Consider the following 63,696-nt stretch of genomic DNA (forward strand, 5'->3'; position numbering starts at 1 on the left):
ACATGTTCGATCTCTGGGGATAGTCCGTCAGCAATCTGTTGCATAGAGAGGGGGGTATATTTACCAGCTGCTCCGTACTTGGTCACCATGCAGGAGTCGAATTTGACCCTCTTCACGCAGGGGAGCTTGAGCATGGATTCTCATTCATGGTGGAGTGAAAACACAGCGAGAAAACAGCATGGTAAAAGCAAGGTGAAAAGAGTAAGTTGTAAGAAAGATGGACGCAAGACAGATGGTCCAAAGATGGAAGAGAGAAGAAGAAAGGAGGATAGAGAGGGAGGGAGGGAGGAGGGAAGAAATAGAGCAAGAGAGACGGGCAGGCAGACACAAGCGACAAGCACCCTCCGAATCCTGCCTCCTACCTCCTTCCCTTCTTGAGTCAACCAGCACCCGAAAAAAAAATAAAAATAAAAATTAGAACCACCGTAATTAGAGCCACCGTAAAGCAGTAAAAAATAGTTTGTCTACTGAATTTCAAGATCAAAGTCATTGAATCATGGCCGGTTGCCGTACAGGCAGTTATTCACCTCGCTGGATGTTGTGACATATTTATATGGATAGAAAGTTGCTCAAAAATAACTATAAGCATAAAGATATCAATTTGCATCGAAACATGTGTATAGCATCTCACAATCACTTATACTCTACTCTTCAAGTTAACGACAATATTATCCTGCCGAACAAACCACAGACTCGTAACATTCCAAGTATCCTTTGGATCAGCCAACTCCATCTAGTCACGGTCAACACGGCTAATCATCCACGACGATAGGAATAACTGTTAACGTACCTCATACTTAGCAAAAAGCGTGGCTACGATCTTATCACTCTCCATCTCGCTGAAATTCCTCCCAATACAACTCCTGGGCCCAGCTCCAAACGTCAAGACAGCGCGCTGCATCCTCGCAACCCGCGCCTGATGCTCCTCATCCGCTTCCTCTGACAGCTTCAACCAGCGTTCAGGAATAAACTGGTCCGCATCTAGCCCAAATGTATCCGCATCCCTGTTGATCACCCACGGGTTCATCCCAACAATGGTACCCTCAGGTACGAAGCGACCGTCTGGTAGACACAGGCCACCTGCTGGGACGACACGCTCCATGAGCATTCCTACTCCGGGATGGATACGCTTGGCTTCCCGCATGACGGCTGTGAAGTAGGAGAGGTGCTGGATTTCTTTCCATTTCACGGGGAAAGACAGATTCGCTGAGTCCAGCTCCTCCCGTAGTTTGCGATGCACGGACGGGTGCTTGAGAGCGTAGTAGATGGCGGAGCACATGGCCGTTGCGGTGGTATCACTTCCTGCCAACACATTGGATAGAAGGTATATGGTTGCCATTGCGCTGTTGACTATCTCTGGGAACTTCTTTTGTGCTTGCAGGACGCGATCCATAAAGTCAACTGGTCTTGATGTTGCTTGTGACTCTTTGCTCCGTTCGACGTACATGTCCTGGATGTATTTTACGGCCCAACTGATACCAGAGGGCAAAACAGCTTCGACTATCTTGTTCTTGCCCAGAACATGGTCGACTTTTGGGATTTGACTGAACTGTTTGGTTGTCAGTTTGCTTCGCTCCGGATAAGATTGGGATAACTTGACGTACACAGGCAAAGTAGTCGATGTTATTTTTTGTAGTCCGGATGGTCTTGGTAGGATCATAACCCTTCTCGAGCATCCCAAGAGTTCCCGAAAAGGTTGCTTGGCCCATCGCATCCCATGCAGCTGAAGATGTCAGCAACCTTCAATATATATATAACATGGGACGTACCGTAAAGCAAATAGTCCGCAATATTACACGATATCCCCGTCCTCACGAACCTCTCGTCCAATTTCTCACACAGCAGATCGATAGTTGCTTCTATCTGAGGCTCCATATCAAGGACCTGCGTCATCGAATAAGCCTGACGAATGGGCCGTAGGGCCATCGAATGCCATTTCTCGTCCGTGCTCGAGAAGATGTTTGGCACTCGCATTCCGTGAACACGGGCGTCGTTAACGGTATAGAAATCACTCTAATTACGGGAAACGTCAATCATTATACCTGAAGCAGTAAGGTGTAGAGCTGTACTGACTTTTCTCCACGCCCCTTTCGTCGTATACACCTTACTGATCAGGCTCGGGTCTGACAGACTGATGACATTTGGACCGATCCGCACAGCACTGCCATACTTCCTATGCAGTGCCAGCTGTGTCTTGTCAGGCCGGCCATGCAAGACATCCAGGAAGCGCCACAGGTTTGTGAGACCAGCAAGGATAGGTCCTGGGAAGTTTCGAAGAGGAGAGTTGAAATAGGATAGGAGGTACAGAGAAGTAGCTATTGACAGAACTCCCCAGGCGATACTGATGAAAGTTTCGGCAACCGCTGTCATTGTGAGAAATGCAGCTCGACAACGGACAATTTCCTGAATAATAATTTGGAATAATGCTGATGCTGCCCGGATATACGCGGCTAGAAATACCAGAGACCTCGTGCCCTCCATCGCTCCCAGCTCGACGACGTCCGTTGCATACCGCATCATTGCGATGTCAAGCAATTCAATTATCGCGCATCTCCGTCCTATACAAAATGTTAAACCCGACAGGTGATTGGCTGCAGATGTGCCACCCCGGCAGCGGCCGCACGATGCAATAATACGCGTGCTATAGCTAAGCTAAACAATGCAGTCAGCATGGATAGTCACAATTAGGTCTAACGGTTTTCAACGGTCTCCACTTACCACAAGTTAAATCGGAATCGTCCAGCGGTTAGAACTCCGCAAATAATAACCACATCTATCGACCCACTTCATCACCTACATGCATGTCCGATCTCGTCACATCACCGAGTATGCCCGGGTGAGTATCTTCTTCCAAAACGGCAGCAGCTCCGTCTTTCGATGCATGGTTTCTTGCTTTCTCACATCGAGAAAAACGTGATATATCGAGGAATAGAATTGATCTGGATAAGAATTAGGATCGGTGTGAAAGGAACGATATGAGATGCCGATAGTGGAGCAATCTCGTGCACTAAATGACCCCATTTCATCCTCTAGCAGAGAATGTCGCAGGAAAGTCGGGGGACTGCAGAATTGTTCATGGTGACGGTAATAGACGTCGGGAGTCAATAATGTTGCTTTTATGTTCCAAAGTAAAAAGTATGATAGCTACAGGCCGGGTCCCGAATATTCATCTCACATAAGACATCCTTCCTTGATGCTCGAATGCAAATCGCTCATACCCACCTTGATTCGCCGAGCGCGATGTCCCACACGTTGCTGCTGCTGCTGTTTGTCCTTACTCGTAGCGCTAGCGCTATCAGCGCCTGGAGAGTCCGTCCTAGCACCGCTCATCACAGGGCTCATAACCCCGCTCGTCGCAGTTTCGGCCGTGCGTTCGAGGACAAACACCTCAACCATCCACTCATACCACACCTTCCGGTCATCAGTTTGCCGATACATTGTCACAATGATTTCGCCATTTTCCGGTACTCCAAGAGGTGTCTAGAATAAGCGAAAACCGTTAGCTAATCCTCTATCACAGCCAATCATACCAGCCAACAAAATTGCTGTTGTGGATAAAAGAGGGGCAACAAGAAAGAGACTCACCTTTAAAGGAAAGTAGATTGGGAACCAGCTAATCATATTAGCACTCTTGCTGTCCATTGTCACAGGATTCGTCGACAGCTCAACGTCGCGATAAAGCACAGTCTCAAAGTATCCGGCGATACCATGACAAACCCCGCGGTTCTGAGTGGGAAAGGTCAGCCGGGTGCGACGGACATTATGCGCATTTGATATGGTGGATGAGGAGGGTGCCTGAGGAGGAATATTTCGATTCGGGTGCGAGAATGACCATGCGGTCTGCACGAATGGGGTCGCGAACTCCGGGCCAGGAAGTGTGGATATCGAGGAGCGAACATGATTGTGGATGCTGCCGCTGTTATTCAAGACGCTGGGAGAGGGCGGGTGGTTGGTGGACAAGAAGTCGACCGCGTGCAGCATAACAACGTATGGTGTTTCAGGGGCTGCCGGGTTGGTGGAGGACCCATTCATGACATCGGCATGCAGCTTGGGGGCGGAGATTGGCGTCAAATGCGCTGTGTATGACTCAGGAATAGATATACCATGCACGGGATTGATTAGAGGAGTAATGCCATCCAAACACTCAGGGGACAGTTCATTGTCGCCAAAGGAACCCAGAAGCTCAGAGATCACGATGTCGACATGAGTATTGGCATATTCCGGAATTGGTGGGGTAACTGGTGGTACAGTGGCTTGCTCTCCGGAAAGAAGCAATGAGCCTTCAATGCCAAGTGACTGCCCAACTGGCGCAGGTGGTTCAGTACTGACTTTCTTCAGAACTCGAGGTCCCTTCCAAGCTCGCATGTCTGACTGCACAAGGGTCACCTTGCCACCCCATGTAGTTTCGTTGTGACGCTGGAGGAGAACAAAGGCGTTGGGATTCTTCTCCACGGCCCACATATCAATGGCAACACCCGTATCGGCACTGGCACGAAGAGCCCTAGTCACCAGAGGTCCTCTACCAGCACCGACAACTGCGACAACCACCCGACCATCAGGGTTGGATGTTGGCTTCTTTTGGTCTGCCCAATCACTCAAGGCCTTTGAAATAGCACGCTCGTACCAGTCATACTTGATAGGATCTTTTTCAAAGACCTCGTATGTAATGCTCTCCAGGTTGACCGTCAGCGGCTGCAATGGTGCCTGCAAGTAGTCCTGATATCCGGTGCCGAATCTTTCGATGGCGCTACGGGCAGGTTGTCTTTGCTGAAGGTTCCTCATGTAGGATAGTTGTGGAGTCGGATCATGATGTTTCTTGCTTGCGATAGACGCCTGTCCAAGACTAGGAAATTCAGACCCAGATAGATTGGACTGGTTAGTGTCATCGTTCGCCTCGATGCCAGGAATAGGACCGACATCGCAAAGCAAAATCCACGGGGCACTGCGAAGGCGCATAAACCGCGATATCAAAGATTGATGTGCTTTAGACAAAACCGGATATCCCTTCTGGTTCTTGATGAAACAATGGGTATCGAAAGTAAGAAGGTGCACCGGCTCAGAATGCCATCTGGACTGAACAGACATAGGCGGAAGATGTTTCGGGATGGAGAGAGCTATCGAACATTAGTTTAGCCATGTATCCGAGAGTGTGAGTATTTGGAGAAAGGCGCAAAGCTCATGGCATGATTGGGAAAACGTCCATTCTTACCTACGAGTAGCCGTGCATGATATTTACAGGTTCTCCGGATCAAATCCCATGCTTCCCAAGTGCCGAAAGGATCCACCTTCGGCGTTGCATCTCCTTCCGGCTCAACGAACTCCCCGCGGGCAAGAGGGGCAAGGTCACCCATTTGGTCCACCTCATTTTCCGGGTTATCGACAGTTCTCAACCAGATGTGAAACTGGATATAGGAACCAAGATTCAACGCGTCCTGGATAGCCCTAGCGTAGTAAACTATTCCTTCGGAGTGCATGCTCCCATGATGAAGCTTTGGTCCTGGAAGCAGCAAGTAACCAATACCACAGAAAGCTGCATACGCAACCTCTAGCATCAAAACCTGACGGGAGATGTCCGCAATCAACGGGTCCGGAGAGCACAGGTCAATCCAAGCACTAGTGATTCCCACCACTTGGCTCATAGCATCATTAGGGGTCAAATGGGTATCGGCCGGAGCAAGCGGCGGAATCACCAAAGGTCTAGTATTCCGAGTTGTTCCCATAGTGCCATTGCTATCAGCCGTCGCAGGTTGCATGCTGGATAGATGAGACGAGAGCAGAGTCAGGACGCGTGAATGGAAATGGGACGTCGTGATAGGCGTGGTGAGCATATCATACTGTTCACGCCCAAGGTCAGAATGGACTCAATTGACATCGCGATATGGAGTAACAGCGGGGAACAATCGTACATTACAATCGTGGGCCTTGCGCACCACATCAGACGTGACAGCATATGAGCGATTGGACTCATGATGACCAATGCAGAAGCTGGGGACCGCATCATCCATGCTGAAAGAATCCATCTTGGCGAGGGTTATCTTCTTCTGCCAGGAAAAGACCGTTGGCTGCCGTTTGTTGACAATCAAAGAATGCAAGTTCTGATCACTGGATTGACGGAAAATAGAGTCAAAATACCCTATCCCAAACGCTCCCTGGAGCAATCCCTGACCGGAAAAGAGGGTGAAAGGGAGGATGATTCGCTCCCTGGAGACTTGGTCTGCGCCTTCTCCCTTCGTAATTCCCTTGCCTTTTCGTGGGGAACCCGGCAGAATACCTCAGGCGGTGAGGCTTCTGCGATAGGAAACTGTGGCTATGCAGGAGACTTGCCTATCTTGGAGAGCGCTAGCCACATTCAGCCACAGAGATCGTTCCGAACTTTTTTTCCATTGATTTTTTTTTCTTCCTCTTCAGCGCAAACGCAACTCGTTCGAAAGACGCTTAGTTTCTCTTGCGTTCTGCTCTTCTATTTCTTTATCGCGCCACAATGGTCGATCGTCGTCCAGAAACTGAGGACGGTTCGCGAGCCAAGCGTCAGAAAATGGCGAAGACCGAGACGGATCCCAAAGACAATCCGTACCTGGCTCACATGTACGCCGATGAGAACTTGAACGGCAATGGGTGGGACGATAGTATGGCAGAGAAGAACCCGGCCTATGGCAAGTTAAAGAGGCACCGCACGACGGCGCAGCTGGCGAAGGATGTTGAAGATGGCGAAGTCAACCCGTTCAACGGACAGCCTTTTTCGAACAAATATGTCTCGATCTTGCAGACTCGTCGCGATCTTCCAGTTCATGCTCAGAGGTAAGTTGGTCTTCTTTACGGGGGAGGAAAGATTGCGCAAGGTACAGATAGAATGCTAACGTCTGATCAAGAGATGAGTTCCTCCAGCTCTACCAAAAGTCCCAGATTCTAGTCTTCGTCGGTGAAACCGGTTCCGGAAAGACAACACAGATCCCCCAATTCGTCCTATTCGATGACCTTCCACAGACACAAGGCAAACAGGTGGCCTGTACGCAGCCGCGACGTGTGGCGGCCATGTCCGTCGCTCAGCGTGTGGCTGCGGAGATGGATTGCAAGCTGGGAGATGAAGTTGGTTACAGTATCCGTTTCGAGGACATGACGAGTCCCAAGACAATCCTCAAGTATATGACGGACGGTATGCTTTTGAGAGAAGCAATGAACGACAACACGCTTTCGCGGTACAGCACGATCATCCTGGACGAAGCTCACGAAAGAACTATGGCCACTGATGTGTTGATGGGTCTGTTGAAGGAGGTTGTCGAGCGTCGCCCGGATTTGAAGATTATTATCATGTCTGCTACTCTGGATGCGCAAAAGTTCCAGAAATACTTCATGGACGCTCCCCTGCTCGCTGTTCCCGGACGAACCCACCCCGTTGAGATTTTCTACACCCCCGAGCCGGAGCAGGACTACGTTGAGGCCGCAATTCGCACGGTTTTGCAGATCCACGCCAGCGAGGATGAAGGCGATATCCTATTGTTCTTGACGGGTGAGGAAGAGATCGAGGATTCCGTGCGCAAGATTGCTCTCGAGGCAGATGAGATGATGCGAGAAGCCGACGCTGGTCCCTTGAAATGCTACCCGCTGTACGGTAGTCTTCCTCCACACATGCAGCAACGTATTTTCGAGCCAGCACCGGCTCCGCGACGCCCAGGTGGCCGTCCTGGTAGAAAGGTCATTGTGTCGACCAACATTGCTGAAACGTCGCTTACCATTGATGGTATCGTTTACGTCGTGGACCCCGGTTTCTCTAAGCAGAAGATCTACAACCCCCGTATCCGTGTTGAGTCTCTCCTCGTTTCCCCCATTTCGAAGGCTTCTGCACAACAGAGAGCTGGTCGTGCCGGTCGTACACGACCCGGAAAGTGCTTCCGTCTTTACACTGAGGCCGCTTTCAAGAAGGAACTGATTGACCAAACATATCCCGAACTGCTCCGTTCCAACCTTTCGTCGACGGTATTGGAATTGAAGAAACTTGGTATCGACGACTTGGTTCACTTCGACTTGATGGACCCTCCTGCGCCAGAAACCCTGATGAGAGCCCTGGAGGAACTCAACTACCTGGCCTGTCTCGACGACGACGGCAACCTGACTCAACTGGGTCGTCTCGCATCAGAGTTCCCTCTCGATCCTGCCCTGGCTGTCATGTTAATTAGTTCGCCAGAGTTCTACTGCTCAAACGAGATCCTCTCCATCACGGCACTCTTGTCCGTGCCGCAAGTCTTCGTCAGACCCGCCTCTCAACGCAAGCGCGCAGACGAAATGAAAAATCTATTCGCCCACCCTGACGGCGACCACCTCACCCTCCTCAACGTATACCACGCATTCAAGAGCCCCGAAGCCCAGGAGAACCCCAAGCAATGGTGCCACGACCACTTCCTCTCCCTCCGATCCCTCCAATCCGCAGACAACGTCCGCCTGCAACTCCTCCGCATCATGGAGCGCTCGGAGTTGGACATGGTTTCGACACCATTCGAAGACAAGCGCTACTATGAGAATATCCGCCGCGCACTATGTGCGGGATTCTTCATGCAGGTTGCCAAGAAGGAAACTCAGGGCAAGAACCAGTACATCACTGTCAAGGATAACCAGAACGTTCTTCTGCACCCGTCTACTGTGCTGGCAATTGAAGCGGAATGGGTCCTCTATAACGAATTCGTCCTGACGTCCAAGAACTACATCCGGACGGTCACTGCTGTCAAGCCGGAATGGCTATTGGTATGTTCACCATCCCTGCAGAAATACTTTCGCTCAATGCTGACTATGTCTCCAGGACATTGCCCCCACATACTATGATATCTCCACCTTCGCCAAGGGCGATGTCCGCTCGTCCCTCCTTCGCGCCGCCGAAAGACTCGCCCGGAAAGAGAAGATGCGCGCTGACCCTAGCAAGAGACGGTAATCGACTTGGAACATATAATACTAGATTCCTTTTTCTTGTTACACTGTTGTCCAGACTTTTAACGGCTCAGTTTAGAAAATATATGGCTGTTTCTATTACCTCAGGCGTCATTGGTTCGTTCATGAATTTATGTACTTAGACTTGACAATGGTACTTGGGACTCTTGTACCAGGTTCTGGGAAAAGTTTTGAGCTGCATATACTACTGTACACTCATCATTCCTAGCTCGAATAGGGCTAAACTTCCGAAATAGTGTGACACTCTCTTAACCTCGGATGTCTTGTACGAATCAATCCGACATGGTATCCTTCTTGTCGGCTATATATTGCTTTTGTATTCTAATACTGTACATAACCGGCCGTAAACATAATATACAATTATACAGGTATCCAAATGCAAAGAAAAGAAAATGAAATGACCAAAAGGATGAACAAGAAGAAAAGAGGAGAACATAGGCGTAAACATCTCTTGACGAAAATCGATCATTCATTCCAACAAGTATCATTGCATGCTCTAGCAACCAGATTCTCACTTCTTCCGGTGATGAGGCATAGAGTCCAGGCTAACTCCTTGCTGTTTAGCAAGCTTGAACTCGAGTTTGGATGGGAGTGCTCCGGCCTTGGCCTTTAAGCTCGCCGCTTGGTCCCTTATGTTGGTTGTTGAATCGGCAAGGTCGGCCTGAATCGATTGACCGGTCTTGCCATTTCCAGCGACTTGGCTCTTAACTTCGTGTAGTTCATTCAGCGCAGTTTTAAGCGAGCGCAGTGCCTCACTGAGCGCGCCTCGTTCAGAAGCAAGGCTCTCCTTTAGCTCAGAAACTTCATGTTTCAGGGACTGAATCTCCTTGTCTTGCCTTTCGGAGGTTTTCTCGTGGGCTTGGTAGGATTCTTTGGTTATCTTGCTGATCTTCCTCAGCTCGCGAATTTCGTCTTTCATGTGGCTTATCACGTCGTTGTGGGCTGTCATGGTCTCGGTTTGGAATCTATTGGCCTCGATGGCTTCGTCGAGTCTTTGGTCTAGGCGGTTAATGTCACGTCGAAGCATTGCGATCTCTTCCCCTTGTTGGATGAGGATTCCGGATCCTGAAGGCTCAGTAGCCTTGGCCAACTCTGGGGGTCCTTGTTCGCCAACCAGTCCAGAAGCTGTTTGTGATTCTGTGCCAGTAAAAGCTACCGCGTCCTGAGCGGGGCTATTGTGTTGCGGATGCCTTTCAGAAAGCACAGATGACAGAAGTGATTGTGAAAAGTGTCCTGACCATTTTCGCCGTAAACGAGCGGGGCTCTGTTGTTCGGGGAACTCGCCAAGGTCGCTCACAACATCTCCAGCGGTGCGTAAAAAGGAGAAGCATTTCTCTCCAATTGGTAGACCCTCATTGCTGGATTCCGACATCATCGAAGCACCTATCCACCTTTCAAACAGAGGGTCAATCTCGTCCTCGATGTCCTGCTGCCTCTCCCCTAACTTCGGGTCAAAACCACTCTCAACAGCAGCTTTGATGAGAGCCTCAGAGACAGCGGACTTCTCGCAAGAATCGCACAAATGTACCATCAAGAATATCAATCTCTCTGCGTATTTCTCAATGTGAACGCTTGTCGATCCCATGTAGGCAATTGCTCGTTTCAACGTATTAACTCCATTCCACCAATCTTGCCGAATACTGTAGAATTTCAGATAAGCGAATAGGGTGTGGTAATCATCCATGTAGCCGGTCAAGCGCGCGGCCTGGAGATACGCATCAGCTCTCTCGGGCTGGTCAAAACGGAGACATGCCGAGATCAGGGCGGCGTAAAGAACTGGATTTGAACTATCCAGTGGCGGGATAGTCAGGTCTATTCCGTTAATCACCTTGTGTCTGAAGTGGGGCATTTTGCCCAAGTTAACCGGGTATCCTCCTCCTATAAGCATTTGTAAGAAAAGGTCAAAGTTGAGGAGGTCCTTAGTTTTCCGATAGAAATTCAAGATGGTGATAATTAACGGCGAGCTAAGCCTGAATCGATTCGGAAACAGTGTGCGGAGAACCATAAGTCCCAGGTCATTCTGTCGAGTATGTGTGAACGCCAGAAGCATGATCTTGAAGGCTCGCGGCCGGTCAGGCTCGATGGATCGCGAGAGATTGCTCGCAACCCGGAGCAAGTATTCTTGGACAGATATCCGCCCTGAGAGGTATATATTTGTGATCTGTTCCATCTCATTGTCGAGTTTCATCTTCTCCTGCCGCACCACGTAGTACGGATTTGCTCGAAAGGGGTGCATAATATCGTCGACATTCACGTCTTCATTCTCCCTCAAGAAATCTATCCTCTTCCTCAGGTTGTTCAGCTCTGTTAGAAGGCGTGTTGGCTTTATGCGAGGTACGTCGTTATCACCGGCATATTTCATCGGAAGACCTTCGTAGTCATGGGCAAGAGTCGGACGGAGCATAAGGCGAATTGCAAGCTGTTTCAATGCTAGAACCCGAATGGCCTTTTCTTTCATCGAGGGGCCTGCAAGCCAAATCGGGGTCCTTAACTCATCGGGTTCCTCATCGGCTTCATGTTGTCGTATCGCAGCATCATCCTGGTTGTCGAATTCCGCAAGGCTCCTGTTAACCAACTCATGCTCGTCCAGGTCATTGTCTAGATCTATGCTGAAGCGGGGAACCGTCGTGCTGTATGATCGAGATTGAATTGTTGTCCCACCAACCACGCGTCGCCCCCTCCGTGACTCGAGCGCCGATATAAGCCGTTGCTCCTCGCCCACCAACACATCCACCTCCTCCTTCACTGCAGCTATCTTCTCCTCCCACTCCACTCGACGTTTATCCTTGACCTGCGCATCGGCGAGAGCGGCGGCAGCAAAGATGCTCGAGTAGAATGCGGTAAACGAATTGGCGAAGCGAAGTCGTCGTTTGCTTGCCGCTGTTGCCCCTCGGGTGACACCAACCACAGCGGCGTTTGGTTGGGTGACTTGACGGCAGGTCGTCGCCGGAGCTGCGCGAGACCAGAGCCTTTGCATTATCTCGACATTTCTGGCCGGGACCGGGGTTTTTTTATTTAGAATAAAAAAAATAAGAGACAGACAATTTCGGAAGATAATATTTAAAGATCAATTGCCCTTGAATAAAGAAAACCGGTCAACAATCGGAGAAGACAGCCATGGAACAATGTGTGCGGGACGAGAGGAATTTCTGAGAGTGACCGAATGATCCGCTGCAAACATTGCAAACACTCCCCGAAAGGGACCAACTAAGCGTTATCTGCCAGGGGATCCATTTTGTCTCGAATTGTTTACAGCATTACATTCTGTCTGATATTGAAGAGGTTGATCTTCTGCGCTGCATCGCTCTTTTCACTATCTGCAGAAACTGAACGCTGTTGGATAATATGCGTGCTCAATCATTCGGCCTTGCTACTGTGCTGCTCGCCCTCAGCGGGCTTGCCAGTGCACATGGCTCCCATTCGAACGAGAGCCCGTCTTCAGACTGGGCGACTCGTCATATGCAGGGTGAGGATTGACTTGATTGGAGAAGCCGCAGACCTCCCGATCTACAGAGCCTTCGTGCTAATCCCTAAACAGAAGAGCATCACATTGATTCCTTCGACGCTGGTTCCTTCTTCACCCTCCACGACTACGATTCCTCTGGAATGTGGACAGCCGACGAAGTGCGCAAAACATACGGTCTCGACGACCAATCGAATGCTGGCGTGACCGAGGAACAAAAGCAACAAGCCGTCAGGGAGGTGTTCTCTCTTTTCGACCCTGGGAGGACAGGTATAATCACTCGTGATGACTGGATGCGCCTTATCTCATCGGGGGTGCGGTTACCGGATCTCGGATATGGACCTGGGCACCATGGGGATATCGAATACGAATATGAGATTCATCACTTTGAGCAGTTCCACGGGGATGATGCGACGGAGGAAGAACTCACGCATCCGGAGGATATTGAACACTTCCGGCAGCATGATCAGCTGGAGGATGCTGCTGACCGGTTGGAGCAGCTTGAGAGGATGCCAATTGTGCAGGCGAACATACCGCAGAAGTTCCTTAGACAGTAGTCTTAGGATGTATGGCTTGCTTTTGTTCTCGTTGATGTAGATATGTACCCATACCAACCTGGATTTCTCCACATTGTTTTCCCTCCTGTCGCTTTATTGAGAGATTGATTCAGCGGAACCCACTGATTACCCGTTGCATACCGAGTACATGCTCAGTGATCAAAGTGTCCTTTGGTAGAAATGGTTGGCTCCGCGGTGATGGTTAACAGTCATAGTATGCAATCTCGGCCACATGGTCAAGAAGCCTTACTATGAGCATACACGGGTCGCTTGATGTGCTCATATATGAAATCTATATCAAATCCAGAGGTTCTTAAAGTTTCACTAGTACGTACGAAATAATAACATGATCGGAGCCGCGCGGGGTCTCTCGGCAAACGCTTCGCTCACCTTCAACGCAGCCGGCGTTCTCCATATTTTGTTCGTTATTGCTATTTGGCTTCACTGGTCGTCTAATTATCTACAAGCCACAGATTTACCAGACATCTCAGCTATGGCTTGTGGATCTGGCTGTTGCAGGCCAGTCAATCCTCCCCAGAATTCCAATGCTGTCTGTCCGGAACCGATCCCAACAGCGCCCTCTTCGATTCAGGATGACAGAGCCGATCAAGGTGACTCTTGCGACATGAAAGATTCGACTGTTCATGATAACAGAGACAAGGGTTGCTGTGACAATTCTTCAACAGGCCAGTGTCACAACCTGGCTTCTCTCGTATCACACCTAGGGTTCTAGTTAGTTGTATTTCGAGACTGGACACTTACCCTAAGTGTCTTCCAGATATCGTATGCTCAATGCCCCTCCGGGTCCGGTTCAGTAAGTCGTATGCGTCGATGGGTATATCGCCCCCTCCAGGCTCCGTAAGATAATCAACAAGTAGAAACGGTAAAGATAACGAATAGAGAAACAAGGCCAACCGAGTACGTATACTGGGTTGTTGGTTAAGTGCGGACGAGTCAGAAACTAGAAAGTAACCAATGCTTGATTAACTAGATTGATCGCGAAGAACTAAGCTAAGTACATGAATGAGCGTCCTTATATATCCTTGGGCCTGTATACCAGCTCATGTGCCACGGTGTACACCGTATACCATATACCATATACCATCCTGTATACCGTGCCGTATACCATATACCATATCACGTGACCAGTTCGGATATCAACTTGATCCCTGTTGCTTCCTGCATATCCATCATCAACCATCATCCAATAATTCTTTCTTAACTCCCCGCGTCATCACGTGAGTCTGACACGACAAGGTCTGTAACAGCCAGCTAGCAACCACCAAACCTTCAGGCAAGGGGCAAGTCCAGGATCCATCTAGCTCGGGGACTGAACTGCTACGGTGGTGAATCACTCAAGGATACTTCGCTTGGTGATATTTGTAGTTCCTGTGGTGGCCCAACTGGGCAGACGCAGGATGGCATCGACTGTGGAACAAAGGACAAGGCTACTGCCGATGACTGCTGTACTCCCAGCCAGCCCAAACAAGACCGCGAGAATAGCTGCTGTACTATTTGGAGACGCCACGGGCTGAGAATTAACCAAACGACCTGGCTGCTGATGGAAAGCCCTCTCCGTGCTGTGATGTGTCGTGTCTCGACCGTATTGCACTTCGTGAATGCGAGAATACCGTGTCATCTGAAGGTCAGTCAAGTGCATTGTTATGCCCAACCTACCGCTGCTAAATCATATAGGCGTTGCAGGCTCTGAACATATAACCCACGAGTGCAAGGAAAGCAAAGATGGTAAACCGTACAGCAACACACCAGCAAAACTCGCGAGAAATATACAACTACGCTGGAAGCCCTTGGTTGCATCTGTCGAGCTCTGCTAGCCCTTAAACAAGATTCTTGCTGTGCTCCTCTAGAAGTTGCCGGACAGAAAAAGCGCAACTCGAAGACAACTTCTGTCCGGCGTTCAACCAGTGTTGACTCCGTTAGAAGCGTGAGAACTTATGGAATGTCTAGCGGATGCTGTTCAAAAAAGTAAACTGGCTCCATCAGATGCACGACGAATGACAAGTAGCGAGCAAATAACAGTGCTTGCTCGAAGAGCTGCTGCACTTCATCCACGGATTGTAACGTTACTGACAACCGCGACGATTCTTGCTGCGCTTGGGAAAAAATTCGAGAGGCAGAATGAGGCGTTTGCCGCCGTGGCTCCTACTCATTGATCCTGAGAAAAGCCTTTCGGGCAGAGAGCATGTTATTCTTAGCGTTTCCGGAATGACATGTACAGGATGCGAGACAGCTCAAAAGAATCCTTGCCACGATTGGCTCATTCAAGAACTTAAAGACCAGCTTGGTACTTTCCCGGGCCGAATTTCGACCTCGATCTCAGTCTTGAGCTATCCATCATACTAACAGTTCCAGTACTGGTCATTGCCTGGGCTCCACTTCCCAGCCACGAGATCGCATACAGCTTTGCATCCCTGGCTCTGGCAACTATAGTTCAATGCGCGATCGCAGGACCGTTTTACCCGAAGGCCCTGAAGAGTGATATCCTCGAGTATGGTTGAGATGGACTTGCTCATTGTTTTGAAGTACCAGCGCAGCCTATATCTTCTCGGTCGTATCGTTCGGCTACCTAGTCACCGGCCAGCCTCTTTCGACAGGCGAGTTCTTTGAAACGAGTACCCTGCTAGTGACCCTCATCATGGTGGGTAGATATATCAGCATTTTGGCCCGTCAGAAAGCTGTTGAATTTATATCTGTCCGCTCACTACAGACATCCACGGCTATACTGGTAGACGAAGCAGGGGAGGGATAGGAAATTGATGTCAGATTGCTTCAGTACGGTGACATTTTCAAGGTTGCACCAGATGCGAGGATACCCACCGATGGAACAGTTATTCATCAACCATTGCCGAAATAACACTGACGATGTTATGCTCTAAGAGCTTGGTTAGCCGTATCGTTAATTCTCCTGATCCGTTGATAGATCCTGCAATGGCTGAAGACCAGGTGGCTTTCTCGACTGGTCTTGGTTCCCCAGTGACCATTGATTCATTAACCTCAGAGGCCCCAGGGAGCAAAGCTATCTAAGCCAAAGGTCCAGGATGACGCAGATCGTGTTGCGAGCTATTTCGTCCCGACTGTGATTAGTATAACCATCATTACTTTTATAATATGGGGTGCAATTGGCGTCGGGGTTCGGAAACAATCCGGGGCAAACGCAACTGTTCAAAAGCCATTACATATGCAATCACGGTACTTATTATGTCTTGCTCCTGTGTAATCGGTCTTGCGGTTCCTATGGTTATTGTGATTGCGAGTGGCGTTGCCGCTAGGCGAGGAGTTATCTTCAAGTCTGCGGATGGCGTTGAGGTCGCCTACAAGACATCACATGTTGTCTTTGATAGAACAGGGACAGTAACTCAGGGGAAGCCCTCAGTCGCTTGAGCAGTGTATGGAACAGACGATCCAGAGTCTGCCAAGTCGTTGTTCCTTGGCTTGGTCAGTGGCATCAAGTATCCAGTCTCCGCTGTTATAGCCGCACATCCCAATGCACAGGGCGTGTCAGCCTCAGCAGTGTCTGATCAGAAAACATTGACAGGAAAAGGCGCCGAGGGTAGCTTCAGGTCTTACTCTTCGTGCAGGGAGTTCTTCCTTGCTGAACTTCTCCAATCCGAGTGTCCAGTCCGTTTTTGCTCAAGTATATACAGCTTTCTGTTTCACCAATAATGACTCGCTCACTGCCGTTTTTGTTCTCGAAGACGTGCTCCGTCCTGACGCCACTGCAACCGTCAAGGCTCTACATGAACGTGATATTTCAGTTCCATATTGTCTCAGGCGATGACGACGGTGTTGTCCGCTCCGTCGCAACATCCTTGAACATCTCTGATTCTAATTCTCGCTCCTACCGCGACCCTGCTGGTAAGCAGGCATACGCTCAGGATCTCCTCTCTCAGACAAGGGCCGGCGATAAGTCCAAAAGACCAAATGTCATGTTCTGCGCGACGGGACCAACGATGCAGTCGCTTTAACTCAAGCCACAGTCGGCGTACACATGAACGAAGATACTGACGTCGCCAAGTCCGCTGCTGATATTGCCCTCACGTGTCCCAGCCTGACTGGGGTTCTCACTGCCATAACTTTAAGCAAGAAAACGTCTAACCGGATCAAGTTCAATTTTCGTGGAGCTTTGTCTACAACTTCTCTGCTATCTTACTTGGTGCTGGTGCGTTTGTCATGGCGCGGATTCCTCCTAAGTTTGCTGGATTGGGCGAATTGGTTAGTGTTTTGCCGGTGATTGCTGCTTCTGTGCTTTTGCATTTTTTCCAGGAGCTAGGTTTACAGTGGCCGAATCGTACACTAGAAATAGGAGGTTTTGTTGTAGGTGTGGATTCAACGGAGAGAGGGGAAAGGAGAATGCTTTAGCACAGAGAAACTATAAAAAAGCGAATACCACCACTTTTTTCATTTTAATATACTTTCGTCGTACAAGTACAATGGCCGGAACAGCTTTACTTCTGTCATGTAGATGGTTTGCCAGCGGATTCTCATTGACTTAATCTAATATCAAAAACGCAGTGCATAACACCCGGCGCATACGTCTTCACACGCTCAACATGCCGACACTCAACGGTTCGCTCAGTACAACTCGAGTCAGAGCAATTTTGAGATCGCAGTCGTCCAATCTCAGCCACAATATCGTCCTTCATCTTGTCGATCCTCTGAACATCAACGTTCTCGTGGACATGGATCCAGCCTCCTTTGTCCATATCAATCATCCGGGTAGCATTATCCCAAGAATCGCGAGATGAAGGAAGCAACCCCAAGTTGGCATGCCTGATGCTATTCCATATCTGCCTGGGCTGCATCAGGTTCCGAACCTCGTTCAATATACCAGCCGCAAACCGATTATCACCATGAAAGATTACCACCCTCGTCTCATCATCAAGACCATCAACAAGCTCCGGAATAGACCCATCCATCAACCCCCCATCATCCCGCAACTTAACAACCCTGCAACCCCATCCATTCGCAACACAGCCCCGTCGTAACCCCTCAATCGACCACCCATTAATCTCCCACCCCCAAACCCTCTTAACCCCCCTCTTCAAATACGAAAACACAAAATACCCAATCCCAGCATACATATCAACAACACCAACATCCCCAACCTCCTCGCCAGCTAAAGACTCCTCATCCAACCCCTCAAACACCCCCGCATGCCCCAAGACCCGTGCCTTCTCGGTAATATTCCCCCTCGAGAACATTGTATACAGCGGCGCCCAGGTCTGCACAATTCCCTGGTTTTGTACAGTATGCACCCACAGCGCCCTTTGTAGATCACTCTCAGACGGATGCGCATTATCCGCATCTCCCTCCCCACCCGCAGACGCACACGGCGCACTCCCAAAATCCCCATACAACGGAACCAAACCCACCGGACTCCTAATCCTATTCTCCTGCCCCAATGGATGAGTAGGAGCAATAGGCGCATTCATAGCAACATGCGTAACGCCCATATTCCGAAAACTGCGCACCACCGATTCAAACAGCGCAACTCGTTGGGAGTCGTCCAGGGCTGCGTACAGCGCGCCCCAGGCTGGTGGTGTGGTGAGCGCGTTTGGCGGGAGGAGGAGGAGGGGTTGGTATACTGTGTAGCGTTTTGGGAGGGCATCCATGAGGGTTTCTAGGGAAAGGTTGTAGGCTGGGAGGTGGGACGGTGGGAGGTGTGCTGTTACGAAGTCGCGGATGCCTTTTTGGAGGGGTTGGGAGTATTTTTTGGGGCGGGTTTGGGAGGTTTTTGGTTTGGACTTCCCATGGTTGTTGTGCTTGTGATTCTTTTCTTGGGTTTCCATTGCTGCAAGTCTGATTCCGCAATTTGTGTCATTATTCAAGTTCAGTGTTGGTTGGATGTTAATTCGATTTTTTGCATCCGCGCCACGTGACTTCCAGGAAATTTCTTTTGATATCCTAACTGGGTTCTATGGAAGTTGAAGAGTTATGTCCAGCAATCAGATACTGGCTTTATTTGTTGACATGTATTTCAAAAACGGGAGTTTAGAGACTTGGCGAAAGAATGTTTATGTTGTGTTTCGCATCGCGCTCGCGCGGCAATATATTCATTCGGCTATGGACAACAAATCAGGGCTAATTGACAATGCTTCATCCTCATCCAGTGAGCTATAAAGATCCGATGTCAAAGCCATGCGGTCTGAACTAGTTCAAAAAAAGAAAATAAAACTGATGCAGTTCAAAGAAAGCGAAGCAAAATGACAACAGCCCGCCAAGAAGAAATTGACGCCTAGAGAAAGATGAACATCGAAAGCAAATGGTATATATAATGATAATAATAAATGAAAAAAGAGAAAAAGAAACGAATCGCACGCTACGCTGATCAGCCGATTTGGCGCTAGTAGTCCATCACAGAATATCCCAGCCTGTCGTTCGAATCGAGTACCCTATGAGTATACAATCAGCAATGCAAACGAGCAAGAGACACGGGAAACTTACGAGTACTGCTTTGTCAGAGTCCCTTCACCTCCTTTCGATAAATCGATACTGAAGACGTAGAAGTTGCCGTCACTAGTTACGACCATCACCTGAGGTGTGTTGCTGCTCATAGCAACCACGCTCTTCAGCGGACCGGAACTGGCTGCGCCCCCAGGGCCTTGGTTGGGCTTTGGTAATTTGATCCAAGCGAAATCGCGCGCTGGTTCCCACATTTCACTAACACCTTTCGGGAGATATCCCCCGACCTTTGCTGCGACGGAGCTCCCCACGCTTTGTGACGTCCGCCGTAACATTCCCATCAGTGTCCCATTGTGTTTCCTAGAAGCGAAGTCGGATGGTGATCGTTCTTCGCCCATGTCATCGGATTCGGGAGTTAGCGTGGAGCTTTGACTGATCGACGCTCTGTCATAGCCTCCCGGCGAATAGGAGCTTTCTGGAGCCTGGCTTTGAGGACTCAGTTTGAAGATATGAATTGTTTCGGTCGACGATGAGACGCAAAGTAAGGTGGACGTGGTATTGAAGGACATGCTGTAGATTCTGGAGGGCATCGAGCCTCGGCGGAATTGGTAGAGCTTGTGACCATCGGGTACCGAAAACACTCGAACAATCGTTCCCTTATCCGAAGCCGTTGCGAGTAATGTCCCATCGCTATTGAGAGTGATACATGCTAATGGAGATCGATGCGCTTCCACGACGTTGATCGCCTCCAGCTTGAGGGTATCGAAAATCAAAACTTCGCCGCTTGTTGGCGAGACATGTGTGCTTCCTGGTGGCGCATGAGCTGGCGGTTGAAACGACGAAGGGGGCGCTTTCTGTGGAAGAGGGTATGCGAGGTAGCAGTTGTCCGAGGAGGGTGACAGGGCGCAAGTAGCTGTTTATAGTAGGTCAGGAGCTGGATTCTAGCGTCAGCCATGGAGTGCAGCTCTTACCGTTGGGGTTCGGTGAGGTTGCGATGGTATTCAACAGCTTCATGGTCTGAATATCGTAGAGATAGATCTGGTCTTCTAGCACGATCACCAGCCGTTTCCGGTTCAGCTTGACTGCAAGCACGGTAGTCGGGAATGTCAATTCGCATATTGTAGATTGGCGCTATGAGACAAGGGAGGAGAGTTAACATGATGCTTCGTAACCGAGCGCAACTGATAATCCAATCGTTTGCCCATATTTTTAATCATAATAACAAGAAAATCTATGTATGCCCACCTGGGGAGTCCTACGAACCTTTGTATTAGTGATCTGAAGGCGACGAGGCGACAGAATCAAAGCCACTAGAGACGTCGAGAAGAGCATCTCAATAATGGCGATATTCCCCTCCTTCGTCTCATGGCTCTTAGCGAAGGGATCTGTCGTGAATATCCGAAACCCTTTGGACGTTGCTTCAAGAGGTCAAGGAATGCTTTATACTGCGTATGGATTGTCGGGTTTCTTACCAACAGCCAGGTAGCTGTAGTCCTGATTGAAAGTCACGAAGTTCATTTCCATGTTGATAGATGGGAGAGGGGTGACGGGAACCAAAAAAAAAAAAAGAGAAAAGGGGATGAAAATCGACTTGCTAAGAGGGTACTCAGTCGCACTATTGAACCATTCACTGTGTGTCTGAATAGCTTGCAAGCTATAAGCTCCCCGCGGTCTCGGACCGAGACGATAGATAGTGACGACTATGGTGACAGTGACGACGATAATAAAGGAGGGGCCTCAACGAGATATCCCGTCGCGTTGTTACTAGTCAAAGAGTATCGTTGCGTCGCATATCCTGGTTCACCTGATGAAAAACAACGCGTTCAATCCTCCAGCATCAAAACATACAAACAGGTTGTTGAATCAGAGTATAACGAGAGGGATGTCTGTCGTCGGAGGGTCCGGGGGATCGCTGAACCGCAGTTCTTCCGGCCGTCGTCTGGCGTCTATTAGACGCGCCAAGCGAGACGCGACGCTTGGGCCACATCTTGATTCTCGGCGGAGTTTTTGCGCCCACAATGACTTGACGGAGTATAAAGTGCGATTCAATTTATTAGTTGAACGTCTTTACAGGCACTGATCATGGCGCCCAAGAAGAAAAATGCCGTACCTGCTGTCAGCGCTAAGGCTGAGAAAGAAGCTGACTTGGTAATGGGGGTATGTCTTTTTTTTTTTTTTTTTGGAACGAATAAGAAGAATACAGGCTAACGGTTTACGGAATAACCTATTTAGACGAACAATAGCAGCATTGTGTCGAAACGAAGCGTCGAGATGTTCTACTACCCCAAGCCCCATTTCTTCCGCTACTTCGTCAAGAAGCCCCAACGACGGGCCCCGTTGATCAACCGTGGATATTGGTTGCGCATGTACGCCATGGCGGAATCAGTGCGTCGCTTCATGCAAGAGCCATCAGATAAGCCCAAATTCGTCCTGAATCTCGGGTGTGGATTGTGAGTCGTAGGCAAGATAGCTTTCAGGGGAGAAAAAGTATACTAAGAGCTGGGCTTTCGTAGTGATCCTCTCCCATTCATGATGCTCAGCGCCGAAAAGCCCCTGTGTAGAGATACGACGTTCGTGGATATCGACTATGAGAAGCTCATGGTCAACAAGAAGACGGCAATCCAGCGGACCAGCGAGATCACAGACCACCTCGAGAATGTAGAGTTCTTTCCAGATGACAAGGCCGTTCAAATACGCAGCGACCACTATCTGGCGATAGGTTGTGATTTGAAGAACATAGAGAAGCTGGATAAGACCTTGCACAATGAGGTGCTTCCAGCTAAGTGTTCGGTTCTATATCTGGCCGAAGTTTCTCTCACATATATGGACGTCGAATCTGCGAATGCGGTCGTCAACTGGGCTTCCAAGCTGAGCAGTGGTCAGGGCTTCATTCCCTTTTCAAATATACTCCGGAAACTGGCTAACAGGGGACTAAAGACGCCCAGTTCTGTATCTTGGAGCAGTTCTTCCCCGACGGACCGGAGCATCCCTTTGCATCAACGATGATGAAGCACTTCAACAAACTCGGGGCGCCGTTATACTCGATCCACGAATATCCCTCGCTACGCGAACAAGAACGGCGGTTCAGGAATGCCGGCTGGACGCAAGCGCAGGCCAGAAGTCTATGGGACCTATGGTCAGACGACGACTTCCTGAGTAGTTCAACAAGGGCGTCGCTGGACAGTGTCGAGGCATTTGACGAATGGGAAGAGTTCGCGCTATTCGCATCACACTATTTCCTCCTACACGCTTCTACAAGAGAACCAACCTCCAATCACGAGCCCGAATATGAGGATCCTTGTCCATCTGTCTCTCCTAGCTACACGCTACTTTCTCATTGTCTGCAAGGAAATGACCAGCGGAGATATGGCGCAATCGTTCCGGACACTGACCATTCCCTGGGTTACCATGGCGGACTAGGTCGGCAGACGCGACTTGCATCCACGAGCCTTTATGGGAAGTCCAAAGCGGTTACTAGGTCAAGTCAACCTTTCCCACCAAATGATATGCCCGCCCGAATGTGTCATACAGTGACGCCTCTAGCCGGTGATGACTGTCTGTTGGTGGGCGGTAGAGCCTCGCCAGCAGCAGTTTTTCAAGATTGCTGGCTGAGGAAGGGAGGGCAATGGAAGCCGACTCATAGCCTTCCAGAGCCTCGCTTCAGACACTCTGCAGTAAGGGTGGCTCTTCCAGACGAGACTGAGGGCGTCCTTATTTACGGAGGGAAAACCAGCGATGGTCAAGTGCTGGACTCGTGGATTCTATGGAACGAGAATGGAAATGGATGGCAAGCAGTCGAGACGTTTGGCGAGAAGCCCCCCGCTCGATTGGGGGCGTGCTTGGAACTCCTCGAGAGCCAAACAAACAAGGGAACCTTCGAAGGCCGCTCAGAGACAGGTATTCTCTTCGGAGGAGTTGGAAAAGACAGCAAAATCATGGAGGATATATGGACATTGACCCTCCATCAGAGGACAGATGGAAAATACACTTTGCATTTCAACGACCTAACCTACGCTCTGCAAAGCGAACCTCTGCTCAAATACACGACCCGCTTCGGAGCCACGACCAACAGCACCCCGTGGGGACTCGTTGTCGCTGGAGGCATCATGCCTCGCCAGATCGTGCCTGCAGACAAAGAGATTCTACTTTTGGACTTCAAAGAGCTCCTCAAATGCCTGGATTCGGGTGATGATTGGAATGGTAATTTAATCTCGGAAATAGGGCTTGGAAAGGACTTCCGAGGACCGCGTCCGCTACTGACCGGCCATGCCAGCCATGCCGCTAGTTCAGACCAGCTCGTCATTCTGGGTGGTGGCGCGGTGTGCTTCTCATTCGGGACATTCTGGACAGAGGGAACTTGGGTGTTGAAGCGGACGGAGTCCACTCTTGAGAATAAATGGGCAGTGGTTGCGGAGAACGTGCAACCGACGAAAACTTCCGTAACCCAGAAATCTCCAGAGAAATCTGTCCTGCAAAAGGTCGAAGGGATACCGGTGATACCGCGGGTTAAAGTTCAGGAACCTGCTCAGTTCCAGCAGATTCTCGCTGATGGCAAACCGGTGGTCATTGAGGGATCTGATATTGGGCCTTGCAGGAATCTCTGGACGAAAGAATACCTTACCGATGCTGTTGGTAGCGACCGCAAGATTGTCGTGCACGAAGCTCAATCAGAACACATGAGTTTCCAATCCAAGAACTTTGCCTACACGACCAAAGAATTTGGGACATTCATGGATGAGGTGCATGCCGGTGGTAGACAATATCTGCGGTCCATCTCTGCAGATCAGCCCTCCAAGCTCCCTGCAAACCTGGCTGTCGATTTTCCCAACCTACATCGTGACTTTCAGTTACCAGCAGCGTTGTCATTCGTGATGGAGAACGCACACAGTTCGCCGTTGAGGATCTCGGGGTTTGTTACACTTTGGCTTCACTATGATGTGAGTATTCCGTTCTAACAAATGGCGGATCATGCTAAACGATATTTAGGTAATGGCAAACGTCCTATGCCAAGTTCGCGGCGAAAGAAAACTTGTCCTCTTCCCTCCAAGCGATGTCCAACATCTCCACGTGCCACCGGGCGCCTCCAGCTCAAATGTCGATATATTCCGGAACCTCGATGGCTCCGTCGCTTGTCCTCCAGGCACCTCACCCCAGGAGGCCATCCTCAAACCCGGCGATATCCTCTTCATCCCACCACTATGGCTACACACTGCCTCTCCGACGGGTGAGGTTAGTGTAGGGGTAAACGTGTTTTTCCGCAATCTTTCGACTGGATATGCGGCCGGTCGGGATGTATATGGGAATCGGGATTTGCAGGCGTATGAGAAGGGGCGGGGTGAGGTTCAGAAGATCGCGAAGGGGTTTGAAGGTGTTCCGCCCGATATGGTGAGGTTCTATTTGTTGCAGCTTGCGCAGGAGCTTAGGGAGCAGGCTGGTGTTTGAGTAGATTTGGGCAGGTCGCTTTGGATATAGAGGCGAGAACCGACACTGGAGTTTGTTTGTTAGGAACAAAAGTTATGCATATATTTGTCACTGGTACTTGTGTCAGTAGGTATTTCTCGGGAAATTGTATCGCATCGGTTCGAATGAGAGCAAAGGATGCCAGTCTGGTCCTGCAATGTGAGTACGTGCATCGTGCAAATGTGGGAAGACATCCGTTTGCGCGACTTCGCGCCGCATGTATGGGCGTGTGAGAGCAGTCGAAAAATAAGACAAAAGACCATCGCCTCATCCTGCGATTTGCAAGGACAACACATCAAGAACCGCTCCAGTTCGACCACTTGGCCCGGATAGCAATTTGACACACGAACCACAAACATCAGCGCACATAGCCTTCATACTGTTGATGTCAGAGTTGCTGATCCCTGCCAATCTTCGACCCAGTGCTTGTAAGCTCTCTCACGGATATTTCCTGCCTTTCTAGGGTAAAAGATCGCAAAGGGGACCGTGTCTCCAATCGCTGTCCGGAGGTATGCGCGACCAACTCGCATAGGAACTGCAGTGGGTTTGATAGACCGGGATGGGATCCTCGATGTTTGTTTCCATTGGTCCTCGGGCTGTCCACAGCCAGAAAGATCAGTCCGGAGGACCGAGAACTTAACCTGAGACATAAAGTACTTACTCTGTCCTGTGCAGGATACACATCGATGGCATCGTCATAGACATAAAAGCGATCGTAGAAATGTTTATTGAAGCGTCATGAGTGGAAGACAATAAAGCAAGCCACCATGGTCCAGGGAAGTAGAACCGTGGTTACTACGGAAGCGGGGAGGTAGAAAGCACAAAGCGTTAGAATCGAATTGGTCAAGTCTTGTCAGTCCCAAGCAGAGTATCTGTACAATGAGCATGTAGCCGACTCAACGTGCAGCCCGGTTGGAGAAGACGTCGCAGCCATTGGCCGATGCAATAGCCCGAGCATACTTCGAGTGGCGTCTAGGCCTGTGGTTGGGTTTCCAGCGAGAGTCGTGATTTGGTTATGGAAGAGGGGAAGCTGAAATGGAGGGCACTGATCTATCAGTGGATAGATGCCCGGAGAGAACGAGGCGACCATGACAGCAGATAAAAATTGACTTACTGGTTGTTGATAAAGGAAAGGAATTGAATTAGGATCAACAATAAAATAGAATGATATTCACTGGGTAGTCTCGTCCCCCAAATAACACCATCATTTATGCCCAGTTACCCCTCCCCATCCCGTGACTTTCTCTTCTCTACTCGACAACTCGACTTCTTTAACTTCATCTTCCCCATCGCTTAGTCCTCCATATCCTTCCTCCAAGACAAATTCACTCCATTTCACTTCTATTTCTACCTAATCCTGGCTTCTGCGTTGGTTTCCCCATCGCAGTGGATCTCCTTATCTCCCGGTTTATCGCATTCCACAGACCAAGGTTGATCCCTACGCCCGCATACTAGACGCCTGTCAGGAGATCCCCTCGTGTCTCTGCATTCGGATTCTCGATATTTTAGATATCGCCTGGTCTCATTCTTTCTCATTCTTCGCTTGTCGCCATCTTCTCGTTCCTCCGCGTCGATACTTGGACCAGCCCCTTAAGGCTATTTGATATCCGTATCCGTCGCCTGGTATGGATACATCTCCACACTGACCTCATAGTCTAATGCTAATAAAAAGTGGCCCCCCCTCTTTCCAGGTCCTTGAATCCTGATTGAATCTTGGATGGCCAATTGATGCCACCTGGATTGTCCCTCTTTCTCAAATCTATCGATCTGCATATGCTACTGTCGCGCAACTCGTTCTCATTATAGCACGAAAGCCAGCGTGTATTCATCGACGACTACCACGAGAAGCGCCGCATCCTTATCGTCATGGCCACGGTCGTGGTACAGCAGCAAGCGCCGCGATCCTCCTCCGACATCACCGCGTTCAACTTGAACAGAAACCCGACCCCTATCCCCAACAAACACTTACCAGTTTGCCCAACGGGCCCGTCTCCTGCCTCACATTCACCATCCCCGGACGTACGAGAAAACAGCGATGAAGAGCAGGTGTCGTCTTTGCTCTACCCTCCCGATGCATACTTCCAGATGTCGAGATTTCCTCCAGTGTATACCATTGATATAGAATCGCTGGCAGCCGCATTGGACCATTGGGCATCGCAGCCATTGCCGGACCCCAGTCAGGTTTTCCCTTGGTTGCATGGGCTTCACCCAAGGAATCGTCTGCAGCTTGGATTCTTCACCAACCGCAAACGCTCCCTACGACAAGCACCTAAATGCTGGCGAGGTATCACCATTGTCAAGGTGGGAGGAGATCTCGCGGCGTCCAGACTCAAAGGCGCAGTGGCCCCAACCGAGGTGCTGGCGCCGTCAGGCCTGGAGTTCCTGTTCCCAGATCCTCCAGAAGGCTTCTCAGTGCGCAACTTCCAGATTCAGACGGCAAAGCTGGCGCCGCTCTCGGATATAATTGTCTACGGAGATGATGAGGCCGACCAGAACAACGTCCTCGACATTGCTGCCAGAATCGCGACCGCACAACATGATTGGAAAATGAAGAACGACCCAAAGCGGCTGGTACCGGAGTTCAATACCTTCATCCTCACAAGTTAGTTCATTCCCGATCTTGCCCATCCCCCACGGTATCTAACCTTTCTACAGGTTCCTTCCGCGAAGTAGAAGAACGATACCCCAGCTTGGTGACTATCGACTCGCGAGGCGAGATGACGGGCCAGGTCATGGATTTCTGTGAGTTCCCCAACGCAAGCGCATTGGTAATTGTTTCTAACAAATTTCAGTCCTATGGGAAAGACTGGAAATGTATTCCATGACCGAGGCATCAGAAATTTCGACAAATGTTTGGCAAGGACCAACCCCGGAGTACCTGTTAAAACCCAAGGCCTGGGAGTCGACGCGCGACGAAAGGTTTGATCTATTGATTGAAGCAAACGACCTAGCCAGTATCCCACCACCACACGTTCTGGATCATCTTGAGAGGAAGCTTAAAAATGGCCCCCAGCGACTGGAATTTTCGTCGTCCGGCTCGCTTATGCCACCCTCCTCCGGCCCTGGTGAGCAGAGGGAGCTGGAAAATTTCGTGAATACCATTCGCTGGATGCACTATCTGGCAAACTCGAACGGGTCGGCGGATGAGTCGGACTCGGAAGGCGATATACCCATGGTCACTTCGTCCAGGAAGCCCTACAAGATCCTAATCCACGGTCCCGATGGGTATACTGAGAGCTCGTTACTGGCACTCGCGTATGTCATCTATGCAGAGGGGATCCCTGCAAAGGACGCTTGGTTGAAGCTTCACACTGAGAAAAAACGCAACTTCTTTGCTTATCCGATTGATGTATCATACCTTACCGGTATCCAAGAGCGCTTGCTCAAGGAAAGCCCTGCCACGAAGACTCCTGATCTGTCTTCGCTTTCAAAACCGTCTTGGTTCGATAACTGTGACGGATCTTTCCCGAGTCGCATTTTGCCGTACATGTATTTGGGCAGCTTGACACACGCCAACAACCCAGATATGCTTTGGAAACTTGGTATCCGGCGTGTACTGAGTATTGGCGAATCCCTGGCTTGGTCAGAAGGCGACTACGCAAGATTTGGATCGGAGAATCTCATGAGTATCACCGATGTTCGGGATAATGGTATAGATCCTTTGACAAAGGAATTTAACCGGTGTTTGGAGTTTATTCGTGAGTTCCCCTCCGCTCATAAAGGGAAAGCCCGTTCTAACAGTTCTCTAGGGAGAGGAAAACGTGACGGTGCGGCTACGTTGGTGCATTGCCGTGTTGGCGTTTCGAGATCAGCGACTATCTGTATTGCAGAAGTTATGGCATCTCTTAATATTTCTTTTCCACGAGCATAGTGAGTCTGCTTCCATTTTCTGAGCCTTGAGCTGTTGCTAATATCTCACCAGCTGCTACGTTCGTGCTAGAAGACTTAATGTTATTGTACAACCACACTTGCGATTTGTGTAAGACCCCTGTCCATATTCTATTCGAATTGGACATTGCTGACATCTGACTCAAGGTATGAACTGTTGAAGTGGGAAGAACTACAGCTACAGAAACGCGGCGAACCCGTGAAGCGAGAGCTCGAGTGGCAGATAGTGGCTCGCGAGATTGCCCTGATGAACATGCCTTATACCCGGTAGTACTCGTCCTGCTTGTACTACTGCACTTGCATGATCTACAATCCCTCTACTCTCTATTTGGATTCGCCCTGCTCTTCGTCGAGCCATTGGTTCTTGGAGCTATGAACCCTCATTTGTACAAATCCACGCCCTCCTACTCAGCATCATCTATGGTTACGGCTACGCGTTACGATTATGATTATGGTCACGGTTCATTGCTACGGTTATTGTTATGGGTTACGAAACGGTCTTGTGTTTTTCTTTCGAGTCTATCGGCTCTGTCAATAATTGGGAAACTGGTTAATTTTATTCTTATTTGTCGCACTATTCGAACTGGCTTGATATACGCTTGGTTTTGTTTGACCCTGTATGCTGTCTGTCCTGTACATGGGATGTAAAACTTAGGATACGATAACACAATGCAAATAGCGCGAGTTCTTCTATTTTGAGCCTTTTGATTTCGGTTCACGCTTGCTTATCCAGTTCTTTGTTCAGCATGGCCTATTCGGGAAAAGCACATCACACCATCTTTATTCCTCTCTCCCTCCTCGACCCAATCTTCTTTCAAAAATGACTCTTTTGAAAACACTGATTGAAGCTAATGAGTTACTCCACTACCCCACTTCCATCAGCCCCTGACAGGGATCTGTCCTTTATCTTCGACCTTCATCATCCTGTCCGAAGCAAGACGGGGAATTCTTCGAGACGGCTTTGTATGATGTCTCTCCTGACTCTTTTCAATGAAACCCTCCTCGTGATTGCCGACGATGTACATCGCTGCAAAGACATCCGAGCCTTACGCCTTACCAACCGCCGCTTCTACTATTTACTCATCAAACATCGCCGAGTGCAATCCAGCGTTCAAGAATGCCACAAGACCCTTCTTGGCTATGCAGCAGCGACAGGGGGTTTTGAACGCTGCAGATCTTCTGGATAATCTGGCCAGGACCCAGACAACAGACTCCAACGACGACAAGATCGACTCAGACTTCTATTACCATCCATTATTCAAAAAGGGCTATACACCGGAGGCAATTCTCGAGATCCAAAAGGCCTTTTTAGAGCCATCGAAGCAAACTCCAAGCAACTCATCGTTCTCCTCCTCGATCGAGGCGCAAAGGCAGACTTCGAGTTCCCGCGGTGGGTGTATAATGAACCATACCGCGATGATTTGACCGAAGACATAGAACCACCTAATTCTCTTTCTCTAGACGTGAAATCCGGCGACAACAAGATCTTCGATCTGCTACTGGAAATGGGAGCCCGATGATGCACGACCAATTGCCTACTTGTTTCTGCTGTCCAGGTTCACCAATTGCACATGATCAACGTCTTTTTGGAACAAGGGTACTGTCCACATGTCTGATATATTTTTTGGAGAGTTCCTCAGAATGCAAGATCGCGTCATGTTCGATCACCTACTAGAGATTGGGCTTCGGGTCGACCTATTCGGCGATCAGCGTTGTTATTTTCTATTGAGAAAGATGCTAAAAAGATGGTAGGGTTTCTCATTGAAAAGGGCGCAGATCCCCATTTAGCAGGAGATATATACAGTGAGGATTTCGGCACGGGACCGGAATATCACAGCTATGTTCATACTGCCATTCGCAAGGGCCATACGGCGATGTGTAAGATGTTCGTTGAAGAGCTTAATGTTCGTCCTGAGCAGGAGCATCTGGATTTGGCTCGGAAGATGGAGAATCAGGAAGTGGTTGACTTTTTCCTGGTTTCTCTTATAATGATGTACCGGAGAAGTGGCCCCTTTTTGAGAAGATGATTGATCCAAGTTATAAAGCTTGGGGCAAACAGTTCTAGCTAGGTTATGGAATGCAATCACCACAGTGCCTCTATTAGCCTACGGTTCTATTCAACCAATTCGTACAGATCCGGGTCTCGAATTGTTTAGCGACAGTTACAGGCATGGAGAGAAAAAACATGAAAACAAATGACCATCTCCATCCCTGAATTTTAACACTGATGATTTTATTCAATTTCATCAACTTAGAGTAACAAACAGCATAAATCATAACCCCAGAGACCTTTGGAAAACACAATAACTAGCCAAAGGCGTCTATAGATTCGTCAACGTCGCCCCACTATTCCGCACCAGCCAGCCAATGATAGCTCGTACAGCCGTTAGGGCATCAACATACCCAGATAGGCAACAACACAGCAACCAGCGCCAGGACTACATATGCCACTGCCAGGATGTGTAGAAAAAGTGTGCAAAAAAGAAGAGCTAAACGGACGTCTCTAGACGCAAGCGCTCGCCCGTTCTCCGGATATTTGTATGGGTGTTAACTGGCTTACATGTTGCCTAATAGATAAAGAATGCCTTGGGACCATGGCGACATTTTCAGACATTTGAATTAGCTATTCTCAGTAAGGAAAGTTTTTAACACCTATTATTGTCCTCGTACCCAAGCAACATGAACAGCTCATTCCTCAGTAAGTTCCTGACGCAAGTTGACATTCTGAATCTAGTTAGCCATTGATGAACAGTAAACACACAGCTCATCACCCTGTCTTCGAAGGGGGTAAACAGACATATCTCACTCCCTCCAGTCATTAACGCTAATAAAAAGCCATCCTCAACATTCTACAAGACCATCAACTCATTACACGAGAATCATGGTCCTATCATGAAGTATTGGAATCTGAATTCACTCAGTACAAGACTCAACGACATTCCTCTTTCAAGCCAAAACACTCACCTATTGAAGAAATTCGCTGCGCCAAACTCACGAATTTCGATGGCGGTCTTCTCATTTATGAAAAGCCGAGGTCTGAGGTTACATATTCCATAGAACTAACTGTAACGGACAGCCAGAAGGGTAAGAAAATAAGCCGCGCTAAATGAAACAAGGCTATTGCAGCTGACAGTGATAATAGGTGTATTCACTCTAGAAGAGAGCTGCGTTGTTGAAGGATCTCGGTCTCTGTGGCTTTTTACAAAGATAATTGGCTGTCAGCCTCAAACATTTGCTTTGACTTCGTTTCTTGGAGAAAGCGCTCAGAAGGCTTCTAAAAAGGAGAAAAAGTGGCTACAAGAGAAATCAAAAGAATGCTGAAATCATGCGTCTGATATAAATCAGTTGCTTCTGGATTTGCTACTTCGGAAATCATAATGATTGTGACGCAGCATCAATTTTGTTCTAGCTGCCAAATGTGTTAAACCAATTCTTATGATTCTATTTTTGAACCGTATCCAAGGTGTTGATGTGTACCGCTGCACGATCAGGTTCGGGGTCTCGCTGTCGGGGGACCGGATGAATTCGACTACAGAGCAACATCCATCGATCATACTCTACATAACCCAGCTCTAACCTGCCTTCAACTTACCCGTTTCTGTTGCTTGCTATCAAGAGAACTGATACTTAAGCATAGAAGTTTGTTGTGGTTCTGACGGTTAAAGCTCATGCTGGTGTGCTGCCTATTCAGATTTAGGCCACCAACCTCCGGTACATAATCTCTCTTCTCTTCCTAACTTCCTTCCCTCACAGAATCCTCATCATACTCTGGTTTTCAAACGAAGACGCGCCCAGATATTTTCAAAATGACGAAATGGCTGTAAGTATTCCAGCCATCCCCGGACGATCCCTCCACTAAGTGACATACAAAGTTATCTCACACTCATCATGGCCCTCGCGCCATTCACGGAATACCCTTCGAGAGCTCTCAGCAACGCTCGAACACCCGATACAGCCCCTTCAGATCAGCAACCTCCACAACACCCCTTAACAAGCGTGTCGTGGCAACCATGCGCGCCCTTAATGCCGGGAAGACTGTATGCTCTAACATTCGGCCCATCTGCAACCGGCGCTGTTGGATAGCTTCGTCTTCGCCAGTGTCGCTCTCGGTTTGTGATTCGTGTACTCCCTTGTGGCCGTTATCTTTGGTACCTGTAATGGATGGGGGAAGTGGCAGCTGTTCTGGGGTGTAGAAGGCTGCAAGTTCCCGTAGGAATGTCCGGAAGCATTCTTCTTCACCAGACCAGTTGACGTAGGGCCCAAGACGGAGGAGGAAGCGTGGTAATTTGCCCAGAGAAGGAAGATAGCCTTTGAGAAGTAGAGGGATGGATATAAGGTCACCTTCTTCGGAGATTTGTATGGAGAAGTATTCGTCTAGCATTTCGCGGCGCTCGATAAGGGTGTTTGCAACAATTTCGGGGGCATTTGTAAATATTTCGTTCTCTTCTTCTGTTTCGCTTCGCCTTTGTTGTCGTCGTTGTGCTTTATGGCTCTCTTTCTCTGCTTCTGCTGCGATGCGGAGGAGGTCGACCAATTTTGGCGCTGGGTTGAGTCTGATAATACCGAAATTGCCAAAGTCCGTCAGACCGATTTGGTAGAAGAATTCGCTGCATAACATCCCGTAGTCGACAAGGTAGAGTTTTACGCCGGACTGAATGGCGGCGATACGGCGTCGTTCATCCACCAACCCGACGTACGTATGCGACGCGATCATCTCGGTGAGATTATTATGCATGTTGGCGCGGACACCAGCACGGAGGTTTTTGACTGATGTGAGAGCGATGCGGATAGGTTCGCGGTCGGTGTTCTCGTATTGTAATCCCTCGTCGAGGACGGTGGATGATGTGGCTTCTGCATCGTCGGTGCGAGAGGCGGTTCCGGGCACGGCTGGCGAGAGCATCGATGTGATCTTACGGACTTTCGAGTCTGTGCGTACGAGGTTGTGTTCGTAGGGTTTCTTTGTTGTTCCTGGGGTTTTGGGTGTTGCTGAGGCTCTGCCCTCCGTATCTTCGTCGTCACGGCTAAGGCTTTCGATTGTCGGTACCCCCGTTCCTGGAAGAACGCTTTGTGTTAAGAAGGTTCGACTTGAGTCGACCTTTGCGAGTTTCGATCTGATTTCGTTGCATATAGATTCGATGATTTCGTCTTCGTTCAGGAAGTTCACCTCACGCTTTGTTGGGTGGACGTTTACGTCCACTCGTTGCGGTTCAACTTGCAAGTCGATGTAGACAAAGGGATGGCCGCCCTTAGGTAGGAAGGCTGAGTATGTCTGTTCAATGGCCCTCTTGACAACAGTTGATTCGACCGCCCGATGGTTGATGAAAAGCAGTATAACCGTTTTCTTAACATGGTAATTGGCATTCGTGGCGAGTCCCGAAGAGCGAAAACCCAGCTTGTCATCTTCCATTTTAAATTCGACCAACTCATTAGCAACAGCGCTTCCGTGAATTTGCCGAATCCGGTCCACTGTGTTTGCTGCTGCGGGTGTTGAGATGCTGACTCCTGAGTCACCATGTTTGCGGCATGAGAAGGCCACACCAGCGCAGTGCACGGCATACCGGCCTACGACATCGAGGATTTTGGCGTATTCTTCGCTTGCGGAGCGGAATGCTCGTCTTCTCGTTGGGACGTTGTAGAATAGGTCTTCCACCTGCTTGGGATTAGTATACTCAAATCATATAAGCCGGTAAGGTCCTTACGGTAATCTGAGTTCCGCCACGTCCAGCTGTAGGTTTAGGAGCAGCAGACTGCCCTGGTTTCGAAGGAACGAGCTTCCCGTCACCGTAGTGTGCTCTCCACGCACAGCTGGATCCGGCCGTCTTGGTCGTGACAGTAAGATGGGCGATATGGCTGATACTGGCCAACGCTTCTCCCCGAAATCCATATGTACCAATGCTGGAAAGATCCTCGAATTCTTTTAACTTGGATGTGGTGAATCTTTCGCATAGAATGGGGAGATCATCTCTCTACAGATTTGGTTAGTACGACTCCACTTCCAAGGGACAGTCTACTTACATCGATACCATGTCCGTTATCCGTGATCTGGAGAAGTTTTAGACCACCATCCTTGACCAGTACTTCTAAAGAAGTCGAGCCTGCGTCGACTGCGTTTTCGATCAACTCTTTCAGGGCATGCATCGGAGCCACGATGATCTCTCCGGCCGCGATCTTGTTCACAACATCTGGATCGAGAGCCTGTTTCTGTTAGTTCGCTGACTTTTTGTAGTATATGATCGCAGGAGTTTACTCTGATTCTCTTTGGCTTCTGGGGAGGCTCAGTCTCAGCGTCCTCTGCTGGCCGCTTTGTGCCGTGAGGTTCACGGGCATCCACATCCATTTGGTCCATTATATTCCGGACGCGGCGTTGTACTGAAATGCCAAGTATATTCACGCTGATGACGTATTAAGTAAGTCGGATGAAATTAAGATAAAATCTCATTGAGATAAACGAATATACAATCGAGGTTGAGTGGATGAAGAAGGATGGCCAAGTCCGCCCATATAAGAAATCCCGCCCGCGCAGGGAAACCAACCCAACTTCCACGCGATTATGGCCATTCAAACTCATTGGGGCGCAGAAGTTTTGAATAATCTTGTGGTTCATGACCTCCAGCATAAACGATTACCCGGATAAATCATCCCAGACCTCTGAAACGATAGCAGAGCAGACCTCCGGCATGGTTTGCCTCGGTGTTGACTGAGATCGCTGCCACGAGATGGGCAACAAACAGGACTTTCTATGGACAAGGTGACGTCGGCATCTGGGGGTGTTTTCTTTACACATCCGTCTTCTAATTCTAATTACTGCTGTCATGGTGAAAAGGTGAAAAGACCAACTCGCGTATACTGGTACTAACCTGGTGACTTCAGCATATCAGCTATCCCTTCCGCATTCCTCTAACCGGACTGAAGCATGAATTTGGTCCTAACATGCTCTTATTTTCGCATAAAATCCACTGTTCTCTGTAGTTCTGTAGCTGTCTTTATGGCCGGCGCCAGGTATCTTACATAATCACCGGAGCTCCACCAAACGCCCAGCGGCGACGAAAGCGAGACCAGCCAGAAAGAGCTCCTCTGCTCTACCATCAACACCACCTTATACCTTTCTTGTCTGCGGCATCGCTTGCTGTGCAGGCTTCATTGATCCTTTCCTCTCTCTTACGGCCATTACTGCCGACTCTGCTTTTTCCCTTTTTTCCCCGTGACGCATTCCTAAGAACCTATCCAGACACCCTCCGAACATGGCGAAAGAAGGCGAGCGGTCAGCTCCCGTCGACAAGGGCAAGGGCAAGGCGGAAGATGTTAAGGATGTGCCCGCTGGAAAGAAGCCGCAGAAGGACGAGAAGGAGCAGGCGGGTGGGAAGAAGAAGGGTGATGAGCCCCAAGAAGGTAGGTCATCGTGGTCCCGCGGGAGAGACGTCAACACACTGGCCGATGCACACCATACTGATACGGTCGTCCAGAGGAGCTCAGTGAAGAAGACCAGCAACTGAAGGGTGAGCTTGAAATGCTTGTGGAAAGGTTAAAGGTATAGCTTCTTCGTCTTCTCTTTTCTACGCGCAGTGTGCGGTTTATTGGGCGATGACGTTAACTAGGACTTTTCTTTCGCTATAGGAACCGGACACGTCGCTGTACAGTCCTGCATTGGACGCAATTAAAAACTTCATTAAGACCTCGACCTCGTCGATGACAGCTGTCCCGAAGCCGCTCAAGTTCCTCAGACCCCATTACGATGACCTCACAGCGCTATACGAGAAGTGGTCGGCAGGTCCCGTCAAGGTTCGTTTGTATTGCTGGATAATAAAATAACCTGGTCGATAAAAGCTAAGATGGATCATTGCAGGACTCGCTGGCCGATATGCTTTCCGTCCTCGGTATGACCTACGGCGATGAAGAGAAGCTCGAGACCCTCAAGTACCGCCTACTCGCCAAATCGGAAGATCTCGCTTCTTGGGGTCACGAATACATCCGGCACCTGGCTCTCGAGATTGGGCAGGAGCATCAGGACAGACTTAATAATGAGAAAGATACCACGGATCTTGTCGACCTGGCGCTGTCTCTCGTCCCGTACTTCCTGAGTCATAACGCCGAGGCTGACGCCGTGGACCTTATGAGCGAACTGGAGATTATCGACCAGATTCCGAAATACTTGGACGAGAACACGTATTCGAGAGTCTGCCTCTACATGGTTAGCATGGTAAACCTCCTCACGTTCCCCGAGGACCAGCAGTTCCTTCGTACGGCCCACGAGATCTACGTTCAGTTCAACGAGCTTACCAGGGCGATCGTCGTCGCAATTCGGTTGAACGACACCGAACTCATCAAGAGCGACATCAATGCGACCTCTGACAAGTCCTTGAAGAAGCAGATGGCATTCCTTGCTGCCAGACAACAAATATGGCTCGACGTTTCGCTTGAGGAAGAGGAGGACCAGTCATTCATGGACTGCTTGAACAACATCTCGATTCACAAGCACTTCAAGTCTCTCGGCAAGGAACTCAATATTCTCGACCCCGTGATGCCTGAGGATATCTACAAGACTCATCTGGAAACCCGTGGGGCTGGGTTGACAAATGTCGACTCGGCGAGACACAACCTTGCCAGCGCTTTCGTCAACTCCTTCACCAACGCCGGTTATGGAAATGACAAAATGATGTTGGTCGATGCTGATAAGAGTTCTTGGGTGTGGAAGACCAAGGATGATGGTATGCTGTCGACTACAGCGTCGTTGGGTATGCTCCTGCAGGGCGATGTTGAAGAGGGTCTCGACAAGATCGACAAATTCACCTATGCTTCGGAAGACCAAATTAAGGCGGGTGCACTACTTGCTATCGGTATTCTTAACTCTGGCGTTAGGCTCGACTCCGATCCTGCGTTGGCTCTCCTGAGTGATCCCGATAACCTCGAGGCCAAGAACGTTCCCATGAGGGTAGCATCCATCATGGGTCTCGGTTTGGCTTATGCCGGATCCAACAAGGAGGAGCTTTTGGAGGTGCTGCTCCCCATTGTGGAGGACGTTTCGCTCGACATGCAGCTGTCTGCGATGGCTGCTGTCTCGCTGGGTCTCATTTTCGTTGGTTCATCAAACCACCAGGTCAGTGAGGCCATTGCCACAACACTGATGGATGAGGATCGGCAAAAGCACCTCAAGGACAAGTGGACCCGCTTCATGGCACTTGGTCTTGCGCTTTTGTACTTTGGTCGCCAGGAAGAGGTCGACGTGATCCTTGACATTCTCAAGGCTGTCGATCACCCCATGGCTAAGCCCACTTCCGTTCTCGCCTCCGTCTGCGCGTGGGCAGGCACTGGTACAGTGCTGAAGCTGCAAGAGCTTCTTCACATCTGCAATGAAATGATCGACGAGAAGGAAGAGTCGAAGGGGGATGAGTTGGTCCAGTCGTACGCCGTTTTGGGTCTGTCGCTCATTGCCATGGGTGAGGAAGTCGGCCAGGATATGATCCTCAGACAGTTTGGCCACTTGATGCACTACGGCGCGAGCAACATCCGGAAGGCTGTTCCTCTTGCCATGGGTTTGATTAGCCCCAGCAACCCCCAGATGAAGGTCTACGACACTTTGTCTCGGTACAGTCACGACAACGACAATGACGTTGCCATTAATGCGATTTTCGCAATGGGTCTATGCGGTGCTGGTACGAAGAACGCCCGTTTGGCGCAGTTGCTCCGACAGTTGGCAAGCTACTACCACCGCGACCCCAACTCGCTATTCATGGTCCGCATTGCCCAAGGTCTTTTGCACATGGGCAAGGGTACCATGACCCTCAACCCCTTCCACACCGACCGCCAGGTCCTCTCCCGCGTGTCCGCCGCTGGTCTCCTTACGGTCCTCGTGTCGCTGATTGACGCCAAACAATTCATCCTCGCCGAACACCACTACCTGCTCTACTTCCTTATCACTGCGATGTACCCTCGCTTCCTTGTTACTCTTGACGAGGACCTGCAGCCTGTTACCGTCAACGTGCGGGTAGGACAAGCAGTGGATGTTGTCGGCCAGGCTGGTCGGCCGAAGACCATTACCGGATGGCAAACACAGAGCACGCCTGTGCTCTTGGCGTATGGCGAGAGAGCAGAGCTTGAAGACGAACAGTACATCCCTCTGAGCAGCACTCTTGAGGGATTGGTTATCTTGCGCAAGGTATGTCCTTCTGTCTACTATTTGTGCTCTGGCTGTGACTAACGTGTGATTATAGAACCCTGATTGGGAAAACGCCGAGTAAAGGCAGCGAGAGGGATGTCTTCGTATAATGGATTTCAGACCGAGTTGTAGGGGTCTGTCGGAAAACGGTTGGATTTAATGTACCCAGAGCGATGGGAAATAGCATGCCCAATCTTCTATTCCTTTTGATGAATATAACCATCTTTGATGAATTTCTATAATACTGGCCAATAGAGCTGCAATGCCGATTCAGTTGAACATAACATCGTACAAGTAACCTTTTCCCGTAACCAAACACCATCAAGAACCGCTCCCAAAAACAAAAAACGACTCAATAAAAGCAAAAGCGCCCTTAAAGAAACATGATCACCCTGTTTCCGACTTCGCCTTCAACTTCGACGCCCCCGACCCCTCCAACCACCCCTTCCTCATCCTCTTCTCCGCCTCCTTGGCCTCTAGTTTCCGCTCCTTGCGCTCCCTTTTTAATTGGCGTCGTAGCTCTGGGTTGTACTCGGGTGTTTTCATGTACTCGGATTTGGGACGCGCTGTCCAGCCTTGGCCGTCGTCGATGTAGCCCCACCAGTAGGGGTCGTCGTGGATTTTGCTGGAACCGAAGCACATGATGTATATTATATAGAGGAGTATGCTGTTTTCAGTTTGGCTTGGCTTGGTTTGTAGATCAGATTGAGGTTGAGTTGGAAATATAGCGTGCTGATTCGGTTAGTACAAATGAACATATTATAGCACAGTTATATCGGCAATAACTTACATCCTTGCTTTCAACCCAGAACCAACTGATAAAAAACTGATCTCAGCCAAAAAATAATGCGACGATGGACATCTCCCTTTATTCCCACCTTTATATATCTATCCCATCTCAACAAATCCTCGAGATCGTCACCACGGCCCAAAGAGGATTAGCCACATCAACCATGTTGCAAGCTGCCAAGCCAAGCCAGCAATACGAATCTCGCAGGCCATTTTTGTTTTTTCAACGTGGCGGTTCTTACTTGTACATCGCGTCGCGTCTCACATGGTAGATGGCCATTACGAGGAATGGTTGGCTGTGATTGCTGTGTGCTGATGTCATAAGTCTACGCCTTGAATTAGTTGAAGATGAGGGTGAAGTCAGCCCTGCTTTGATAAGTATAGAACGGACGAATTAATATATCCAAGTTTAGACACGGTTCTATTACACGTGATGAGACGGAAATGAATATACAACGCTGCGGACATGGGACACAGTATCATCAAAGAATATGGCAAGATGATGTTGTGGGCAGACCAGGTCCATTACAGCAATTCACTTCTTCCCCTTCTTGCCTACCTTTTGCGCTTCTCCATGGCCGCACCAAACTTCACCGCGGGTCTTTCCCTGCACTTCCTACGCTTTTCTGGTGCTCAGGTCATGCGGTGCCTCAATCTCGTGGTTAAACTCTTGGAGGTAGCGCAAGTAGGCGTCTTTTGATGCATTTGGGGATCTCTTTGGCGCGGGAGTTGGATTTGGGAGTCAGACTTGGGGAGCCAGAAGCCTTGCGCCTTCTTCTATCAAATGACATGGGGTCAGATGTTCACTTCTTTCAAGTGACTTCAGGGAAAAGTTTTCATCGCTGGAACTTGCCACGTACAACCGCGCGCTCGCGCTAAACAGTTGCCATGCTGCTCAGGTTGGGAAGAGCCATGGCCCTAGGATGAGCATCTGCGAAGTGCTGCATTCCCTCGACTTTGTAAAAATGGCTGTCCGTGTGAAAAGTGGCAAACTGTGGAAGCTATCGCCTTGTAGATGGCGTTCTGGGATGTCTGATAATATACCAGCGAGGCCAGAACCAATGAGCTCATACCAGGGCTCGGAGTTGACTCAAAGGGTCTTGCTTCCTGGAGTCATATGGTAGACTTCGTTTCATCTGGTGTAAATTTCAATGGCCAATTGCGCGAGACTTTCATCAATGTCATATCCCTCTCTGAGGAGTACCTCAACACAGTCCCTGACGATGTCTGTTTTCTTTCCACCACCTGTTTTGAACCCGCGTTTGTCGGTGCTGTCACTGTTTATGGAAAAGGCCTTTGCTGCTCTGTGACTTAGCTTCCCCGATGCTTTCGAAGAGTCTTCCGGCGTATTCACCATAGGTGGCCGTAAAGTGCACAGACTAAGTTCTTTGGCTTTATCAACTATGTTGCTGTTCGAGTCGGTCAATGAGTTGGAGGGGATATGCAGGAAGTTCGACTGATATTCCGTATCTACCTGTCCCATGAGAAGCACCTATTGGCGATCTACGCCTTCGACACTTTGACGTAAAGTAGAAACTGTCGAAAATCCATACCACTGATGCTCATATGGCTCAGTCAACTTTCCCTCATAGGATATCTCTTCCAGGATTATGTTAATGTGGATATCGTTCTCAGCAGTGTAAATCCGGTCAAAGTTGCTATGTCGGTCTTTGAGGGTGCCTAGGCGATGAGTCATCGATATCGCTGTCAGAAAAGCCATCGGGGAAGTCATTGGTGACATGGTTGTTAATGGGATCGAGGAAAATGCAGGGGCCAGCAGGATGGCATGAAATAGGATGAATCTTGAAGTAGAGGAATACCAGCTCATGAAAGCGACATAAAACCAGTAGAACGGGGGTAGCAAGCGATCAGCACAAATATACATATCCCACACGGCAATCAAGAACCCCTTTTCAACCAGGTCTGACTGGGATAATGGATGATAACCGTATGCGAACTTTCTATAGAAGACTCGATGATCCCAGTTGCCATATGGTTCTGGTCCCTTCACGACGAAAAATGTAGAGTAACCAGTTACTTTATGGCGAGTGACCGTCGGTTCCATCCTTGAACCATTCCGCCCAGCGGGCCACACGAAGCGTACTGGATGTACAACCATAATCGAGCTGCGTATCGAGGAAGACTTCAATATCAGCTGCCATGCGGTCAGTATTGTCGAACATGGGGGCGATAGTACAGTATCTAGGGACACCCTTATATATCGAAACATTACCTTCAACCTGACCATTTCTCATAATTAAGTCGCAAGCGTAGTTAATGAATCCGCGACTCACAGCCCTGTTCATTCTCCGGTTAGCCGGGATCACTTCGCACTTCTCCACCTTTTCACACTTGAGAAATGGGACAAGGAAGATCTCGCGGTCCGGCCAATGTCGACCTGGGGTATTTGAGAGCTTCATATGGATCTCCATCATGATCTCAGTTGATGCCGTTGAACTGATGGTAGCTAATGCTGACATGCTTGAAAGAGGCAGAACAAGCAACCTCGGTTTAGACTGGTGACCGGTTTCTTTGCTATTCTGTAGATCAAAAGCAACTGACCTGGATCTGCCGGATCATGGGCGTAGAAGTGGATGACCACGTTGACCTTATGGAAGGGGATCCTTGCGAACTTATGCCCCTTATAAGAAGCCGGCGATTGCGACGGCCTCAATCTCCGGGGGTAAATGAAAAGCCCCTCATGGAAAACGGGAGTGATGTGAACTTCAATAGCGACATATATAATGCTGGAGATAATCTCATCGTATACAACTCGATTGACTCGAAGAATGCGGAGCTGTTCCTTTCAATGGGCGATGCGACTCTAAATAGAAGATGTACTTCCATATTGCAAGGCGCAATTCATTTGGCAACCTACCGAAGGAACCCAGTGATAATATTTTTGGAGACATAATTACAAGATTAGCAACGCTGAGTAATTGTTATTGAGAGAGAAGATGAACTGAAGTCATCAAGTGCAGGTGGACAAGGCAGTCATGCTGCTAGATATCTGCTAATCTGCCCTGAATGGTAGAGATGAACAGCCAATTTCCAGAAAAATACTCCGCATAGTTCAAGAAAAGATTCCATACCCAAAATTCCATTTATATCTATCAATGATTGAAAGATGGACAGAGAAAGTTGCTTCGGACGTCTTGCATGATGACGGCGTATCACCAGAAATGGAAAATAGGGCATAGGGCAAGTGGGCGATAAGTTTTCCGCATTATCTTCAACGGTCCTTACTGTCCTCCAAACCAAAAAAGCAGCGTCGAGACAGCTCAAATCTGTTCATTTCCTACTTAATTCTTACTGTTTGGAAATCCTGATTTCATAGCAACCATGAAACTCGATGCTAAAGCGATCCGGTACCTAAACTCAGAAGACTTCCGAGTTCTCTCTGCGGTACGGCGATACTCCATTCCCACTTGTGATGCAGTCGCAGCTTGTCGTCTGACAGCTAACATAGAGATGATGGATAGGTGGAAATCGGAAGCAAAAACCATGAAGTAGTGCCGACGCCGTTGATTGCGCAGATCTCTGGTCTCCGTGGAAGTGGGGTTACTCGGTCGATTTCTGCATTAGCGAAGACGAACTTGATCGCGAAGGTGAAGAATGCGAAGTGTATGTCTCCCGCTTCGTTCGGCGCGAAGCAATAGGACCATCTCCTTCAGGGACATGCGCATGCTAACGCGTTTTCGTTGGACTAGATGACGGCTACCGATTGACCTACGGAGGATATGATTATCTCGCTCTTAATGCGCACCAGAAACACAAATGCATCTACTCTGTCGGCAACCAGATCGGAGTCGGGAAGGAATCGGATATTGTCGTCGTCGCAGACAAAACTGGCAAGCAGAGCATTCTAAAAATTCACCGTCTGGGCCGTATCTCGTTCCGATCAGTCAAGAACAATCGCGACTACCTGCGACACCGAAGCTCTGGATCATGGATGTACATGTCGCGTCTGGCAGCAATGAAAGAATACGCGTTTATGAAAGCTCTTGGACAAAACGGATTTCCGGTGCCGGAACCCATTTCGCAGAACCGACACACGATAGTGATGAGTTTGATCGATGCTTTCCCTCTCCGTCAAATATCCGAGGTCTCACAGCCAGACGTGCTTTACTCAGAACTTATGGATATGATCGTGAGACTTGCGCGGTTCGGTCTGATCCATGGTGACTTCAACGAGTTCAACCTTCTGATTAAGGAAATCGAGGACCCTGATGCTAAGGAGGGCGAAAGCCCTGAGATCATCCGGCTGGAGCCAATTCTCATTGATTTCCCGCAGATGGTCTCGGTAGACCATCCTAACGCTGAGATGTATTTTGATCGCGATGTTGACTGCATCAAGCGCTTTTTCCAGCGAAAGTTCAAATTTGTGAGCGACATGCCTGGTCCTTTCTTCAAAGACGCCAAGAAACAGCTTATTAAGAATCCTTCCGAACGACTGGATATTCAAGTCGAGGCGTCTGGGTTCTCTAGGAAGATGGCGAAGGAGCTGGAGGCATACATGAAGGAAGTTGGAGCCAACGAGGACAACGAAGAGTCCCGGAATGAGGATTCTGAAGACGAGGACGAGGAGGAAGAGGAGGAGGAGGAATCAGGGTCCGAGGAAGATGAAAAGCAAACATCCGGGACACGCTCAGACGAGGTCGATGATAGTTCTCGGAAATTAGAAGAACTACGTGTGTCGTAAGTCAGGGGAATCTCATAGGGAATCTGGGAGTAATGACTATCATGAGCAATGCATTTTCTTGTGTACTGGATAGATTGAATTCTTTTCGCGGCCTATTTAGATCCTGTTAATGACCACCATAACTACATATTTCCAAATTGCACCTCGAAGAGATCTTTTGCATGAGATTTTTCATTCTGATCCCAAGCAAAAAGTTTTATTCAATGTCCGTTGTATAAAAACCGCCATAGTCCACTACGGCACGTGACGCGGCCAACTGCGCATTTTCCGCTCCAAAAAGTTTCGCCGAGTCTGATTGAATCTCCGGACGAGACTCGTTTCCCCGCGCTTGTCAATTCAACCAATTCAGTCTTCGTTCCTTTCTTCACGCAGGAGGCGTCTCTCCAGAATAAATCACCATGGTGCGCGCCTTTTCCAAATTCCCCAAGAAGCCCGCGGGCTGGCTACCACCCTCAGCGCCGCTGGAGCAGCGGAAGCAAGTATTCCTGTATGACGCCCTCCACAATACACCCATACCTCCTTCGATAACATGCAATATGAGTGGAATTGCTAACATGCAGCAGTCCCGAGTTTACGATCGCCCTAATCCGCACCCCTTTCCTTCCACCCCGCTTCGCCTCGTTCCACGTCCCTCTGAGCTTCAACAAACTCGACATGCGCGACTACCTGCAGCGTCTGTATGGAGTCGACGTTCTCGGCGTCCGCAGCTACATTGAACAGCAGAAGATCACCCGCCTTCGGCCGATGGGTAGATGGGGCTATGGGAAGTTGAGGAGACCGGAGTCGAAGAAGAGGATGACGGTTGAGATGAAACAGCCGTTTGTGTGGCCTGATGCGCCGGCGGATATGTCTCCGTACGTTTTCATCATTATAAAATCTGGCTGTTGGGTTGGGTGAGCTAATAGATGGAATAGATGGGAGAAGGACCAGTTCTTCAGAGCCGCCAAGTACCAAGAAGATATCCAGAAAGCAAACCGTCCTGATGCCGGCATGGAACCGAACAAACCTGAGCGCGAGGCTTTCGAGGAAGAAGCTAAGCAGCTGCTGGAAGGAAAGAAGGCCTGGAGACCGACTTGGCAGGCGTTGGGTCTTAGCTATGACCGGTCAGCGCTCGGTAGAGGGAACAATGCTCCGACGAGTTGAGTTGCGGGTTTTATGAGTTGATGTGGGTTGGTATGAATTATTTCCTTCTATTTTTTCCTTGATTTGTGGGATAGAAAAGCGTTCCTGTTTCTCTGTCTGTATTTTGGGTCTTTTCATGGTCATTCAACCGTGAGGTTTGTATTATATTATTACTTCTAAATACATGCCCATCGGGCACGTTTCTCATTGCTTCCAATTACGAGAGTACACTGATTTAGAGCTCATCATCTATTATGCGAGGCGATTTGGCCTCCCTTTCTCGTCGCTTCTCTTCCTCGCACTCATCGTGCTCCACACAACCCAATGGAGCTTCTTGTCGCCATCGGTCGTACAGCGCAGCCTCTTGCAACCGCAAATGTGGGATCAACGTCGAGGCCTCCATTGACCAAAAAGTCCAAATCTACCTCTTCACTTCCGCTCAGTTTGGGATCCTGCACCCGAACCTCCCGCAGCGCATCTTTCAGAACCCCCAGAAACTCAGGATTCGTCGCATTTCCGCGTCCCCTGAATTACCTTCGTTGGAAACAAGGACCTAAAGAGTTGAAAAATCTCCCATTTAACACCATGTCGGATAGCATGCCACATTCTACTCGCAGCTATTTAGAACACGGCTTAGAACTGTATCCGTTGAATTGCCATGCATGTAAAGCACTTGAGATCAACAGAGACGTCTATAGCAGACATGTCGCCCGCGGAAGCTAGAGTGCTTTAGCCGGACAATCTACAGTCATGGCATATCAAGGAAAGCACAGCAGATGGTGTAGTACGAAATACCGCTGGGTACGCACTATTCCTCATTTGTATTAGGAAGATCTTGGCTGGTTGTCAGTAACATATAGACCCACTTATGCCCTATTCGGGATTATGTGTATCAGCAATTTACCACTGGCATTGTCTCTCTGCAACACTTCTGCAGCTCTTTTGAGCTTGCTATGAAATGACATCCATTCCTGTTCATATTTGACGTTCAGCACCTTCAAACACGGGGTTGCAACTCATGAAGATAGACGTAGAAGGTCGGACGATTTTTGACTCCCCTAGATACAATACCCACAGTCAGCAACTGAACACCTCCCTCCTGGCAGCAGCACGGATGCGTCTTCTCAAGAGGGTCTCTCAGCGAGGTCTTGTTGCTCGCTATCGCGGGGAGGAGAGTGTTAACAAATTAAACTCGTCAAACACTCCCACTCCGTGTCGCTCGATGCGTATGTCGGTTGCTTGTAATCTTCCGCCTTGCTCGAGATCCTCCTGATGCGCGTCGCGGATACATCTGGAAAAGCCGTATATTTCAAGCCATGTGGGTAAGTATGAGAAGTCCCGTAGTCCCAGCGGTTCTTGTTGGTTGTCATCACTTTGCTATTTACTGCTCGTGAAAGCATAACCACCTTGCATATGCGCGCTGCAATATAGACCGTGTCTGAGCTTGATAAGCATGCGCTCGTCATATTGGTCATCTTACGCTTGTTACGTAATATTCAAGCAATTCGAATGCTCTTTCTTGAACGAAGAGAAAAAGCAAATCATCCGTATCGAAGGACTTATCAGACCCTCTCGTTGTCGAAGCTTGTGCTGTCGAACATACCAAGGCCAAAAAGGATAGGTTTTCTCGAGCACGTACCATCAATACAGCGTAAAAGCTCCTATCCATCATTAAGCAAAGGTATAAGGGAGCAGATACAGGCAAAGAGGCAGTCGCTGTACCAGCAGTAGCAAGTGACGCCTGCCCCATTCCGAGAATTGTTAAACGTACGACCGAAAATTATCCTCTGTTGTTAGTCAGGTAGGTTGAAGGTGTCATCAGAGCTTACCGGAAAGCTTCAATGAGATCCCTTGGAGCTCTCATTCGGCAAGATCCTGTTTATGGTGTTCACGGACCTTTTTGCGGGCGTCGGGGAAATCGTTCTTACTATAGTTTGTGAGCAAAAACAACACCGAGAATGGGGAATTCCGTACTTACACCTACTTGATGAAGCTCCTCATCGCAGAAAGCTTTGGTGGTTCCTCCGACCACCAGGGTTAGGATTGCCCATAGAAGGTTTATGGGATACGGGGCAATATCCTTGGGCTTATTCTGATCCTGGATGGAGATATAAAGTTTATAATGTCGAATCCGACGCCAACAAGCACAAACAGAGAATCAAATATTATCGCAAGAAACTTGCGGATGATCAACCGATTATGGTTGATCCAGGCAGTGGGAGCATTGATTATGCGGATCACGAGAAGCACAACCTCTCACAACATAACGAGAAAAGACTCGGAGGGACAGAAAAGAGAAGGTGAGCTGGCTTGAGATAAGAACGAGGATAATCAGGGCGAGGGGGACAGGATGAGGATGAAGAACACAAGCCACACTATATTTTCTAAAGTCCTCCACAATTTGCCCTGTCTCTACGAATTTAGTTTATCCAACTACACGGCTGAATTGCCATCCACTTATCGCTTCTAATTCTATCACGACATCCACGATAGTACATATCAGGTCAGCTCCCTCTTTTCTCTTTGAACTGGACCATTTTGTGAATGGGCAGTGCATACATTTCTTAATTAGGCAAAGCGAAATGAATGATATATCAGAATAGCTCATCCCGATGTGGAATAGTGTAAATTTAGTCACCTTAGCTAAATTAGTTGACTACGGCGTCAGCGACAACTTCGTACGCAGTATCCCAACATGAATCGTCGTTCATTCCTCAATAAGTTTCTGACATGTAAGTCCGCCCCTGAACATGAAGATTAATCAAGAATGCGCAGCTCATCATTCTACCTTTGAAGATGTCTACCACTTCACAAGACAGACAAAAAAGCCATACTTAACGTCCTAACAACCATTATCTTGTCATGGATTTCATAGCCCTACCATGAAATTATTTCAGCAGATCAAAACTCAATATGATACGCATCATCCTCAGACTCAAAACCTCCTTCACTATCATTACCCGGCCAGCTCGACTAACCAACGTTGAAGATGGTCTTATCATATATGAGGAATCGGAACTCAGAGCATCCTGCCGTGTTGAGTTGATTATGGTACAAGGAAAAGATGGTAAGAATAAATGTTTCGCTACAATTGAGGGCAACAACTGACAGCAATGGTAGGATTCGTACTGGAAGAACGCTATGTCGTTGAGGGATATCGGTCCCTGTGGCTTGGTACACAATTGCTCGGTGGCCGTCAGCCGCATATAGTGCTTTTGACGCGGTTCCTTGAGAAGTTTGCTTGTGAGGCGTCTAAGAACGAGGCCATGCCGAAACCTAGTCGGGAGAAATCGGAGATTGATATTATCGGTTGTTTCTTGATTTGCTACATACACTGAATATTCACGATCACGACATACGAATTATGAGGTTTGATGATTATTATTTTATTTGTGGTACTTCATCTCTGAATGCAACGGTGAATTTATTCTCTAATCTATTTTTTATCGCTCACTCCAGGAAACGCCTAAAAAGAGTACTATTGTAGATGTTTTCTGCGGAAATCTCGAGACTTGCCCTTTCCGTTTTCGGTCCGACTTCAGGCCGCTTTTGGCTCCCTGAGCAACCCGGAGCGTATTCGGAGCAGGGTGCGTGCCCAGAGCGCTCAGGGAACCGCGCCGAAGTGATTCTGGAGTGATCCCAGAGCAATTCGGGAGCAATTCGGGAGCATACCCTGATCACTCAGGCTAGGATCACTGCACTCTGACAAGGGAGCCAAATAAAAACGTGCAAATCCAAACCTGCAATCTTACCTCCCAAAACCGACCGCTTTGATTTATTGATGCCATAGAATAACTAGCAAAACGTCTCTATTTTACAACTGTGGTCCACTTTACAACTAATAATTACTGTCTATCACTGCCCTGTGAGGTTAACACCAGTGCAAATTGTACTATTCAGCCTCATTATCATGAAACATTATAGCCTTGTACCATGTATGTACATATTTCTCAATAACCACTCCATAATAAAGACTGACGACGGCGTATTTAACGAGCTCATTGCTCCACAAGAGGCATTTAGGACTTCTCTGAGTTACAAAATGAGCCATACATATATGCATGCATAATCTGTTCCTGGGATAAGAGGAGCGTCAGTGACTACATACGTTCAATCCTAGCGTGTATCCAATTAAACACCAGAAAAATTGTACAATAAACAAAAATATGGTAATGGCCAAAAAGTACATGAGAATGTCTATATCAGGGTCAGGAGAGGTCTAAATACTTTCCAAGCCGTGGCTGACTTCTCATTTTCTAATCGCCTATCTTCATAGGAAAGGAGATATATGATGCTATGCCCTAGACGGAAAGGGCACTATCATAGTTTTACATTATTGAATTCTAGTTAAAGTGTCACGACATGTCAGTGATGTTAGTTGTGTTCCTTGTCTTGCCCTAGGGCTACAACCCGTAACCCCGGCACACAGTAAATAGCCCGTCCAGTAGATAGCTTGTCAATATATCGTTATAGAGAAAACAAGGATGGATCTCTCCATGGGTGTTGTCACGTTCGTTTTTATCTACTATTCCGAGCACGTGACACTTTCTCAACTAACAGGTCCCCAGTTGTCTGTCCACCTTGTAACTCAATGGTCTTTTGCCATTCATATAGAATTATCTCAAGGTCTTCCCATGCACCAGTGCGGTTCCGGATGGCTGGAGATGGATCAATAGTGTCAAGGTTTTTATAACGATCACTCAAGGAATCAGAAACTGAAGACGTGGCTCAATTCATGGCCATATTGGTTCTTGTACCAGCCAATGCAGGCCTTTTGAGAAGGTCGAGGGTTCTGTTGGAAAATCCACGTTCGGAGAGCCTTTCTCTGTGTAGAAGTAATAGGTTTCTTTACTTTTAAAGGCATTTGGCCATTTAGAACACTAAGAATAGCGGTGGGAACGAGTAATTCATTAAGACGATATGGCTGAAAAATGCCATGATATATCGGGGGGCAGGGTTTTGACAAAATTTGCAGTGGATCTATCGGCTTATCGAATATCGTTGCACCGAGGGTTGACTGTAGTGGGAAGAAAGTCCTGCCGTCTTGACAGTATTGTTTCCGTTACCCTCGAGGCTAACGCGTGGTTACGCGGATAGTTAGTTAGGTGACCTATTACGCTGAATCAGCAAATAATACATCTTAATTAGGGAAATGATGCATGCGTATTCGATGGGTTACCCGTGGGTAGCGGGTCCACTCCCATGGGCGGGTCCACTTCCGTGGGCGGGAAATGGGTACTACATTGGTACCCATGGGCCTATGGGTATGGGTAATGGGCAGACCCCTACCCATTGGGTACCCATGCCGAGGTCTAGCCTCATCAAAGGAAGGATGCGCCATCGCCAATAGTAGTTTTTGTCTTATCTCTCTCAGCAGCCTTCACTCTAGTTGCAATTTAAGGCGATATTGGAAGCAGTCTCAGAAAGTTTGGGCCCCACTGAAGTTTCGCCAGGAAAGCCGCTCGCCGAAGCACGTCAAGTGAATAAGTTAACGTTATACCCACCGCCTGATCAACAAACGCCACGCCCCACATTTTATAACTAAGCCCCACGGGCGCCAATTTTGAGCTAACCACAACAAACTACGAATTGTCTACACTGCTATTTTTCCCAGTCGACCTCTTTAGCTTGGCCAAAGTCGGGTCATGGCGAGCTTAGGAACGTCGGAGAGACTTGCTCTCATCCGAGAGAATCTTGCGGAGACCCTGAATTTCGAAATCATCGAAAATATCATTGCAGAAGGGAACAACCCGAAGGTCTACTGGGGTGAGTCATTTGCATTTCGACAGCCCATTTCCACCATATCACAGTAACATTATGACAGAGATGCTGACCATCGCTCCATTAGGTACGGCCACTACGGGTCGCCCTCACTGTGGCTACTTCGTCTCAGCCGTCAAGATGGCCCAACTGCTGGCCGCCGGTTGCGAATTGAAGGTGCTGCTAGCTGATATTCACGCCTTCCTGGACAGTCTCAAAGCGCCCATTGAGCTGGTTGAAAGCCGGGTCGAGTTCTACCGATACACGATAACTGCCATGCTTCGGGCGGTGGGGGTTTCGACTGAGAAGCTTACGTTTGTCCTGGGCAGCTCGTACCAGAAGAGTTCCGAATACATAATGGACGTTTACAGACTCTGTTCCTACATATCCGAGCACGATGCGAAGCGGGCCGGTGCCGAGATTGTTAAACAGTCCGCCAATGGGCCCCTGAGTGGTCTTCTTTACCCCATTCTGCAGGTCTTGGACGAACAGTACCTGGATGTCGATATTCAGTTTGGAGGTAAAAGGTTTCGGACTGAACGCATTCTGATTTGTTTGAGGCTGACAGATCATAGGTCTTGATCAACGTAAGCTGTTTATCGCTGCAAAGGAGTGGTTGCACAAGCTTGGCTATAAACAGGTAGCTTCATTCCCACTCCCCTTCGGACGAATCCAAACTGACAGAATTCCAGCGCGCACATATCATGAACCCAATGGTTCCTGGGCTGCACGGTGGTAAGATGAGCTCTAGTGACCCAGGTAAGGAATTTGCCATAGCTCACGAAAAAATTACCCGTGCTAAGGATCAGCAGACAGTAAGATCGACCTTCTTGACCCCCCTGAGGTTGTCACCAGGAAGATAGGCAAAGCCGTTTCTGCGCCCAAAGTCGTGGAGGAAAACGGGGTTCTGGCCTTTGTCGAGCACGTTCTGCTTCCGGCCTCGGCTTTGCGTGGGAGACGAGAGTTCCGCGTTGACCGGGACCGTGATGGCTTGGAGCCACTGGTCTACAACACGATTGCCCAAATGCACGATGATTACAGGGATGATGTGGTATGATCTATTTGTCCCTGATCCAAAGCTCGTCCCTCAATTCTAACCCATTTCATAGTTGACGCCGCAATTACTCAAGCCTGCTGTCGCAAAGGCTCTGAATGCTCTTTTGGCACCGATACAAGAAGCATACCAAGCTTCAACAGAATGGCAGGAGATAGCTCTGAAAGCATATCCGCCTCCTCCGACAAAGGAGAAGAAAGTCAAGGACAAGGGGGACAAGGGTACCCGTCACCCTGAGGGGAAACCAAAGAAACATTGAAGGAAGAGGCACCGAACGGACGAGCTACGACAATTCTGGAGAGGCCTTGAGTGGATGGATAGTATCAGCCATGGAACGGTATTTCCAAATGTGAAAGCAAATACGCGGCCTCAAGGGGCTAAAGGTTTACACGGCAAATAAATCAAATTAACAATATTGAGGTAAAACAAATAAATGTGTGCACATGAGTACAAGACAATAATAACACGGCGCCATTCTATTAAAGGATAGAGTATCTAGTCCGAGCCACCTTTGAGGACGACCCTGAACACTTGGCAGAGCTTTGCGAACGCATCGTCGGTGATTTGGTAGTGAAAAACGAGACGCCCATTCATCAATGGATGCTCCATCGCGATCAAGTTAAATTTGCGCATCATAGGATAGAAATCATCACGCGTCAGGCCAGAAGCGTCAAAGTCCAGCCAGACCATATTCGTCTCGGTTGGCCGTTGAAGCTTTCCGCCCAGCTGCTCCCACAGAACCGAGGCCCTATTGGCCTTTTCCTGGGCTGCCTTCAGCTTTCCACCCAGGAACACATCCTCGATGGCTACTCGGGCAGGGGCGGCAATCAAGCCGGCAGCGCGTAAGCCACCCCCTAAAACCTTGCGAATCCACCTGGCTCGCTTGATAAAAATGGAATTCCCGACGACCACACTACCAATGGGCGCCCCAAGGCCCTTGGTCAAACACAACTGAATGCTGTCGAAGCACTCTCCGATCTCTCGCAGTGTGAAGCTTCCCAAGACCACCGCTTCCCAGAGACGAGCCCCGTCCAGGTGCATATGGATCGGTGGGCTCTGAGCGCGTGCCCACTGAGAGATGGCACGAACCTCAGACAGCGGCATGATTGTGCCCGAAAGTGGGATCTCCAAGCTAATCACCCGAGTTGGGCAGTCGTAGGGTGATTCGGTAACAGTGCTATTCAGCTTGACATCTTCCAGAGTGAGGTGGTGGCCATTGGAGGGAACGACCATTTTGATGAGAGCACCACAGAGCATGGACGCGCCACCCGCTTCCAGATGGATGATGTGTCCTCGATGGTCGGCAAGGATGGAATAAGGAGGGGCTCCCAGAGCGGTTCGGAGAGACACCTGGTTCCCCATGGTGCCTGACAAGACCAGAAGTGAGGCTTCATGGCCCAGCAAGTCTGCAACGTACTCCTGGAAGGAGTTGGTCGTTGCGTCTTCCTCGGTCACATCATCACCAAGGGATGTATTGATGATGGCTCGTAGCATGGGCAGCGTGGGCTTGGTGCAATAATCTGATCGGAAATCGTTCGACGCCTCGTCGCTATGAGACCACGCAATACTGGAACGACATAATGACTGTTCCTCAATCTCGAGCGTCATCTTATTGGAAATGGGAAATTGCAAGAAAACACGGTACTCAGTGATAAAAGAAAGGCTTAGATTTAACTAATTTCAATGAGGGATGGACTCAGCATGTAGGATCTGACCTGTATCCTGGCTTTACAATCTATCAACGGCAAGGGTTGACCTGGAGTTAATGTAACTTGTCTAGAATTCTCCCCTCCACTATTGATCATGTATAAGTTCACCGCTTTTATGCATCTACGGGAGCTTGAGAAATTAACTGATCCTGCAGTGGAGCAACAAGCCTCCTCTAACACGAAGGATTGCTGATGTCCTGCTGGTGTCGGCGGCCAGCATCATTGTCCTGACGCTTACGTGGCTCCTGTATGGTAGTTACTACCGCTCGGTTCGCATTCCTTCCGCCGGTTGTTTCTATTTGCTAGTGTCATCTGATTGGTAGGCTCCGAGAGACGACTTGTGACGGCCCTCGCTCTATGCAGCCTACATTGAACTTCAGGGTCTTTTGGAAGCAAAAGTGAATAGGTTTAGTATCTATGATAGAATCCAGGCAGTACTCGGAGATTATTCAAACCGTTCCTCCACAAAATTCTTAAGTTTGCCGGTGTCAGACCCCAATACAAGTTGACTAAAGTCGACGTATTCCACCTCAACAGGTGCGATTGTTCCTGCTTCTCGGTTCAGCACCCAAGCATGTGAGACCTTGGCCAAGTGATCCTCAATGGCGTCTCTGATTGCGGCCGCATTGTCGGGCTTAGCAATTGCGACTCTCAACACAAGGACATTCTTTCCATTGGCACGCCTGACCACGCTTTGAAACCTTCCCGTGGCGTTCTCTGATATGTGCTTCGCAATCAAGGCCTTCAGCAGTGGCAAGTCCAGCAATGTGTTGCTGATCTTGAGGGCCACTGTCTCCCTTCCATACAGCCTGAAGGTTTGTTGCGTATAGTCCTCCCAGGCTGCGATGTCTCCCACTGGGTACCTGATTAACGGCTGGAGGCGTTTGATCAAGTGCGTAGCAACCACGGAGCCTTTCACCCCTGGTGTGGTGATGGGTGAGCCTTGTTTGTCGACTATCTCCATGTATACGGCCGGCCTCAGCACCTTGTACAGTGGACTCACGTCGTCGTCGCCATCGGGCTGCGGTGGATGCGTTGGCAGGCCGACTGGACCGCACTCAACGGACCCGTACAAGTACGGCGAGAACAGGGCATTGGGGTAGGCGCCATGCCAAAGAGGGCGCATGTCTTTGAAGAACTGCTCGCCCGTGAATAATATCAGGCGGACACTCTCCAACTTGCGCCCTTTTTCGACCAACCATCCCGCCAGCTTGGTCACGGAGTAAGCAGTGCTGAGGATCACTGTCGCCTCAAACTGGTCAATTGTGTCCGCCATCACCTCCTCCGACACCTGCCAGCCAAGGGGCAGCTGGATATTGTCGATCGGCAGTTCCATGAGTGCAGTGTTGTTCAACATGAAGCTGCCGTACATGCCACCCATGGGGCTGAGATTGGCGACTCGGTCGCCGGGGACGATGCCGCTGGCCGTGCACACGACATTTGCCTTGATAGCGCAGATACGCCGAAGCTCATCCCGGGTCAGGTAGACAAATTTGGGGGGACCGGTCGATCCACCAGATCGCATCACAACCCCATCTCTAAATGGCACAGTCAGGATGTTCTTTTCGGACGCAGACGCTGATGACCAATAAGCCTCGACATCGGTCACAGGAATATTAGAGAAGGAAGTGTCATGAGGCAGATGTGCTAGGGAGGCCTTGTAGAATGGCGAGTGTGTACGGGCAAACGACACAAGCTCCGACAGGGTGGGGTTTTCGGATTTCGCGTCTCCGCCAGTGGGAACGGCATCAAGGATAGCCATGACAGCAATAGAGAAAGTGAATATTTTCCAAGAGGGGGCGGACGATGGCGATATACTTTTCGAGTCTCTGAATCCTGTTCAAAGAAAATATATGGCTACACAGGTCGGTAGCCGCTTATAGTGCTCTGCTTCGTTGACATGGAGAGGATACTTGGTATTTCCACGCCTGCGGCTGGACCTTTCTGTGCTTTCTTTAGCAGGCCTATGCTCTTTTCGCATGCAGGAGAAAAGGATTTGCCATACTAATCTATGCTAATTGGTCAGCGAAGGCAGCGCCGTGCTTCTAAGATACAGTCGGCAATAATCACTCAGTTTCGCGGAATCCTTATCTTGAAAGAAGCTAAAGATAGTCTCGGGGAAGCCGAAGCCGCATACTGCATTCCTTTCTCAGCTCACCACATAGTACATGGGGGTGATGGTATGATATGCGGGTTGGGAGCTGGTCGCACCCCCCCCCTCTCCCCCTTAGTCTGGGATTCCCTCTCTCCACTCTATATTCCACAGATCGACAAACAAGGCCACTGTCCAGGTCCATTTCTCTGCCTACTGCAAAGTCTAGCTCTTCTACCGCCTTCTCCGAAGACAAAACGACAGGTCTTTCTAATCCTTAGGGCAGTGACCGAGGGGCAGTACACATGCGCCTGCAGGTACTAACTACAGCTACGTATAATATGCTCTCTAGGGCCCTTCGTGCATTATAATAGTGCCCGAATACGAATTTTTGATTAAATGTTACACATTTATTGTGTATGGTAAATTTGAAATTAGCAGAAGACCTTTACTCCGTAGACTAGTATATGCACTTGCAATCAATAGTGACTCATTACCCTGTCCCGTCTTTTGCATAGGGACTACGCTTTCTTAATGCCTCCCCAAATTTCCAAAGCAAGACGACCGCGGGCAGTCCAAATCCTAGCGCAATGAAGCCCAGAACGCTGCTGCCCCAGCCATATCCAAGAGTTCTGTACAAATAAGGAGCGAAAATCGGAAAGACGCAGCCGAATATCTGACGAAGCATGGAAACAGCCGCCATTGCGCTCGCGGCATACTTTCCATATGTATCGATCATATACGCACTCACAGCAATGACACAGGTCATGGCAGCACCGATGAAAATTGCGGCGCCGATGTTGGGCACGATCCAATGGATATGAAAATCTGCGCTCCATCCGTACAAGAACATGCCTGCCGCTAGGGCAATAGTCGCGGGCGGCATCACGGGCATGCGAAACTCAGGCAGGTGGATGCCATTGCGCTTCGCTGAGAGATCCTTCTGGATGCGATCGATCGCCCGCGTACATACCTCAGCTGCAAATACCGAGCCGACGAATAAGGATACGTAGTTGAGGCCAGCAATGCTGGGCCTCTGGTGGTAGACGTCTGTCCACAGCGCCGGAAAGTTAGCGTAGAGAATATAGATTTGCCCGTACAATAAAGCGTTGTAAATGGCCATGACTTGAATGATGGGCTGGGTTCCGAGCAACTTCAACGGGCGAATCAGCGCAGCCGAGTACACCTGCAAACGAGCCTGGTCTAGGTGGTCATGCTCCGTATAGTATTGCTGGTCCGTCTCTTTTGCCAGGCGCTGTTTCTTTCGTCGCAACAGCAGTGGCTCATAAGTTTCCTCTAATGTGAAGAGACTGGGCACAAGGATCAGAAGATCCAGTAGCGAAGTAGAGTAGAAGGTCCAGCGCCAGGTGGTATACTGTGCAATCACACCTCCTAGAATCGGCCCGATGACGGGCCCAATGAGCGGCATGATGCTGTAAATAGCGACTGCTCTCCCTCTCTCTTCCTTGGTGAAGAGGTCTGAAATAATGCCGGTTCCAACCTACCAGTAGAGGAGTTAGTTTTGTTCTTTTCTGGAGTATCAACCATGGTAGCCACCGGCTTACCCCTTGAGACGCGCTGCAGAAGAACCCCGCCAGGAAGCGGAGGACCAGCATCGCTGGGGCAGAATTGACAGGGCCGCACGCCGTGTTGAAAATGAGGTACAAGAGATTCCATGACTGGATGGTGATCCTACGCCCATGAACTTCTGACAATGGGCAGGCGAGAAAGGGACCAAACGCGAAACCGAGAACAAAGATGGAGAGAATCAGCGTTTCCTCTGCCTCATTCGTCACATGGAGGGTGTCGGCGATTCGAGGGAGCGCTGGGGCGACAATGGTCGACGACAGAGTATTCATCAGCACAAAGGCCGAGATTGACAATGTTGCTCTCCATTTGCGTGCCTTGGCCCAGTTCTTGGGGTTTTCCTTATCGTCGGCGGATTCCCAGGTGACGAGCTGGGCGTCCACTGAGATGACTGAATTTTCCATGCCGGTGGCATATGTGAGAAAATCGCTCCAAAGCTGGCGAAAACTGTTTTTCTTCTTTTCTTTTCTTTCTTTTCTGGGGGAGAGGCGATCGTGTATTCGCCTGAAGCTATGTCTAGAACGGAGGGTGGTGTGAGAATGAGTCCATGAATGCACTCGATGAATGCACTCGACGGATGGGGATTAGTGCGCATGCACTGGCTCTGTTCGAGACCCAGTCCGTGCATAGTGCATATCAGAAACTCGTATCTTTATCATCATTATCATTACTACTCGAAAGGTCTCTGCATATGCAGATTTATTATTACTAGTACGTAGGACAGGGTTCTGAAAATCCCCTTTACCAGAGCCCTTCGGCTGACTTGCTCTATAGGATATATCGTATTCATTAACTTTAACTATTTTAGGCAGCGGGAGCAGCGGGCTAAGATGAATTTGACCTATATATAGGGAGGTGCTAAAGGTGATATACTCCGTAGATTAGAATATCTATACCACCTCTTCAGCTCCAGGCCAGTCTGTTGTTTAAGCTTTTCCTTTCAAAAGAATACATCGAGATGATTTCAAGTCTGGTCGATCCGGAGCGCGCTGTCGCCACGATTTTCAACTCGGCCATTGCAGCAGCAGCCATCGGCGCCGCCTGGGAAGTTGGCTTGCTCACTGAATTGCGGGACAAGGAAAAGGTCGATGTGAAAAAGTTCGCCACCCAACACGACCTGGACCGTGACTCCATACAAGGCCTGGTCACCGCTCTGGCGATCGTCGATGTGGTCGAACGCGATCAGGACACGATCGTGGCGGGAACACTCTTGGACGAGGCTTATCGAACGAAATCGCTCTTCCACTGGCTCACCCTCGGATCAGGCGGGCTCTTCTCACGCATGCAGTATGTACTGCGCAACGAAAATCGTAAGGGGGACTTCTATGGCCGCGACCCCGAGGCCATTGCATACGCCTGCCGCGATATCAACCGCCATCACTTCGACCCGGTCTTCCGCGCGACTGTGGACGGACTCGATTACAAATTCCACTCCATCGTCGACCTGGGCAGCGGGAGCGGCGAGCGACTCATGCAAATCCTCGACCGGTATCCCGGGACTACAGGCATCGGCATCGATCTCGCCGGCCCTGCGATTAAGTTCGCCGCGGCTGAGGCGGTGGAACGTGGCTTCTCAGATCGGCTGTCGTTTATCGAGGGTGACGCGCGCGAAATGGGCTACCGCGACGAGTTTGCCCAAGCTGACTTGCTGACGTGCTTCATGATGGGCCATGACTTCTGGCCTCGGGAAAACTGCGTGGCGACGCTGCAGCGGTTGCGGACGGCCTTTCCCAAGGTTCGCCGCTTCCTCTTGGGCGACACAACCCGGATCCTGCTGGACAACCCTTGCTCCAAGTACACTGTTTCTGAAGACAATGTGCCCATATTTACCCTGGGCTTTGAGTTCGGCCATGCTCTGATGGGTGTCTATCTGCCGACGATGGAGGAATGGGAGGGGGTTTTTACTGAAGGCGGATGGCACTGTGTGAAAAAGCACCTCATCGAATCGCCGTCGCTATCTGTCATCTTCGAACTAGAGCATGCATGACGTCGTTAGTGTTCGTTGTAGCTAACTAATAAACATGACTCTCAGTTGTCCGGATGGCCCTTATTTCATAACATAAAGAACCCCAGAAGGTATTAGCTGTATCTTCTCCGTCCACATGCACTCCAATTCATCCATCGTCCATCTCAACTGCAGCTATGTAGTATTCAATAGAGCGCCAAGGAATTGTAAACATGGGCTCATGCTCGGTTAAGGCCTTGAAGCTAGGGCGGCATGGCAAATCCGACGAAGTTCATCCCACCACTGGCACGCTCGTTCTCGCCGAGCTCTGAAGATCCAAGCCCGTGAGGATTTCCTGTCGAAAAAGCCCTATCAAAGACGTGTCACTTTTCTTGAGCTTCAAGTTCTCCCGGCGTTCTCAATAAATCGCAGAGCCACTTGGGAAATTATCAATTGCCTCTCCCCTAAGATTGCGTCAGAGCTCAACGAAGCACGGAAATGCTTTTGGGTAGCTATTCTCAGCTAAAGGTCTATAGCAATTTTAGCAAGGCTTTCTTTCTCTGGTATTAAAGGTGAAATATTATTTAGGAAGCCGTTACAATTTCCAATCTGCCCACTGGTCCCCAAACAGTGCTATTGCCTCTAGGGTTGAAGTTCTCCTACTACAACCCATGACATACTATCTGGGCGATTCAATTCCCACAACCATTGACATTAGCCCACCACTTTGTTTTTGATATTCCCAAAAACTCGTGTTTTCAATTCTCTACTCCTCACCAGGTTTTACGGTTGACGGAAGCGGACCTACTTCATATGAGACCGTTGTGAGCATTGCAGAGTGTCCATCTAAGTTGACTGTCCATGAACACACTGCTCACCAGGGTTTGATGGCAGGAAAAAGACAAAAATAGATATTTTAGAAGAAATCAATATATTCACTATATGGGTGGCTTGAAATAACAAAATGACAAGCTGAGCATGCGCTTGCGGAAGGCCTATCGATTTGCCCTGTGACGCCAAAAACGCTAGGAACCTCTTGCTCAGCTTTACTGATGAGCTGACGCCACAACGCGAGTCGATCCTCCATCTTCGTATCGTCAAGGATATCGACCTCCTTGTCTCCCAAGGTTCGGTGGAACGTCCGGAGCAAAGTCAAGGTATCTTGGCGGATGATCTCAAACAACGTATTGAGTACACTGATGGGAGTGGTCAGTTCGCCTACTCTGGAGGCAGGGCTGGAGCTAGGGTGGGACTAGCATGCCGACAGGAACCCTATATTTATATGGAGTTCCGACATGGGGGATACCAAATATATTGGCCAAACGTAATATTATAAATCAGAGGATAGTTTGCTGACATGAAGTTCTAGACAATTGATTTAATTCTATTTTATCATTATATACGAGTATAAATATTTGGATGCGAGTAGAGTTGGATAGCACGGCCCTTTCTCAGATCAATTGTTGTAACACATATTGCGATACATAATCTGCGAGCGGCCACATGCCTTGGTTATGAACGCTGTGTGGATGGAACATAACTGAGGTGGCATTCAAGGAGACAATCAGAATGGATGTCTCAGACTAAGGGGTATTCTGGGATCGGATCAAATATATTACGCAAATATATCACACACTTCTTAAGTCGGAGCTGATTCACCTCATCGTTTACACCAAACAATGGACGCCCCAAGAGAACTGCCCCGTCACTATACAAGAATACCGCATTGTTTACTATGTAGTGAAAGGATTTGTTTGGATTCATACTTCCATTCAGGTATGCCTCATTTGGGCTGATTTTTTTCTGCTACTGATGTTGTGTGTCAGTTGTCTTGCCAAACCAGTATCAACACCTAGTCTTGACTCAGCCAATAAGTTTCCGAGGAGAAGATGGGACAATTATCTTAGAAGATCTGAACGTTCAGATACATTACGACACTCGGATAAGATCCAAATGCTCCCTCTGTTCATCGCATTTGCTGGATGGCGTTGGTGAATTAGCCAAGTATCCACGAGCTTTGTGATTTCGGTATCACTATGACACCACTAGCTTGGACTGGGCTTTCACAGAACATCTACAAGGATTCTTGCATTGCCCAAAGCAATCCATAAGCTGTCTTGGAATCCCAAGCATGATAATAAAAAGACGACCTTGTATGAACTGTTAGAGAGATCTCGAAGTCTCCCGACCGAACTAATTGCCATCATCTGGGATTTTATTACCCCTTGTACTGTTCGCTGTTTGTGTCCACTTTTAGCTGCAGAAAATCCATGGCCAACTCTTTCTTCTGCTGCGCACAGTGTGACCATATCTCAGTCTATCTCACATGTGTGCTGGACGGAACATATATTTGCGGCATTCGCCACGGATACAAACTCTATGGACATGAAAGCAACACTTTTACCAATATGTCAGTACCTTTATCTGTCACTGCTTTCATTTTCAGACTTGGAATGTATGGGATTCGAAATATAGATTTTCTCAGAAACGCAAACAAACCCAGCCAGAAAAGGAGATTTCACAGTGAAAACAATGAGTTTATAAATATTAGTTACCATCAGCCAACAACGCCACTTCACGTGGACCTTGAATGGGATGTATGACGCCCTTAACAATTCTCTAATGTTCAAAACTGATGATAAACACAGGTCTTGAAAATCTCACGCCTAAACTGTCGCACCAAATCAAATTTTGAACATGACTTTACGGGTGAGCCCACTGCAACGGGCTCAACTATATCCTCCCTCTCCTGACCCATTTTATGATTGGCTGCGACATTACGATTTCATACGACATTCCCAAAGATTCATGGCATATATCCCACTACATGAGGATGGGTTCAGCTTATACGGCCTCACTGCATTCTGCTCCAATAAGGGGCTTGTTGGCCTGAGCACTCATTTTTGCTCTCAGTCACACTCACCCAAGTCATACTGGTATGGAGAACAAGAGGGCTGTCCTGTCCATGTCCAATTTGGAAAGTCAGAAGCTGTGAGCCTACTTACAGTCTTTTGGCACCGGAATGACCATCTGATAAAGGCTTATCTCATTGTATGTTCAATGCGAATGTCACAGATTCGTACTAATCAGAGGTCTAGGTCACAACGAGCAAGAAGAGAACGTTTACTCTTGGATTATGTTTTGCACCTTCTAAGGTCGACACAAAGAATGTGTTTAGTGAAAGTTGTGGCGATATCTTAGGCCTGTATTATGATAAATCACCAGGAATAACCAGTTTTACCACCTTGGGCACTATCCATCGTCCATATGATTCCTCTTCAAGCCAAACACCCAACCACTCCGCACCAATATCACGCCACTATCACATGATATATCTTTTACATACTTCCCCATTCGACGGCTTCGCCTCCCAAGCCTCTTTAAAGAATGTCATAAGCCTGAGAGCCTGCTGGTGAGATCTAGATGCAGAGGCATGCTGCTTGCTTACAAAGGGGATACCAGATGTACTTTGGGTCAATGGTATGAAAATACACAAGCTCAGCCTGATGTACAGGAAATATATTTTCAGCATGACAGTGTGCTGAGGTTCCACCTGATGCAAGGAAATGGCAACGAGCAGTTTCTAGCACGGATTGAATTCTTGCTCAAGGTTTCTCCCTTAGATACAAGTGATAAGTTCATAGATATGGTGTATGGCGTGAGTGCACATGTTACCTTCTTATTTTGACTGAGCTAACCCGGCTAGGATGATATCGTTTGGCTGTTTTCAGACTACTCCGACATTATCTTCCGCGGGTCAGAAGTCATTTGACATATGAAATGATAAAAGGAGATCGTTAGTACGTGCGTAGTTTGTGTGTCAACAGAAGATCTTGGTTTTGCAGCTGCCCCAGGAGCCCACCCACCCAGCTCCTGCAGCATTGCTGTCTTTTCTTTTTGATCCATCTGTATAGACGACCATTGATCGTGGTGGGATGGAACTCAGGAATCGCGATCCTCGTGCAGATTTTCCCATGCAGTATGTACTACTGCACGACAAACGGGCTGGAATGACTCTTGTACAAGGTACTCGAGTCCAAGATCTCTCCGGTAGA

General features: G+C 48.9%; 23 protein-coding genes across 23 annotated transcripts in view; 13 read left to right on the top strand and 10 right to left on the bottom strand.

Annotated features, from left to right (window-relative positions):
- Window positions 1-637: 637 nt before the first annotated feature.
- On the bottom strand, window positions 638-2,370 carry ACHE_41169A (cytochrome P450; the record flags this gene model as incomplete). Its single annotated transcript, XM_043279449.1, has 5 exons — window positions 638-733; window positions 791-1,549; window positions 1,605-1,723; window positions 1,770-2,013; window positions 2,074-2,370. 5 exons carry the CDS (start codon window positions 2,368-2,370, stop codon window positions 638-640), a joined length of 1,515 nt encoding a protein of 504 aa, XP_043137127.1.
- Window positions 2,371-3,171: 801 nt separating this feature from the next.
- SKB1 (protein arginine N-methyltransferase) lies at window positions 3,172-6,020 on the bottom strand (the record flags this gene model as incomplete). Its single annotated transcript, XM_043279450.1, has 4 exons — window positions 3,172-3,480; window positions 3,586-5,114; window positions 5,210-5,834; window positions 5,907-6,020. The coding sequence occupies 4 exons, from the start codon at window positions 6,018-6,020 to the stop codon at window positions 3,172-3,174; spliced, it is 2,577 nt and encodes an 858-aa protein (XP_043137128.1).
- Window positions 6,021-6,481: 461 nt separating this feature from the next.
- Window positions 6,482-8,920, top strand: PRP43 (DEAH-box ATP-dependent RNA helicase PRP43; the record flags this gene model as incomplete). The annotated part of the gene is made up of 3 exons (XM_043279451.1): window positions 6,482-6,798; window positions 6,870-8,736; window positions 8,792-8,920. 3 exons carry the CDS (start codon window positions 6,482-6,484, stop codon window positions 8,918-8,920), a joined length of 2,313 nt encoding a protein of 770 aa, XP_043137129.1.
- Window positions 8,921-9,448: 528 nt separating this feature from the next.
- Window positions 9,449-11,914, bottom strand: ACHE_41172A (uncharacterized protein; the record flags this gene model as incomplete). The annotated part of the gene is made up of 1 exon (XM_043279452.1): window positions 9,449-11,914. One exon carries the CDS (start codon window positions 11,912-11,914, stop codon window positions 9,449-9,451), a length of 2,466 nt encoding a protein of 821 aa, XP_043137130.1.
- Window positions 11,915-12,282: 368 nt separating this feature from the next.
- On the top strand, window positions 12,283-12,957 carry ACHE_41173S (nucleobindin SSP120; the record flags this gene model as incomplete). Its single annotated transcript, XM_043279454.1, has 2 exons — window positions 12,283-12,403; window positions 12,476-12,957. The coding sequence occupies 2 exons, from the start codon at window positions 12,283-12,285 to the stop codon at window positions 12,955-12,957; spliced, it is 603 nt and encodes a 200-aa protein (XP_043137131.1).
- Window positions 12,958-16,640: 3,683 nt separating this feature from the next.
- Window positions 16,641-16,943, top strand: ACHE_41174S (uncharacterized protein; the record flags this gene model as incomplete). The annotated part of the gene is made up of 1 exon (XM_043279455.1): window positions 16,641-16,943. One exon carries the CDS (start codon window positions 16,641-16,643, stop codon window positions 16,941-16,943), a length of 303 nt encoding a protein of 100 aa, XP_043137132.1.
- A 516-nt stretch (window positions 16,944-17,459) lies between these two features.
- Window positions 17,460-18,767, bottom strand: ACHE_41175A (tRNA(Phe) (4-demethylwyosine(37)-C(7)) aminocarboxypropyltransferase; the record flags this gene model as incomplete). Its single annotated transcript, XM_043279456.1, has 1 exon — window positions 17,460-18,767. The coding sequence occupies one exon, from the start codon at window positions 18,765-18,767 to the stop codon at window positions 17,460-17,462; it is 1,308 nt and encodes a 435-aa protein (XP_043137133.1).
- A 554-nt stretch (window positions 18,768-19,321) lies between these two features.
- ATG18 (phosphoinositide binding protein ATG18) lies at window positions 19,322-20,904 on the bottom strand (the record flags this gene model as incomplete). Its single annotated transcript, XM_043279457.1, has 5 exons — window positions 19,322-19,370; window positions 19,423-20,293; window positions 20,352-20,511; window positions 20,644-20,798; window positions 20,853-20,904. The coding sequence occupies 5 exons, from the start codon at window positions 20,902-20,904 to the stop codon at window positions 19,322-19,324; spliced, it is 1,287 nt and encodes a 428-aa protein (XP_043137134.1).
- A 558-nt stretch (window positions 20,905-21,462) lies between these two features.
- Window positions 21,463-24,822, top strand: PPM2 (tRNA methyltransferase PPM2; the record flags this gene model as incomplete). The annotated part of the gene is made up of 5 exons (XM_043279458.1): window positions 21,463-21,537; window positions 21,613-21,830; window positions 21,894-22,258; window positions 22,318-24,317; window positions 24,367-24,822. The coding sequence occupies 5 exons, from the start codon at window positions 21,463-21,465 to the stop codon at window positions 24,820-24,822; spliced, it is 3,114 nt and encodes a 1,037-aa protein (XP_043137135.1).
- A 1,884-nt stretch (window positions 24,823-26,706) lies between these two features.
- pps1 (tyrosine/serine/threonine protein phosphatase PPS1) lies at window positions 26,707-28,999 on the top strand (the record flags this gene model as incomplete). The annotated part of the gene is made up of 6 exons (XM_043279459.1): window positions 26,707-27,442; window positions 27,496-27,582; window positions 27,633-28,538; window positions 28,590-28,710; window positions 28,763-28,819; window positions 28,876-28,999. The coding sequence occupies 6 exons, from the start codon at window positions 26,707-26,709 to the stop codon at window positions 28,997-28,999; spliced, it is 2,031 nt and encodes a 676-aa protein (XP_043137136.1).
- A 746-nt stretch (window positions 29,000-29,745) lies between these two features.
- Window positions 29,746-30,248, top strand: ACHE_41179S (uncharacterized protein; the record flags this gene model as incomplete). The annotated part of the gene is made up of 2 exons (XM_043279460.1): window positions 29,746-30,124; window positions 30,190-30,248. 2 exons carry the CDS (start codon window positions 29,746-29,748, stop codon window positions 30,246-30,248), a joined length of 438 nt encoding a protein of 145 aa, XP_043137137.1.
- Window positions 30,249-32,656: 2,408 nt separating this feature from the next.
- MLH1 (mismatch repair ATPase MLH1) lies at window positions 32,657-35,074 on the bottom strand (the record flags this gene model as incomplete). The annotated part of the gene is made up of 4 exons (XM_043279461.1): window positions 32,657-34,378; window positions 34,428-34,694; window positions 34,744-34,923; window positions 34,976-35,074. 4 exons carry the CDS (start codon window positions 35,072-35,074, stop codon window positions 32,657-32,659), a joined length of 2,268 nt encoding a protein of 755 aa, XP_043137138.1.
- An 895-nt stretch (window positions 35,075-35,969) lies between these two features.
- Window positions 35,970-38,963, top strand: RPN1 (proteasome regulatory particle base subunit RPN1; the record flags this gene model as incomplete). The annotated part of the gene is made up of 5 exons (XM_043279462.1): window positions 35,970-36,117; window positions 36,192-36,256; window positions 36,343-36,507; window positions 36,572-38,881; window positions 38,937-38,963. The coding sequence occupies 5 exons, from the start codon at window positions 35,970-35,972 to the stop codon at window positions 38,961-38,963; spliced, it is 2,715 nt and encodes a 904-aa protein (XP_043137139.1).
- Window positions 38,964-39,268: 305 nt separating this feature from the next.
- Window positions 39,269-39,523, bottom strand: ACHE_41182A (uncharacterized protein; the record flags this gene model as incomplete). Its single annotated transcript, XM_043279463.1, has 1 exon — window positions 39,269-39,523. One exon carries the CDS (start codon window positions 39,521-39,523, stop codon window positions 39,269-39,271), a length of 255 nt encoding a protein of 84 aa, XP_043137140.1.
- A 3,489-nt stretch (window positions 39,524-43,012) lies between these two features.
- ACHE_41183S (protein kinase RIO2) lies at window positions 43,013-44,372 on the top strand (the record flags this gene model as incomplete). The annotated part of the gene is made up of 3 exons (XM_043279465.1): window positions 43,013-43,075; window positions 43,153-43,294; window positions 43,381-44,372. The coding sequence occupies 3 exons, from the start codon at window positions 43,013-43,015 to the stop codon at window positions 44,370-44,372; spliced, it is 1,197 nt and encodes a 398-aa protein (XP_043137141.1).
- A 398-nt stretch (window positions 44,373-44,770) lies between these two features.
- On the top strand, window positions 44,771-45,515 carry ACHE_41184S (mitochondrial 54S ribosomal protein uL23m; the record flags this gene model as incomplete). Its single annotated transcript, XM_043279466.1, has 3 exons — window positions 44,771-44,859; window positions 44,936-45,226; window positions 45,287-45,515. The coding sequence occupies 3 exons, from the start codon at window positions 44,771-44,773 to the stop codon at window positions 45,513-45,515; spliced, it is 609 nt and encodes a 202-aa protein (XP_043137142.1).
- Window positions 45,516-48,407: 2,892 nt separating this feature from the next.
- On the top strand, window positions 48,408-48,832 carry ACHE_41185S (uncharacterized protein; the record flags this gene model as incomplete). The annotated part of the gene is made up of 2 exons (XM_043279467.1): window positions 48,408-48,561; window positions 48,615-48,832. 2 exons carry the CDS (start codon window positions 48,408-48,410, stop codon window positions 48,830-48,832), a joined length of 372 nt encoding a protein of 123 aa, XP_043137143.1.
- Window positions 48,833-51,139: 2,307 nt separating this feature from the next.
- ACHE_41186S (tyrosine--tRNA ligase TYS1) lies at window positions 51,140-52,567 on the top strand (the record flags this gene model as incomplete). The annotated part of the gene is made up of 6 exons (XM_043279468.1): window positions 51,140-51,260; window positions 51,343-51,774; window positions 51,830-51,894; window positions 51,947-52,013; window positions 52,067-52,305; window positions 52,364-52,567. 6 exons carry the CDS (start codon window positions 51,140-51,142, stop codon window positions 52,565-52,567), a joined length of 1,128 nt encoding a protein of 375 aa, XP_043137144.1.
- A 236-nt stretch (window positions 52,568-52,803) lies between these two features.
- On the bottom strand, window positions 52,804-53,916 carry ACHE_41187A (threonine aldolase family protein; the record flags this gene model as incomplete). The annotated part of the gene is made up of 1 exon (XM_043279469.1): window positions 52,804-53,916. One exon carries the CDS (start codon window positions 53,914-53,916, stop codon window positions 52,804-52,806), a length of 1,113 nt encoding a protein of 370 aa, XP_043137145.1.
- Window positions 53,917-54,462: 546 nt separating this feature from the next.
- On the bottom strand, window positions 54,463-55,779 carry ACHE_41188A (uncharacterized protein; the record flags this gene model as incomplete). Its single annotated transcript, XM_043279470.1, has 1 exon — window positions 54,463-55,779. The coding sequence occupies one exon, from the start codon at window positions 55,777-55,779 to the stop codon at window positions 54,463-54,465; it is 1,317 nt and encodes a 438-aa protein (XP_043137146.1).
- Window positions 55,780-56,602: 823 nt separating this feature from the next.
- ACHE_41189A (MFS transporter) lies at window positions 56,603-58,100 on the bottom strand (the record flags this gene model as incomplete). Its single annotated transcript, XM_043279471.1, has 2 exons — window positions 56,603-57,610; window positions 57,675-58,100. The coding sequence occupies 2 exons, from the start codon at window positions 58,098-58,100 to the stop codon at window positions 56,603-56,605; spliced, it is 1,434 nt and encodes a 477-aa protein (XP_043137147.1).
- Window positions 58,101-58,654: 554 nt separating this feature from the next.
- ACHE_41190S (class I SAM-dependent methyltransferase) lies at window positions 58,655-59,683 on the top strand (the record flags this gene model as incomplete). The annotated part of the gene is made up of 1 exon (XM_043279472.1): window positions 58,655-59,683. One exon carries the CDS (start codon window positions 58,655-58,657, stop codon window positions 59,681-59,683), a length of 1,029 nt encoding a protein of 342 aa, XP_043137148.1.
- A 3,893-nt stretch (window positions 59,684-63,576) lies between these two features.
- Window positions 63,577-63,696, top strand: part of ACHE_41191S (uncharacterized protein) — a gene marked incomplete at both ends in the record, with an annotated part of 678 nt that continues 558 nt past the window's right edge. The window contains one exon of the mRNA XM_043279473.1: window positions 63,577-63,696. This exon is cut by the window's right edge and continues 558 nt beyond it. Coding sequence (XP_043137149.1) covers window positions 63,577-63,696 — 120 coding nt within the window.

The sequence above is a fragment of the Aspergillus chevalieri genome, chromosome 4 (genome assembly GCF_016861735.1).
Source record: "Aspergillus chevalieri M1 DNA, chromosome 4, nearly complete sequence".
Lineage (NCBI taxonomy): Eukaryota > Fungi > Ascomycota > Eurotiomycetes > Eurotiales > Aspergillaceae > Aspergillus > Aspergillus chevalieri.